Below are 55,162 nucleotides of genomic sequence, written 5' to 3' on the forward strand. Positions count from 1 at the left end.
TGCTATATGAAGTGCTAAAAATACAATTATTTAGGGTCTACTCCTAAGTCATCTGCCAAGGGTGAGATATCTGTTGTTTATCTGTTAAATAACTGGAAAAACAAAAGCAACAAAGTTTACATCTGGTGGCTGGCCTTCCCGGACCACATGCTAATGGAATGTTTATTTGGAATGATCTCATTCAGTGCAACTGACTCTACCTGTCAGACCTCCATTTCCTGCCCCAGGTATCCCGTGGGTGTGAGTAAGTCAGTAGGGTAAGGTTCTTGCCTGACTCTCTCCATAGTTTAAGGCCTGCCCAGCTCATCTTTATTCTCCAACAGCTCCTAGAAGAGGCCCATGCTGTGGGGATCCTGTAGTCCCTCACAGAACTGGCACTGTAGGTTCTGATCAACAGCCACCAGGCTCTGCAGGGGCTGTCCGTCCCCAAGGACATCAGTGTCCGTGGTTTTACAATTGGCACTCCTTTTAGTATTTATTTATTTATTTATTTATTTTTGAGACAGAGTTTCACTCTTGTTGCCCAGGCTGAAGTGCAGTGACACGATCTCTTTCACCACAACCTCCACCTCCCAGGTTCAAGCGATTCATCTGCCTCAGTCTCCCGAATAGCTGGGATCACAGGCACCCACCACAACACACAGCTAATTTTGTATTTTTAGTAGAGACTGGGTTTTTCCGTGTTGGACAGACTGTTCTCGAACTCCTGACCTCAGGTGATCCGCCCACCTCAGCCTCCCAAAGCGCTGGGATTACCAGCATGAGCCACCACTCCCCCGGCTGGCACCTTTGATAAACTGACTTTCTGAAAGCAGAAGAAAGCCTTAAGACACTTCCCTTAATCTTCCTCTCACAGGTGTGGGGCTGTGAGGATTCTTCCTGCTCTCTGTTTCGGCTGCCCAGCATCCTGCATGAGACACTCAGGAAATGTCTATGATGCCCATGTTAGAAACATAAGGGCCAGACTCCCTCAGCTGGTTCCTGCTACTTCCTGACCTGCCTGACCTGCTGTATGAGATGGCTGTGTTTTTCGTTTTATTTTGTTCTTTAATCTTTTAAGACAGAGTCTTGCTCAGTCGCCCAGATTGGAATGCAGTGGTGCAATCATAGTTCACTGCCGCCTCAAGTTCCTCGGCTTCAAATGTTCCTCCATCCTCAGCCTCCTGAGTAGCTAGGACTACAGGCCCATGCCACCAGGTTCAGCTAGAGATGGCTGTCTCTGGACTCTGCTTGGGGACTTTGTTTTTGTGCTCTTCTCTTCTCTTTTTTTGAGATGGAGTTTCACTCTGTTGCCCAGGCTGGAGTGCAGTGGCACTATCTTGGCTCACTTCAACCTCTGCCTCCCAGGTTCAAGTGATTCTAATATCTCAGCCTCCTAAGTAGCTGGGATTACAGGCCTGCACCATCACATATGGCTAATGTTTCTATTTTTAGTAGAGACAGGGTTTCACCATGTTGGCCAGGCTGGTCTCGAACTCCTGGCCCCAGGTGATCCACCCACCTCAGCTTCCCAAAGTTCTGGGATTGCAGGCATGAGCCACCACACCTGGCCTGCAATGTGCTTTTGACATCACAGCTAAGAAGTATCAATGACCTCAGAAACCCCTAACCAGGGAGAGCTGTCCTCCTAATTCTTCTACTTTGCTGGACCCATGTGTCTTCCAACACACAGACACACACACACACACACACACACACACACACACACACACACACAATAGCTTTGGGGCACCTGGGGGTTTTCAGGCAAAAACAGCAGCAGTGACAGCATGATGATGGCTGCCCTCCCCGCTCTGTAAAATGCAGATGTCTGATTTTTCAATTGGCCAAAAACCTCAATGTCTCAGGGTTCCTGTAGGCTGAAAGTGAAGTAATTTGGGGGAAATATCAGGGAATTATTGGGCTCCATTTAGCTCAGGTTTTCATCAAGTAATTCACCCTAATCTTATTCTCTGCAGGTCTTCAGCATTCCTTTGTTTTGTTTTGCTTTGTTTCGTTTTTGAGACAGAGTCTTGCTCTGTTGCCCAGGTTGTAGTGTAGTGACACAATCTGAGCTCACTGCAACCTCCACCTCCTGGATTCAAGTGATCCTCTTGCCTCAATCCCCCAAGTAGCTGGGACCACAGGCACGCACCACCACACTTGGCTAATTTTTGCATTTTTTTAAGTAGAGATACAGTTTCACTATGTTGGCCAGGGTGGTCTTGAACTCCTGACCTCAGGTAATCTACCCGCCATGGCCTCCCAAATTGCTGGGATTGCAGGCATGAGCCACCGCACCCAGCATGTCTTCAAAATTCCTATAGGTCATGCCCAGAACATCTTTGCTGAGGGAATTAGACCACATCTACAACCATTGCTTAGATTCCCAGGGAAACACAACCTAGATGAGACACCTACCTCAAAACACATTCACAAGAGAGTTGAGGGTTATTACAAAATGCACGCTATGGATAGTAACAGCAGTTTCCCAAACATTTCAGAAGGTGCCATACCTAGACGTCAGCAGCTGTCTCTACCTCTTTCCCAAGTTTACCTGTTTTCGCGTCAGATTATGGAAATTGACATAGAACATTGAAAAAGAATGGTAGGGAAAGTAAAGGTCGGGCATGGTGGCTCATGCCTGTATTCCTAGCACTTTGGGAGGCCAAGGCAGCAGATTGCAAGGAGCTCAGGAGTTTGACACCATCTTGGGCAACACGGTGAAACCCCATCTCTACTAAAGTACAAAAAGTTAGCGGGGTGTGGCAGCGTGCACCTGTAATCTCAGCTACTCGGGAGACTGAGGCAGGAGAATCGCTTAAACTCGGGAGACAGAGATTGCAGTGAGCTGAGATTGCGCCACTGTGTTCCAGCCTGGGAGACAGAGCGAGACTCCATCTCTAAAAAACAAACAACAAAAAAGAAAAGTAGGGAAAATGGAATGTTTTTTCTCTCCTCTAATTTTTTTTTCTGAATTTAGAAAAAATAAATATAAATTAGGCCAGGTGCGGTGGCTCACGCCTGTAATCCCAGCACTTTGAGAGGCCAAGGCAGGCGGATTACCGGAGATCAGGAGTTCAAGACCAGCCTGACCAACATGATGAAACCCTATCTCTACTAAAATTACAAAAATTAGCCAGGCATGGTGGTGCGTGCCTGTAATCCCAACTACTTAGGAGGCTGAGGCAGGAGAATCGCTTGAACCCAGGAGGCAGAGGTTACAGTGAGCTGAGATTGTCCCATTGCACTATAACCTGGGGGACAGTGAGACTCTGTCTCAAAAAAAAAAAAAAATCCTGCATACCATTTACTTAAGTGAACTAGTCATTAACATTTTGTGATACTTTTTTAGTCCTCTCCCTCTTTCATTTTATTTCACTTTATTTTATTTTATATTTTGGCAAAGATGGGGTCTGGCTCCATTGCCTACAGTGGTCTCAAACTCCTGGCCTCAAACCATCCTTCCATTTCAGCCTACCAAAGAGTTAAGATGACAGGTATGGGCTACTGCACCCAGCCTTCTCTCTCTCATTTGAATGACAGTAAGTTGAAGAACTGGCATTTTACCCCTACAAATTTTAGTAAGTGTCTCCTAAAAGGGAGATTCTCCTACAGAACTACAATACTATTATCACACTCAAGAGATTTAAAATTGACACGTTTTTATGGAATGTTTAACCAATCTCAAACTTCCCAAATTATCCCAAGAATGTCCTATAATTTGCAATTGCATTTTAAGTAATTTTTCATGTTAGATCCAATCAGAGATGTATTTTTATTAAACTTTAATCTAGAATGGTCTTCCAGCATTTTACTTTTGTTTTGGTGAGTTGTTTTGCAAAATAGTCCTCAATAGAGATTTGATTGGCTGCTTCCTCGTGGTCAGGTTCTGGTTAAACATTTTTGCAGAAATATCACATGGTTGATGGGTTTTTCTCAGTGCATCACATCAACAGGTGTATGTCAGTTGATCCCATTTCTAGTGATGTTAAATTTTATCACCCAATTAATATGATGTCCACCCGATTTCACCATTGCTAATCTATTGTTTTTTCTTCTTTCTTTCTTTCTTTTTTTTTTTTTTTTCTTTTTTTTTTTTTGAGATGCAGTTTCGCTCTTGTCACTCAGGCAGTGGTGCCATCTCAGCTCATTGCAACCTCCACCTCCCAGGTTCAAGCAATTCTTCTGCATCAGTCTCCCAAGTAGCTGGGATTTCCAGTGCCCGCCGCCACACCTGGCTCATTTTTGTGTTTTTAGTAGAGATGGGGTTTCACCATGTTGGCCAGGCTGGTCTTGAACTCCTCAGGTCATCCGCCTACTTCAGCCTCCCAAAGTGCTGGGATGACAGGCATGAGCCATCGTGCCCGGCCATTTCCTTGAATTTATATGGTAAAATTAAAAGTATTGTGAATATATAATTTTGTATCCTGGTTTTTAACTTAACATTTAATCTTCTACAATTACCCTTGTTATTAAATATTGCTTTTCAGAAACTGTTTCTCAGTGACCACATAATCACCAATTACGTGTATAACTTCTGTAAATTACCTCATATCCACCTACCTAAGCAATTAAACATTTAGCTAACCGTCTGGAAAAATAAAGTTGGATACCAACCACAACCACAACAAAATGACAAAATGGGTTTTTTCTTCTTTTTTCTTTTTTTCTTGAGACAGAGTGTCACTCTGTCACCCAGCTAGAGTGACAGTGGCACCATCAGAGCTCACTACAACTTTGAACTCCTGGGTTCAAGCAATTCTTCTGCCTAATCTTCCCAAGTAGGTAGAATATCAGGCGTGCACCACCACGGTTAGCTAATTTTTAATTTTTTTCTTTTTTCTTTTTTTAGAGACAGGGTCTCACTATGTTACCAGGCTGGTCTCAAACTCCTGGCCTCAAGTGATCCTCAAGACTCAGCCTCCCAAAGTGCTGACATTACAGCTGTGAGCCACTATACTCCGTGGTTTTTGTCTTAGGCTTATTTTGAAATTATAATAGACTTTTGGTTGCAAAAATAGCATAGGGCGTTCCGGCATACTTAATCCAGCTTCCATCAAGGATAACACCTTACACAACTATAGTATGGCATAAAATGATTTTAAAAGTAAAACCCATCCATCATGCCAGCTCCTCATGAATTACAGGGATCAAGTACTGAAATAAAAAAGTAAGACCATAAGGGTATTATAAAAAATATGGGAGAATAATTATATTCCTGGGCTGTGGAATACCTTGCTTAATATTGCACCAATACCAAAAATCATACAGAAAAAAAACTGATGGATGCGACTTATAAAATGTTTAAATTTCTGACAAAAACAAAGCTTCAAATTTTCTAAAATGAGAGAAAATATATATGCATATAGGACAAAAGATTAATATCTGTATACGCAAGGACCTTTTATAAATTCACATGGGGAAATATGCAAATAAAGAATCAGGCATTCAAAATATATATGTAAATAAGAGCTTCTTGAAAAACAAATGATTCCAGGCCGGGCACGGTGGTTCATGCTATAATCCCAGCACTTTGGGAGGCCTAGGTGGGCAGATCAGTTGAGGTCAGGAGTTCAAGACCAGCCTGACCAACGTGGTGAAACACCACTCTACTAAAAATACAGAAATTATCCAGGCATGGTGGTGGGCACCTGTAGTCCCAGCTACTTGGGAGGCTGAGGCAGGAGGCTCACCTGAAGATGGGGAACAGACGTTACAGTGAGCCAAGATCACACTACCGCACTTTAGCCTGGGCGACAGAGTGAGACTTTGTCTCAAAAGAAAAGAAAAGAGGAAAAAAGTGAATGATTCTAGGCCAGGCATGGTGGCTCATGCCTGTAATCCCAGCACTTTGGGAAGCCAAGGTGGATGGATGACTTGAGGTCAGGAGTTCAAGGCCAGCCTGAACAACATGGAGAAACCCCGTCTTTAACTAAAAATATAAAAAATTAGCCAGATGTGGTAGTGTGTACCTGAAGTCCCAGCTACTTGAGATGCTGGGGAAAAGTAATTGCTTAAACCCAGTAGGCAGAGGTTACAATAAGCCAAGATTGTGCCTCTATACTCCAGTTTGGGTGACAAGCAAGACTATCTCAAAAGAAAAAGAAAAAAAATGATTCCAGCTGGGTGCGGTGGGTGGCTCACACCTATCATCCCAGCACTTTGGGAGGCCGAGGCTGGTGTATCACCTGAAGTCAGGAGTTCGAGACCAGCCTGATCAACATGAAGAAACCCCTTCTCTACTAAAAGTACAAAATTAGCCGGGCATGGTGGCGCATGCCTGTAATCCCAGCTACTCAGGAGGCTGCGGTAGGAGAATCGCTTGAACTTGGGAGGTGCAGGTTGCAGTGAGCTGAGATCACGCCATCGTACTCCAGCCTGGGCAACAAGAGTGAAACTCCACCTCAAAAAAAATAAAAAATAAAATAAAAGAGTCCAAATTTGGGGCATCAAATGTACGGGATAGGCCTGGAATATCTTGTCACACCAGAAAACAAGGAAGATACCAAAGGATAATGGGTTCATATAAAGAGTACAATTTAAGCATTAGAAAGAAAAATCACCACAATGAGCTAAAACACATAAAATATTGTTAAATCTATGAGTTCATAATAATAGCAAATTTTTAGAAAATCCTCTAATCATCTTTGGAAGATACCAAGAAATTAACACACTACTTTAAAATAGATATTTTTAACTGTAGGAGGAGACCCAGTCATGTATTCTGCCTTTCCTAAATGAACTGTACCTCAGAGTAAGCAGAGTTGAGGAGGTGACATTTCTTTCTTTCTTTTTTTAAAAAAAAAAAATTATTAGAGACAATGTCTTACTATGTTGCTTATGCTCATCTCAAACTCCTCTGGTCGAGTGATCCTCCCACCTCGGTCTCCCAAAGTGCTGGGATTATAGGTGTGAGCCACTCCACCCAGCCCACCTTTCTTTCTGTAGAAGTATTCCAACTAATAAATGAGGAAAAAATAGAATATCAATCACCATTCTGCAACCCTAATGAATTAATGGATGTGGGTAGTGACTAACAGCAGGTGCCGATATCATTCAAAAAGAGACAATTAGAATAACATGCTTCCTGGTGGAAGGACCCAACACCGCCCATAAAGCATTCTTGTCCAAAAATAGAAACTGAATCTTAGCCTCTAGATCTAATTACACGAGGATGCAATTATCAAAATCCAAAATTTTACCATGGAAAACTCTCCAGGAAAAACACAATTCAAGGAGAGCGAAAGAGAGAGATGGAGAAGGAACTACAGATTAAAAGACATTAAGACAGGTGCAGTGGCTTACACCTGTAATCCCAGCACTTTGGGAGCCCGAGGCAGGAAAATCATTTCAGGTCAGGAGTTCAAGACCAGCCTGACCTGTGAACATGGTGAAACCCTGTCTCTACTAAAAATGCAAAAAATTAGCTGGGTGTGGTGGCACACACCTGTAATCCCAGCTATTCAGGAAGCTGAGGCAGGAGAATCACTTGAAACTGAGAGGCAGAGGCTGCAGTGAGCCACGATTGTGCCACTGTACTCCAGCCTGAGTGACAGAGTGAAACTGTCTCAAAAAATAATTAATTAAAAATAAAAGAGAGTAGGGTCGAATTTCCATTGAATTTTCCCAATAAGCCTGGGCAATATGGTGAGATCTCATCTCTACAAAAAATTAGCTAGGTGTGGTGGTCCCAGCTACTCAAAAGGCTGAGGTAAAAGGATCACCTGAGCCCAGGAGGTTGAGGCTGCGGTGAGCCATGATCAAGCCACTGCACTGCTGCCTGGGTGACATAGCGACAGTCTGTCTCTAAGTTTAAAAAAAAAAAAAATTATTCAGTAATGGTTACTAGATTCACTCCCAGCTTTTTTGCTGGTATTTTATTTCTCTGATAGTGACCTCTACACTATGTACTCTGAGCTCACCTTCCTCTGAGAGTTTCCTGGGGTGCCAGGTCAGACATCTAGGCAAGCAGAGAGTACCCCCTGCCTCTACACATCGCATGTGGCATTCCTCTGCTTCTGGCCTCTTCATCAGGGAGCCTGCTGTCTTTCTGCCATCAACTCTCAGGGGTCCCAGGTCTACTGGGCCAGACCAACTCTCCTGGCGTCTACTGCTTTCATCCCATTCCAGCTTAGCTCCCCTTCTCTGTGCTGCATTCCAAAAGCAGAGCAGGATCTTCCTTTAATTCCCTACCACCTTTCAGAACCCAGATCATAATTATTCGCAAGTCTCTACTAAAGGTTCAAAGACAATCCAGAGTAATTTAAAATCATGGCCAAATACAACCTCTGGGTGCCTCTTACAAGTACTTAAACCTCTATCCCATGCTACCTGCCGGGCAGCACCAGCCAGCTCCCTAATCCCAAGGAACGCCCTCAAGCAGCTTTGCTCCCCTTGGAGTCTGGCCAGGAACCACAATTGAACTGCAATGAAAGGAGAGGATTCCCCAACCCTCGGCAGGGCGTCACCCCCTCTTCAGCTCCCAGATCTGCCTCTGCTCCAGGTGATGGACAGTTAGAACAGCTGCTCCCTTCAGGGTCTCCCTACTCCTACCCACACCAGAGTAGGCTTGCCCCCTGCCCAAGTTCATAGCTGGATAATTACTCAGGACTCAAGAAACCAACATTATTACCTCCCAATACTTGGACTATTTCATTTCAAGCATTGCATGTGTGAGACATGAATATTACTTCTCTGTTGAAAGGTGTCAAACTCTGTCCTGTTTGTGATTTCGGTCCCTCATTCAGGAGGTGGTTAAAATCAAACCGTGGCATCTTTTGTAGAGACCTGAAGTCAGTACTCCAACTCGTTGTGAGCATCAGTTTCAACACAAGCACACAGGCTGCCCACCCTCCAGGCAAGGAGCCACCTGAGTCTAAGCAGAGAAAAAAACCACATCGATCCTAAGGGCTGCATATCAATACAACAGAAATGTGTTTCAAATTGACATAACTGAATGGAAACTGTGTCTGCCTCTGTATAAATAAGGGGCAAATACTTACCTGCCTGTGGACCCAAATCGTAAGAGCTGCTCCTTGGAGGTAATGGATGTCTCTACATCTAAGAAGAATGCTGTTTTCAACTTTCATATAAAACCTCTCCTCCATCCTGGCCAACATCTGAAACCCCGTCTCTAGTAAAAAATATAAAAAATTAGCTAGGCGTGGTGGCGGGCGCCTGTAATCCCAGCTACTCAGGAAGTTGAGACAGGGGAATCACTTGAACCCAGGAGGCAGAGGTTGCAGTGAGCTGAGGTCGTGCCACTGCACTCCAGTCTGGAGACAGAACGAGACCCCGTCTCAAACAACAACAACAACAACAACAAAAACCTCTCCTGCTCTCACTAAGGTTCTACAGGGGACACAATTATAGGAGGGAAGATAGTTAACAGTTTAAATTTTACATGTTAGAAACTGAACTCTTGAAATTCCTGCCGGGCACAGTGGCTCAGGCCTGTAACCCCAGCACTTTGGGAGGCTGATGTGGGCAGATCACGAGGTCAGGAGTTAGAGATCAGCCTGACCAACATGGTGAAACCCTGTCTCTACTAAAAATTCAAAAATTAGCCGGGCATGGTGGCGCAGGCCTGTAATCCCAGCTACTCAGGAGGCTGAAGCAGGAGAATTGCTTGAAACCAGGAGGCAGAGACTGCAGCGAGCCGAGATCATGCCATTACACTCCAGCCTGGGCAACAGAATGAGACTTCGTCTCAAAAAACAAAAACAAAAAATTCCTACCAGCAATCCCTACTCACACCCCAGAAAGCACATGCTTTTCTTGCAGATGTACCCTTTATTTGGGGGATGAGACAGGTCTTGTTCTGTCTCCCAGGCTGGAGTTCAGTGGCGTGATCATAGGTCACTGCATCCTTGACCTCCCAGGCTCGGGCAATCCTCCCACCTTAGCCTCCTGAGTAGCTGGCACTACAAGTGCGCACCCACCATTCCTGGCCAACACCTTTTCTTTTTTTTTTTTTTTTTTTTTTTTTTTTTTTTTTTTGAGACGGAGTTTCGCTCTTGTCACCCAGGCTGGAGTGCAATGGCGCGATCTCGGCTCACCGCAACCTCCGCCTCCTGGGTTCAGGCAATTCTCCTGCCTCAGCCTCCTGAGTAGCTGGGATTACAGGCACGTGCAACCACGCCCAGCTAATTTTTTGTATTTTTAGTAGAGACGGGGTTTCACCATGTTGACCAGGATGGTCTCGATCTCTCGACCTCGTGATCCACCCGCCTCGGCCTCCCAAAGTGCTGGGATTACAGGCTTTAGCCACCGCGCCCGGCCAACACCTTTTCTAGTTAAGCTCAGTAAATAGCCACATTGTCCTTTCGGTTGCACAGGCCAAAAAGACATTGGAGCCTCCTTGACTCTCCCACCCTGCACTGGATTTATCAGTAAATCCACTTGACATTGACATCAGTAAATCCACTTGACATTGACATCAGTAAATCCACCGGAGCTGAATCCTCTCATGACCTACACCCACAGGTTCAGGCCTCATTACCCACACCCAGCAAGAGCTTCCTCAAGGTGGTGCAGGTCCTACCCAGGCCCCTCCTGTGGTCAATTCTCAAGGCACCGTTTGGAGTAATCCTTTTATAAGAGAAGGCAGGCGATCCCTTCCCAGCTTCCCTGCTTCACTCACAGTCAAAGCTGGTTTACTGTGACCTAAAATTATCCCCGAGAAATGCAGCAACGCCCTCTCCATTACTTCACTGAACTCTGTACTCCTGACACTCCCACTCACTTGGTGATGGTTGAACTGCCTTCTCACTGTTCCCTTCCCACTTTCTGGAATATTCTTGCTCCAGATAACTGGATAGTCACTTCTTCATTGCTTTCTAGTCTTTGATGGAATGTCAGGTTCTACCTGAGTCCTATTCGGACCACCCAATTTGAAATAGAAAGCCCACCCACCCTTCCTTCAACCCCAATCTCTCATACTGTGCTCTATTTTTTTTTTTTTTTCATAATGGTTACATTTTAACATATACCATTTTTAGGGGGTACAGGAAACAATGGTTTCTGTCCCCTTTTGATTCATAGAACACTTTTCATTTTTTTTGGTTGGAGTCTCGCTCTGTCACCCAGGCTGGAGTACAGCGGTGAGATCTCAGCTCACTACAACCTCTGCTTCCCAGGTTCAAGTGATTCTCCTGCCTCAGCCTCCTGAGTAACTAGGGAACGGGCATGTGCTACCACATCCGGCTAATTTTTTTGTATTTTTGGTAGATATGGGGTTTCACCATGTTGGTCAGGCTGGTGTCAAACTCCTCACCTTATGATCCACTTGCCTTGGCCTCCCAAAGTGCTGGGATTACAGGCTTGAGCCACTGAATGCAACGAATAGAACACTTTAAATATAGCCTTCTTTATTTAATTTGTTAAATATTTAACGATGTAAAAGTTCAAGACCTTGACAGTATGATCTAACTTAAGGCTCTTCACTGCCCAACCTGTCCTTCTGCCCTCCTGCACGCAAGGTAGTCCTTGCCCTACAGCTTGTGTTCAGCTAAGAGTGGTGACTCGCACCTGTAATCCCAACACTTTGGGAGGCAGAGGCAGGATTGCTTGAGTTCAGGAATTTGAGATCAGGCAACATAGCAAGACCTAGTCTATATTAGACTTAAAAGTTAGCCAGGCATGGTGGAGCATGCTTGTAGTCTCAGCTACTCAGAAGGCTGAGGCAGGAGGATCACTTAAACCCAGGAGATCAAGGCTATGGTGAGCCATAATTTTGACACTGCTCTACAGCCTGGGCAACAGAAAGTGGGAGGTAGAAAAGTTCCTTTTTAAAGTTTCCTTTCTTGTTAAAGAATAAACGTGCTAATAACTTTGCTAAGCCCCATCCCATGTAGCTGTTAAACATGCCATGCTTACAGGCACGTAGTACATTCTATGTCCTTGTACTTTAACCAAGATAGCTGTACTAGATGTGCTTACAGGCATGTCCCCACTCTCCATTGCTTTTACCTGTTTAGAAAAGTTTTAAATTATTAGCCAATCGGGTTTTAGTTTAGATTGTGAGGTCTGGCTTCAGCCAACGGAGATCAGACACAGCAGTATGGGCGACCCCATATGCATAAGGGATAAATGTGTCTGTTTTCCCTTGTTCGTTGTACTCTTGTAGCAAAATGGCTAGCGAGAGTACCCTTCCTGTAGTCCAGGAAGTAAAAATTGTTTCCCGAAAGATCCTTTTTCTCAGTGCTAATTTTTCTTTGTGGCACCGAGCATCTGTTTCCAACACAGAATAAGACCTTGTCTGAAAAACAAAAGCAAAAAAAGCTTGTGTTTATTATTCCTTTGTGTTTCTTTGGACGTGGTTTTACTACATTCACTTGTCTGATGTATTCCATTTCTGATGCATTCCGTTTCTGTTCATTTACTCACCAGCTGATAGGAAGCCCCATTGTTTTCAGGTTTTTGCTATTTTTGACAGTGCTACCGTGAGCATTCTTGTATGTGTCTATAGAATTTCAACACACTTAAGAATGAAATTACTGAGTCTTGTGGAAATAAATGACAATCCACCGAATTAGTGCAGGTAAAGTCTATTTAATTGTGCTTGCCATAGCAAAGTGATGGTTTGCCATACCATCACTTGTGTTTTTGTGAACACTCAAAGGCAGGCAGAAGAGTGGGAAAGCTTCATACTGGGAAAAAGGGAAGGTTTCAGGTATGCCCAGATGAGAGGCTATTGGCATGGGAAGTTGTAGACAGACTAACTAGAAGTGGGGCATCTTACGTGATTGGTTAGGAATGCATATTCAACTCTCTCTCTAACTGGTCCTAAATTGGAAAAGGGGGATAAGAATTAGGGAAACTGTCAGTTATTAATCAAGTCCTGGCCATTTGGGGCTAATGGTCCTCATTTGACTTCCTGGACTGTTTTTAAGAGATAGTGGTCTGAATTCCTACAAGTCTGATTGTAGCAGGTAGGCTGGCAGATAAGCTGGTTAGGATAGATAATAGGTTGGTTTCCTGGGATGTTGGCTGCAGTTCACAGGTCAGAGATCTATTTCTATATATGATCTGGCCACTGTTCACTTGTATGTTCTGTCTCTCTGTCTCTAACATGCCATATAATATACTTATTTATGATGTGTGCTGTCTGCTTCCCACCATGACCAGGTTACTAGTTACATGAGGACAGACATTTTTTAATACTTTTTTTTTAAAGGGTCTCCCTCTGTGGTCCAGGCTGGAGTGCAGTGGTGCAGTCTTGGCTCACAGCAGCCTCAACCTCCCAGGCTCAAGTGATCCTCCCGCCTCAGCCCCTCTCCAGTAGCTGGGACCACAAGCATGCACCACCATGCCTAATTATTATTATTAATTATTATTGTCGAGATGGAGTTTTGCTGTGTTACTCAGGTTGGTCTTGAACTCCTGAGCTCAAGCAATCGGACTGCCTCAGACTCCCAAATAGCTGAGATTACAGGGGTGAGCCACTGCACCTGGCCCATGAGGACAGGCATTTGTATCTGTTTTGTTCTTTTTTTTTTTTTTTTTTTTTTTTTTGCATTTTAGGTTTTGGGGTACATGTGAAGAACATGCAAGATTGTTGCATAGGTACACACCTGGCAGTGTGATTTGCTGCCTTCCTCCCCTTCACCTGTATCTGGCATTTCTCTCCATTCTATCTCTCCCCACTGCCCCACCCCCCCGTCCCTACCCCATTTCCCCACAACAGACCCCTGTGTGTAGTGCTCCCCTCCCCGTGTCCGTGTGTTCTCATTGTTCAACACCCCTCTATGAGTGAGAACATGTGGTGTTTGATTTTCTGCTCTTATGTCAGTTTGCTGAGAATGATGGTTTCCAGGTTCATCCATGTCCCTACAAAGAACATGAACTCATCATTTTTGATGGCTGCATAATATTCCATGGTGCATATGTACCACGTTTTCCCTATCCAATCTATTATCAATGGGCATTTGGGTTGGTTCCAGGTCTTTGCTATTGTAAACAGTGCTGCAATGAACATTCATGTGCATGTGTCCTTATAGTAGAACGATTTATAATCCTTTGGATATATACCCAGTAATGGGATTGCTGGGTCAAATCAAATTTCTATTAAAGCATTCTTGATTCCTAGAAAAGTGCCTGGTGCATTTAGATACTCAATAAATATTTGTAAAATGAGTGAATATATTGTACCTATAAAAATATCATGCTATGGATGCATATTTTTGGTTTTGCTGTTATGCTCAGCTCTAAAGCTGTATTAGTCAATTCCAATCCCCCCCATTAGTGCAGACGTGGTCCCAGCCCTTGCTCATTTTCACTTGCACTGCTGTGCCCACCACAGTGTCTGATGCAGAGTTTGTGACTGCCAGATACATGCTGGAGCAAATTCATCTACTTTATATTATTACCTGGTTCTTTTGACCCACACATTGATGCTGAAACTGACAGACAATCACAAGAAATAACTGCACTGTAGCCCATCATCGTTTAGGTCCACATGGAAACACACGTGAGTCAGGCAAGAGTGCCCATTTTTTCTTGAGCCAGTGAAACCCTCACAACAGCCTCTCTTTGGAAGCGTCTGTGATGTTACCATTTGATGTAGGACCTCTGCATTTTTTTGTTCATATAATATTCTTACTTAATTGTGACAGAATATAATTAAGGTGGGGCTGAGTGAAGTGGCTCATGCCTGTAATCCCTGCACTATGGGAGGCCAAGGTTAACTCACCTGAGGTTGGGAGTTTGAGACCAGCCTGGCCAACATGGTGAAATCCCATCTCTACTAACATACAAAAATTAGCCAGGTGTGGTAGTGGATGCTGGTAATCCCAGCTACTCAGGAGGCTGAGGCAGAAGAATCACTTGAACCTGGGAGGTAGAGGTGACAGTGAGCCAAGATTGATTGCACCACTGCACTCCAGCTTGGGCAAGAGTAAGACTCCATCTCATAAAAAAAGAAAAAAGAAAGAAAGAAAACAATATAATTAGAGAGGATAAAGTGTTTTAGTGGGTCACGACTTTTAATAGTAGATTTATTCAAATATGACCACATTAGTATTTTGTGACCATAATTTGCCGGAAAGACAGTTAACTAGTACTGGTGATAATTTCATTAAGCTGTAATCAAATTTTAGTCTGTTAATAGAACCAAAACCAAAGTAACCAAGACCTAAATAGCTTAAATAGCTTTAGATGTTGAATTTCATCTGACTATAGATGCTGAGGTTAAAATTTGTTTAAAAAGTTGAATTTAAGGGTAGAGAGAAAGTGATGAAATAAGAGCTCATTGATACAGTTTTCTGAATCCTTTTTCTAATTCAAGTAAGAGGATAATTGAAACCCCCCAAACTTTTACCACTGTATGAAAACCTGTAAGGAACATGTTATTCATGATTTCTTTTCTTTTCTTTTTTTTTTTTTTTTTTTTTTTTTTTGAGACAGAGTCTCACTCTGTTGCCTAGGCTGGAGTGCAGTGGCACTATCTCAGCTCATCGCAACCCCCATCTCTCAGGTTCAAAGTGATTCTCTTGCCTCCGTCTACCAAGCAGCTGGGACTACAGGTGCACACCACCACATCCAGCTAATTTTTTGTATCTTTAGTAGAGACAGGGCTTCACCATGTTGGCCAGACTGGTCTCGAAGTTGTGACCTCAAGAGATTTGCCCACCTTGGCCTCCAAAAGTGCTGGCATTATAGGTGTGAGCCACCACACCTGGTTTATTAGTGGTTATTCTAAATCCATCACAAACACAGGGAGTCTTACTTTTCTAGATGTAATTGCAACTTTCCTTTAGACACATTAGAACAACAAAAGAGATGTCCATGCATATTTGATACACTTTTATGTGCTTTATTGGGAAGATATTATCTCAGGTTTACAGAAACAGAAAGCAGGAGCAGAGATGCAAGATACAGAAGCTACAGAAAGGAGAAAGGAATAGAAACACACATTTCAATACAGTAGTAAAATTTCAAGAAAATATAGCATTAAAAATACCCCTGTGTTTCGCTGGGCTCATACTTTGATTGGTGATCGACAGAGAAGGTTTGTGTTGGTGGTTTTCATTTGCAGGCAGGATCTCAGAGACCAGGAAATATGGATAAAACTTCTTAGGACTTTCAAATTAGAGAAGACTGGCAGGAGGGAGAGAAAATTTTACCAAAAGGACAGTCAGTTACCTGCAGCATCTTCCCAGAAGCCGAGGGGCCCACCTAGCAGCAGCATTGCTTCTGGCAGCAGCACTTCTGCTGGCAGCATCCCTTCTGCTGGCAACAGCCCTTCCCACAGCCGCAGCCACACGAGCTGCAGGTGCGGCGGCAGCAGCAGATCACCGGTGTGCTACAGCAGCCCCCACAGCAGCCGCGGCAGCAGGGGCAGCAACTGGAGCAGCAGCCCACCCGGTAGCACCTGCAGGTGGTGCAGCTGCCACAGCCACCACAGCCACCACCACAGCCACCACAGCCACCACCGCAGCCACCACAACCACTGCAGCCACCACCACAGCCACCACCGCAGCCACCACAACCACAGCAACCCATGGTGTCAGTAGAGAGGATTAAGGAGAAGTGAGGAAGGAGGACTTGAGAGGTGAGGAGATCCGATGTCTCCTTCTGCTGGGGGAGGCCCTTATGTACCAACTCTCTGGAGAAGAGAGGGAAACACGTGACCACTTCCTTGTTATTGTTTGGGTCAATTGTCATGGGAGAATCTCATAATATATTATTAACTGCCCTTTGGAATGGGAAGTAGGTTTATGAGATTACCTGTTTTGTTTTCTGAGTCAAATGTCCTAAAAATTGCAGTAAGCCCTCCTGAGAGCCATGGGTAAAGGGGTATCATCAAGAGTCTTGGGCACTCTCAGAAAGCCCACACAGTATAGCAGCAATGCTGAATGGATAGTCTAATGTTCGAACAACAAATAAACATTATCAGGAGAGTATTCCTCTATAGTGCCCAGAAGGTATCTTACCAGACTGGAGAAATGACAGGTGTCTCGGGCACAAATGTCATTGCCAACTGCAGAAGCAGCCAGATACTCTCACTGGAGATTGTTGACCTGAGAATGGAAGGTTTTGCTCCCCAATACCCAGTTATAAAGCCTGGCTCTATGTTTCATTATTCAGCGTATTTAACGTTGTGTTGGCCGGGCATGGTGGCTCATGTCTGTAATCCTACCACTTTGGGATACCAAGATGGGTGGACTACCTGAGGTCAGGAGTTCGAGACCAGCCTGGCCAACATGATGAAACCCATCTCTACCAAATATGCAAAAATTAGCCCAGCATGGTGCCATGCACCTGTAGTCCCAGCTGCTTGGTAGGCTGAGGCAGGAGAATCACTTGAACCTGGGAAGTGAAGGTTGCAGTGTGCCAAGATCACACCACTATTCTCCAGCCTGGGTGACAGAGTGAGACTCTGGCTGAAAAAATAAATAAATAAATTACATTGGGTGATTGCTTATAAAGCACAAGTAAACCTTCACAATGATTCATCTTTTTTTGGTACAATTCACATGGCATTTAAAATAAGAAAGCATTTTGTAAGTAACATAAAGAATAAGCTTGGCTGCTTGAAAAGCTTTATCAATTGCTGTCCAAGACGAAAATCTACATGAAACATTATATTGCTGACAATAGCAAATAGATCACAATAAATAAAAGCAAAAAGTTAAGAAAAAAAGAGAGAGAATTAAATCCAATACATACTTTAGAAAAATAAAAGACTGCTTCAGGAAATTTAATTATAGTAGACTATTTGACTCAAGTGAGCAATATTTATACTATAGTAACCAAGTTACCATTGGTTTTGGATATTACAAAAACTAGTAATACAAATATGTTAGGAATGATACAAGAAATTTAAATTCCCATCCATCTTAACAGAAACTAACATTGGCAATTAAGAAATTGAGAAATTGGCCAGGCGCGGTGGCTCACGCTTATAATCCCAGCACTTTGGGAGACCGAGGCGGGTGGATCACGAGGTCAAGAGATGGAGACCATCCTGGCCAACATGGTGAAAGCATATCTCTACTAAAAATACAAAAATTAGCTGGGTGCGATGGTACGTGCAGGTAGTCCCAGCTACTCGAGAGGCTGAGGCAGGAGAATTGCTTGAACCCAGGAGACAGAGGTTGCAGGGAGCCGAGATCGCACCACTGCACTCCAGCCTGGTGACAGAGCAAGACTCTGTCTCAAAAAAAAAAAAAAAAAAAAAAAAAAGTAAAAGAAAAAGAAAAGAAATAGAGGAATTAATAAGAAACATGGAGGCAGCTCCCAACAGAAGCTGATAATGTTGCTTCTGTTTAGTGAGAAGAAGGTGAGATGGGAGAAGGAACTGTGGAATTATTTTAATCATGTGCATATATTTTGTTAATTAACACTGAGAACATGTTTGAAATCAACTGATGTGACCCATATTGCACAATTTCACACAGTCTGATAGAGGTGGCCTGAGCAACCCCCGACTCCCAGCTTTAGTTCCTGCTCTAAATCACAGGCCAAATCATGGCTCAAAATGTTCAGCTACAGAATCTTCCAGCACAGCACAGGCTTTTTTTTTTTTTTTTTTTTTTTTTTTTTTTTTTTTTTTTTTTGGACACGGTCCCTCACTCTGTCACACAGATTAGATTGGAGTGCAGTGGCATGATCATGACTCATTGTGGCATTAACTTCTTGGGCTAAAGCGGTCCTCCCTCCTCAGCCTCCCAAGTAGCTAGTACCAGAGGTGCATGCCACTACACCTGACTAATTTTTTATTTTTCATAGAGATGGGGGTATTGCTATGTTACCCAGGCTGGTCTCAAATTCCTGGACTCGAGTGATCCTCCTGCCTCAGCCTCCCAGAAGTGCTGGGATTACAGGTGTAATCACCATGCCTGGCCCCAGTCCAGACCATCTTACCTGGCACGGGCACAATGCATCTTTGTTAACTAATTGAGGAATAATTTTTTTAAAGGCAAATCTCAGGTAATTATATTGTTCTGAAATAATGGATGTGAAAATGCTTTAGAAAGTAAAAACACTAAATAAACCAGGATTTGTCATCTTTGGCACTACTGACATTTTCAGCATGACAATTCCTTGTTGTGGGGACTGTCCTGCACAATGTAGAATGTTGTTGAGCAGCGTCTCTGGTGTCAAGCCACTAGTTATGACAACCTCTCCGTCAGTTATAACAAGCAAAAATGTCTTCGGATGTTGTTGATTGTCTCCTGGGGGCAAAATTGCCCCTCACTGAGATCCACTGCTCTACAGAAATGGAAGGGGGAATACCCCAGATCACAGCACTCTGGAAAAGGATGCAAGTTTAGGAATAGCCCTTGAAGGCTGCAAAAGGACTTTACATGAGTTCTTCTGTTCTCTTAATTTTTTGGAGGCAATTCCTAGGACATATGATTCTTTTTTTTCTTCTTTGAGACCAAGTCTCACTCTGTTGCCCAGGCTGTTGAACATCTGCCTCCCAGGTTCAAGCAATTCTCGTGCCTCAGACTCCCTCATAGCTGAGACTACAGCCTTTTTTAGTAGAGACTACAGTATTTTTAGTAGAGACAAGGTTTCACCATGTTGGCTCAGGTGATCCACCTGCCTCAGCCTCCCAAAGTGCTGGGATTACAGGCGTGAGCCACCACACCCAGCCAGATACATGATTCTGAAGGGGTTAAGTACCCAGGGTAATGAAAGAAGACAAGAGTGAACCTTGATGAAAACCATGGACTTTGGGTGATTATGATGTGTCACTGTAGGTTCACCAGTTGTAGCAAATGTACCACCTTGGCATGGGATGTCAGTAGTGAAGGACGCTGTGTTGGGGAGGACGGGGGTATATGGGAACTCTGTACTTTTGACTCAGTTATTATTTTATTTTATTGAGACTTGGTCTCACTCTGCCACCCAGGCTGGAGTGCAGTGGATCAAGGCTCACTGCAACTTTCGCCTCCCAGTTTCAAGCAATTCTCCTGTCTCAGCCTCCTGAGTAGCTGGGGCTACCCCACCACCATGCCTGGCTAATTTTTGTATTGTTTAGTAGAGACGGAGCTTCACCATGTTGACCTGGCTAGTCTCAAACTCCTGACCTCAAATGATCCACCTGCATCAGCCTCCCAAAGTTCTGGGATTAAAGGCATGAGCCACTGCGCCCAGCCCTCAGCTCAATTTTGATGTCAACCTAAAATTGCTCTAAAAAATAAAGTCTTTTAAAAGATTATACATTATTTACTCTAAGCTAAGGACACTGGGTCACATAGGGACCATGGCTTTTTTAGGGACACGAAACCAGCTAGTTGCAGAGGCTCTTGGCTACCTCAACCACTACTCCATGAGTATAGGATAAGAGAGGGGAACATGAGCCAGTGTGGGAAGCTCACTTAAAAATACATTGTGACAATCAACTCCAGATGGATATCTTTCCCATATTTTGACTTGTGAATCAATAGCAAAAGTAAGTCTGAAAACAGATGAGAAAGCCTTCTGAGATGTTAGCCAAGGGACCTTTTGGCATGTGAAGCTTTGAGTGCTTTGCTTCTCCATGTGGGATCTCACCTTCTCTTGCATTCTGCAGACAGCAACTGAAGACAGAAAAGACTTCCTTTAGAGGAAGGGAAAACCAAGGGAAAGATCCTCTCCAGGCCGAGGGATCCTGATGCGTGGAAGATAGGAGATGGACTTTCATCAAACGAGGTTCATAGATCACACTTCAAAACTGCTAGGTTAAAACGAAACTAGTGTGGGTACAGTGGCTCACGCCTGTAATCCCAGCACTTTGGGAGGCTGAGGCGGGCAGATCAAGAGGTACGGAGTTTGAGACCAGCCTGACCAACATGGTGAAACCCTGTCTCTACTAAAAATACAAAAAAGTTTGCCAGGCATAAAGGCATGTGCCTGTAATTCTAGCTACTCAGGAGGCTGAGGCAGGAGAATCGTTTGAACCCAGGAGACAGAGGTTTTTGTGAGCAGAGATCGTGCCATTGCACTCCCGCCTGAATCTCCAAAAAAAAAAAAAACACTAATTTTTTTTTTTTTTTTTTTGAGACGGAGTTTCGCTCTTGTTACCCAGGCTGGAGTGCAATGGCGCAATCTCGGCTCACCGCAACCTCCGCTTCCTGGGTTCAGGCAATTCTCCTGCCTCAGCATCCTGAGTAGCTTGGATTACAGGCATGTGCCACCATGCCCAGCTACTTTTTTGTATTTTTAGTAGAGACAGGGTTTCACCATGTTGACCAGGATGGTCTCGATCTCTTGACCTTGTGATCCACCCACCTCGGCCTCCCAAAGTGCTGGGATTACAGGCTTGAGCCACTGCACCCGGCCAACAATACTAAATATTTAAGAAACATGCTGTTTTTATTAGAAGCATAACTTGAGGAAGAAGTAAATGTGAAAATAAGCAATTCTATAAGGTCAGAGGTGTTCAATGAGGAAATACACTCAGGGTCTTGTGAAATTCCTCCAGGGAAGCTGGAGGAAACAAGGAAGTGGCCACCTGCCACATGTTAGGCCTGAAAGGGGTATATAAGAGCCCCTGAAGCAAGCAAAGAGCATCAGTCCTCCTTACTTCTCCGGGGTCCTCCCTCCTCACCTCACCTGAGTCCTCTCTACTGACACCATGGGTTGCTGTGGTTGTGGTGGCTGTGGTGGTGGCTGCAGTGGTTGTGGTGGCTGTGGCGGCTGTGGTGGCTGCAGTGGTGGCTGTGGTGGCTGCGGTGGTGGGTGTGGTGGTGGCTGTGGTGGCTGTGGCAGCTGTGGCAGCTGCACCACCTGCAGGTGCTACCGGGTGGGTTGCTGCTCCAGCTGCTGCCCCTGCTGCCGCGGCTGCTGTGGGGGCTGCTGCAGCACACCGGTCATCTGCTGCTGCCGCCGCACCTGCAGCTCGTGTGGCTGTGGCTGTGGGAAGGGCTGTTGCCAGCAGAAGGGATGCTGCCAGAAGCAATGCTGCTGCTAGGCTGCCGACCTGGCTCTGCCTGTAGCCTAAGAAATGCTGAGCTTTTGCTCCCAGAATTTGGTGAAACTTTCCTCCACTCCACCTTTCTGATTCTGTCCTGCCTCATCTACCTGGATGTCTTGGAATTGCTCATTCTGTCCCTTGTAGTCTGAAGTCTCAGGGTTGTTTTTCTTCCTTTGTGGTGGTATGACTGCTTCCATTTCTTCCCCCTGTATCTTCCAGGACTTAGCATTATGCTATTATGCTACTGTGCTACTATGTTATTATTCTCTGTCATTTTTGTAATCTTGTCTTCACTGGGAAAAAGACAAAAGATTAGTATATATTATCAACATAAGTGGTAGAAGCACAGCCACCCATGTCAAAAATCTATTTGTATTATGAGCTTAACAAAATAAAATCGTGAAAACTAATACCTTTTTTGAAAGAAACTCCTTATGATGGATTTCTTGTTGTTTCATGTTGTACCTTCACTAACTTCTTTCCTGTTTCCGTGTCCCTGTTAAAAAAAAAAAAAAGAAAAAGACTACTCTTCCTTAATAAAAAGAATAATCTCTCCATATTCTCAGCCATCTCTTTGTTCTGTAGGATGTGTATCTTGCATTAGTGAGGTCAACAGAGCAAAAGATGTGGGTGATATGTAAAGATCACACATGATCTTTAGATGGGTTTCAGTTAGTGGGTGCTAGGTCCCATACTATCCTGTAGCATATTTTATAATAAAGATAGAAATTTGGAAATCAATTCCAAGCTTTGGTCATCAGTGTCACAGAAATTCCTGGGCTCGTCTACACATCCTCCCATGATGTCGGTCTGTGTTGGGGTCAAAGCAAAGTTTCCCCCTCACCCCCCGAAGGTCCACTGAAAACCAACTCACAAAAAGGTAAATTCACTAGAGAAAAGGCGTACACCCAGAACTTTCGGAGGCTGAAGCCAGCAGATCACTTGAGGCCAGGAGTGCGAGACCATCCTAGCCAACGCAGCGAAACCCCATCTCTACTAAAAATACAAAATTTAGCCAGGTGTGGTGGCGCACGTCTGTAATTCCAGCAACGCGGCAGACGGAGGCACAAGAATTGCTTGAACCTGGGAGGCGGAGGTTGCAGTGAGCTGAGATGGTGCCACTGCACTCTACTCTGGGCAATTAGAAAAAGAAAAGGAGAAGAAAAGAAAGGAAAAGGGAGACAAATATATTAATGTTTGCACTCGGAGAAGCACAGTGTATGTCCACCTCCCAACAGGGTTCAGGAGCTTATATTATCAGCCTGGTTAAACAGGTTATGGGAGGAGGAAGAAGAGGAATTCTACTAAGGGACAGTAAAGGATCAGGACCTGAGATTAATTTGAAAGTCTGTTCTCTTTGACAGTGAAAGGGTCTGTCCAAGTGTGGTTACATTCTTAGTCTTACAAGAGGGGGAAGAAAAAACAATAGGTCCCCTTGGTGGGTCTAGATCTGAGGCAGACAAAGGGACTTCAGCTTCTTCAGAAGAGACCTTGTCGGGGAGGTCAAAGAGACCTTTAGGCTTCTGCAGTTCAGTATGTCCAGGTATCATATTTTGGGGCATCAGTTTGTGAGCTCCAACATCTGCAACTGAATTATGGTTGGAAGTGTTGGACGGTCCAGCATGGCAAATCACAGCTTCACTCCAACTCTCCACCTGTTTTTCACTTATTTACTCTGCAAATATATGACTGTTCTATTAGGCCAAGATAGAAAGCTAAACAAATCTTGGCCTTCAAAGAGTTAACATTTAAGAGTGAAACAGATAAATTAGCCTACTTATGGTAATCCTTCTTAGAATAAACAGATAAATTAGCCTACTTACTAATGTGAGATTTTCTTTGCCTAGCCACTTTTCTCCACTCCTATATCAATTATTCAACTAGATGTTTTTTTTGTTTTTTTGTTTTTTTTTGAAACAGGGTCTCTCTCTGTTGCCCTGGCTGGAGTGTGCAGTGGTGCAATCTCAGCTCACTGCAATCTCTACCTCCCAGGTTCAAGCAATTCTCCCACCTCAGCCTGGAGAGTAGCTAGCTGGGATTACAGGGGTACTCAGACTAATTTACTAATTACTTAAGGCACCACGCCTGGCTAATTTTTGCATTTTTAGTAGAGACAAGGTTTTACCATGTTGGCCAGGCTGGTCTCAAACTCCTGACCACAGGTGATCTACCCACCTTGGCCTCCCAAAGTGCTGGGATTACAGGCATGAGCCACCACGACCCACCTCGAATAGATTTTCATGGACATAACTGCAGCCACATTGTTGAGTATCCGTGCAAGAGGAAGTGTATTAGAGAGGCACACAGCGTTGAGCAGCTCCCTAAGACACTGCGGCTCCCGCTCCTCCTGCTCTCATTCAGCTTCCCTGCAGGTTCTTTCCCACGTTGGAGACCCACATCTCGGGCTCAGTCCTCTTCTCCTTCGTCTTCTCCATGGGATTAGCATTCCCATTAGATCCACGCACTTAACACTTTCTAACACACTATAAAATTCACTAACTCATCGTGTTTACTATTTGGCATTCCCTCTACACACCCCACCCCAAGCTAGAATGTAAGTGACAAGGCAGAGATTTTTAACTTTGTTCACAAATATATCCCACCCAGGACAGTGTCTAGCACATAGTAGGTACTCAATACATAACTTTTTTAAAAGTACAAATGGGAAACATGATTCTTTTGTCTTACATAAATACTTAAACAAGACTTGGGTCCTGCAAACATCTGGACTCTAGGTCTGAGTACTGGAGTGTCTCTCACCCGTGGGCCCGCGAGACGCCATGGTTCCCTTCCCCCAGTGATCAAGACATGGCATCGGGTGCTGATGGTTGGATCACAAGGCGCCCCTTTTCTAGAGCCTTCCCTGGCCATCTACAGGCAGGATCCGGCTGGGAAAAAGACGACTGGAATTTCTCGAGGGTCGATGGTCTGCATGGATGAGGATTCTTCGTGGTTCTCTTGGTTCCTTTGATGTGTGTGTAGAGGAGGCCACGGAGGCCCTTAGATGTCCTTCTTCAGCTCGTCGTCCAGGACCAGCAGGAAGGCGCCCCTCTTACCCCAAGGACCCTTGAAGAAGGCCTTGCCCGCCTGTCTCTGAAGATCTTCCTCCAACAGTCGGCGGTGCCCGTGTACTTATGTCAGCTCCTATGCGCCGGGACTGCATCATTCTCTGCGGCTGCACCAGGTGGAAGGGGTAGGAAACCACACCCGCCACGCGCACCACTGTCTGCGCGATCATCCAGCCCCCCACAATGTGCGTGTTCTTGGGGTCGGGGAGGATGCCCTTGGCCGCGTGGTACACGCAGAAGTAGGCGGTAGGGTAGATGATGATGCCCTGCACGTGGACGCCGGAGCCCTGGTACCGGCCCCGGACGCTGTCGGACTTGGTGACCTTCGCCAGGCAGTCAGTCTCCCAGGCCTTGGAACGCACGCGCTCCTTGCCGGATTTCCCCAAGTCGGCTGCCAGGCGGGTTCTGGCGAAATCCAGGGGGTGCATGAAGCAGAGGGAGGTCGTGCGGACCGCACCGCAGGGAGCCAGGTTACCTCCGGAACGAACGGTGTGTGCTTGCCCCCGCCCCCCGCCATCCCCAGGAAGATTTGCTTGTACTGATCCTTGAAGGCCAAGTGGAGGGCTTGCGTGGGGAAGTAGCGGATGACGTTGGCCATGTTGCCCCTCCAAAAGGACAGCACACCCTGCTCCTTGGGGTGCGGACGGTGAGGTCCACGATGCCTTTGTGCTGCTTGCAGCAGCAGCTTGACCCGTTGGATCCGGGCAACGGCCGTCTTGGAGAGAGAAAGAAAAAGAAAGAGAGAAAGAGAAAGAAAAAGAAAAAAAGAAAAGAAAGAAAGGAAGGAAGGAAGGAAGGAAGGAAGGAAGGAAAGGGAAAGGAAACGAAAGGAAGAGAGGAGGGGGGGAGAGGAAAAGGGAAAGGGGAGGAAGGGGGAAAGGGAGGGGAGGGGGAGGGGAGGGGTAAGAGAAGGGGAGGGGGAGGGGAGGGGTAAGAGAAGGGGAGGCCTGCTTCCTTCTGCCTCACTTTCTTCAGTGTAGAGTGGAGGTCACAGCCAGCCTTGGATTCGTAAGAAAGGACTTATTTATAAATAAAGCAAACGATCGACGTTGGATTCAGGCCATCCTGCTTCATTATGCTGAATGTCAGCGTATTACTTAAGCTGCTCCTTTCGGCGGAGTTGGCTGTTTTTGCCCAGAAAACCGACCCTGGCCCAGGGAAACCTGGGCTTCCCCACTGCGATGAAAGGTCTGGAGGCCCCGACACGCGTGTGCAAAACGTGGGGGCGTGGGCCCGGGCTCCCGGCCAGGCAGGCTCCGCCCCCGACCCCGCCCCCGACCCCGCCCCTGTCCAGAGCGCCCGGATCCATCCAACAGCTGCGGGTGCGGGGTCGTACCGCAAGTGAGCGATCTGGTGAACAGAGGCCCCTCTGTGTAGGTAAGAACATCACGGGGGCGAATTAATTGAAGGAGCACCGTCATCCCTCGCTCTCGGCAGTGTCGCCTCTCTCTTCCCGGGTTTGGAGAGCCGGGGGCGGGCTCCTGGATCCGCCGGCCTGGGCTGCACTCCGAGCCGCGTGAGCAGGCCCACCCACAGCTCGCGTGCTGTGACTCACCCAAGTGGGTTTGTCTGGAATTCCCATTCGCAGCCTTCTGGGGAAGCAGATTAAACAAAACCACGATTTTCGTAAAGTGCCGGCACCTCCTAAGGTTGTAACCCGCGTTCACAGATTTTAACTGAAAGGCACTTTAGCACAGAATTCCAAATTCCAATCCAAGGATGGAAAAAAGGTCTTTCCTAGTGAGGAAAATAGAGGTGAGTTTGAATTTAAGAGAGCAGGGTTTTTTGGGGAAACCACTTGAAATTTAGTTAATTGAAACTAAAAGAAACACTACACCTTACAATAACACTGCTGGAAAGGATAACCTAAGTCATCAAATAACAGTGTGACATCTATTTACCAAATCAATGTCGCTGCGGCAAATGCGCAACAGGTTGGGACTTTTGGAGTGCTTCAGGTTTGAAAAGGGTAAAGAAATAATGTTTTCTAAAAGTACTCTCAGGCCGGGCTGGAGGCTCACGCCTGTAGTACCAGAGCTTTGGGAGGCTGCGCGGGCAGATCACTTGAGGTCTTGAGGTCAGGAGTTCGAAACCAGCCTGACCTTCGGGTGAAGCCCCATCTCTACTAAAAATGCAAAAATTAGCCATGCCAGCTGGTGGGCACCCGTAATCCCAGTTTCTCTAGAGGCTGAGGCTGAAGAACGGCTTGAACTTGGGAGTCGGAGGTTGCAGTGAGCCGAGATCGTACCACTGCACTCCAGCCTGGCAACAGAGCAAGACTCTGCAAGACTCTGCCTCAAAAAAATAAAATAAAATACTCTCATGTGTTTTGCTCCTATCAATATTGAAACATTGGTGTCCCCTGTGGCAAAAGGTGTTCTTTTCATCGAGGCACATATATTAAATGGACCAAAACATAACTTTCCAAATAATTTATAAGATTATCCTAGTAGTAGCTGAAATGGACAAAAATACCAATTTCCTTCAGTCATTATTGGTAATAGAGCAACAAGACTCTTAAGGGCATGTAATGGTAAATGCATACACGTCTATGTAATACACACAGGGAGAATCAGAGTGATTGATTACCCCACCCTGCAACATGTGTCAGAAGCTTCTAGACCATTCTGGCAGGTTATGGAAGGGAGAAGAGCAGTTCTGTTGAGGTGCTTACTAGGGAGAATGAATGGGTCAGGGGAGAGAAGAAGCTACATTATCTTGTGAAAGGGTCTGTTCAGGTGTGGGTATATTCTTGGTCTTACAGGGAAGGGAAAATAAACATTTGTTCCTTTTGGTGGGTCTGGATCTCAAGCAGATAAAGGCTTTGTCAAGCTGGGAGCAGGAAAGGTCAGAGAGACCTTGAGGTCTCCAGCATGTCAAAGTCCCATATTTTGGGGTATCGGCTTCAGAGTCCCAGCACTCATTAATTACAAAACTGGTGAGGCTGTTATAGCCAGATTAAAGAAGAATCCAAAGAATGGGTATGTTTGTAGATCAGGAATATTGAATATTGAAATATAGTCCGGGAATATTGAAACTGGCTTTTCATGGGGAAAGGAAGACTTGTCCTTCACTGGATAACCTTATTTGCATGTCTATAGATAATAAAGTATTTAACATTGCTATCCGTTGTTAAAATTTACAGAGTTGTTAAATAGCTCCAATGATTCCTAATTTTTCTTTTCTTTACTCTTTTTTTTTTTTTTCAATGGATGAGAGGTTTCTATGTTGCCCAGGCTGGCCTTGGACTTGTAGCCTGACCTCCTTATGTGCCAGGACAACTGGCCTGAGCCACTGCAGCTCCCCTTCATTTTTCTTTAGTCTGAACTTTTCCCTGCAACCTCACCTTCTCTCAATGTATCTAATCAGTTACTTCCACTGCATCTCAATGACTAGATGGTCATCTGACTTTCCTTTTTTTGTTTTTTGTTTTGTTTTGATTTTGGCTTTTGGGTTTCTTTCACTCTGTCACCCAGGCTGGAGTGCAGTGGCGGGATCTCTGCTCACTGCAGCCTTGACCTTCTGGGCTCAAGCAATCCTCCCACCTCAGTCTCCCAAGTACTTGGGACTAAAGGGCACATGCCACCACACCCGGCTAATTTTGTATTTTTAGTACAGACGGGGTTTCACCACGTTGGCCAAGATGGTCTCACTTTCCCGACCTCAAGATCCACCCACCTGGGCCTCCCAAAGTGCTGGGATTGCAGGCATGAGCCACCATGCCCTCTAATTTTTGTATTTTTTATGGAAACGAGATCTCGCTATTTTGCCCAGGCTAGGGTCAGTTGACTATCTAAGCTGCTCCCATAAGTTTTATGGTTTTCTTATGCATATTCTTCCTGCTGCACCTAATACTAGATTTATCTGAACATAAACATAGAGAATAAACAGAATTTGGAAGGGAATGACTAATTTACCAGCAAATACCTCACACAAATTAAAAGGAATGATGCCATATATGAGAAAATAAAATCTGAAGCATCTTAAAGATCACTTAGGCCAGGAGCAGTAGCTCATGCCTGTAATCCTAGCACTTTGGGAAGTTGAGGCAGGCAGATTGCTTGAGACCAGTTCAAGACCAGCCTGGTCAATATGGCAAAGCCCCATCTTTACTAAAAATAAAAAATAAATCACTTGTTTCTTCTCTTACAAAAACAAACAACAGAACTATTCTGACCCACATATTGGATATCTGGGCCTAGCTCACATATTTGGAAGTTGTGTGGAGTGCTTTATTTCAGCAAAGATTTATTTTTTTTGGTCAGGGGGTGGACTTTGACATAAAGGATTATAAAGGTTTATAAATGGGTGATACGGCTATTTTGCAGTTTTTTGAGAGTCTAGGTCACTTAGCACAAAACTCTACAGAAGCTAAATTAGATTACTTTAGTAAGAATAATCAGGGGAAGTCCTGGCAAGGTGGTTCATGCCTGTAATCCCAGCACTTTGAGAGGCTGAGACAGGTGAATCACTTGAGGTCAGGAGTTCAATACCAGCCTGGCCAACACGGTGAAACCTGTCTCTACTAAAGAAACAGAAATTAGCCAGGCCTGGTGGCGGATACCTGTGTGTGGTCCCAGCTACTTGGGAGGCTGAGGTGGGAGAATCACTTGAACCCGGGAGGCAGAGGTTGTGGTGAGTGGAGACTGCACCACTATACTTTAGCCTGGGCAATGGAGAGAGACTCTGTCTCAAAAAAGAAAAAGAATAGTCAGGGGAAGATGTTATTATCTCTCTGATCACTTGTGTTTCAGAAAGATCTGAATCTGGGTGTCTGCTTTTTTTTTTTTTTTTAATGGGATTTCAAATGACATTGGCTGCAGAAGAGGGTTGGCTCCAGTACATAAAGCCACCAGAAGAGGATGGGCTTCTGCGTATAAAGCTATTGCTCTTGGCAGCTGTCTCTGAAGGAGGAAGACGAGAGACGCCAAGGAGAGGAAGGGGTGTTGTGCTTGGGATTTTCATAGTGGTGGGCAGCAGGAAAGAGAAGAAGTTGGATCTGAAGGCAGGAAACCAGCATGGTTTTAGAAAGAAAGAAACACTGGGCACAGAAAAAAACAGGTAACTCTTATTCTATCTGTATTAATTGAAGAATGTTATACGTGGCCAAACTTACAAGCTTTATTGGCCTGTCCGATCTTTGCTTTATGGGCATGTTTTCATCGGAAATTTTCTGGGACAGACTCAATTTCAAAGATCCTGTTTGGTTTTCTTATTATATGGAGGCCTTACCCTGATGTGGAATTTAAAATAACCTTAGTCACTGCACCGCTAGAAGTCCAGAGCTAGAGAGAGTTGAGCACAGTAAAATGCTTTGGAGGAGGGAGAGTAGAATGCATTTTTTTAAGTTGAGGTATAATCTACATGCAAACAAAGATTTGAAGTGTTTGTAATTGTATACACTCATGTAACTATATCCCATCAAGATATAGGATATTTTGTCAACTCAGAAAGTTCCTCTGTGCCCTTTACTATCAGTTCTCACCTACCCCTGCCTCCGGGATGACCGAAGTTGCGATTTTTCTTTTGTCTTTTTTTTTTTTTTTTTTTTTTTTTTTTTGAGAAGGAGTCTCACTCTGTCACCCAGGCTGGAGTGCAATGGCGTGGTCTCAGCTCACTGCAACCTCTGCCTCCCAGGTTGGAGCAATTCTCCTGCCTCAGTCTCCTGAGGAGCTGGGACTGCAGGCACGAGCCACCACACCCAGCTAATTTTTGTATTTTTAATAGAGATGGGGGTTTCACTTGTTGGCCAAGCTGGTCTCGAACTCCTGACCTCGTGATCCACCTGCCTCTCAACCTCCCAAAGTGCTGAGATTACAGGCATCAGCCACCATGCCCAGCCGCATTTTGTGAGCATGAAGTAGTTGGGACCTGGCATAAACAGAATCTTTACGGTTATGTCCTTTTTGTGTCTAGATTCTTGTATACAGGATAATGCTTGAGACTGGTTTATTTTCTTCCATGTATCAGTGATTATTTCTCAAATTATCTTTATTGAAGTACGTCTTTTTATTTTAATCTGTTTTCTGCTGCTCATAACAATACCTGAATGTGGGAAATTTATTTTAAAAAATGGCTTTCTTTCTTTTTTTTTTTTTTTTTTTTTTTTTTTGGTGATGGAGCCTCGCCCTGTTGCCAGGCTGGAATCTCGGTTCACTGCAACCTTCACCTCCTGGGTTCAAGCAATTCTCCTGCCTTAGCCTCCTGAGTAGCTGAAACTACAGGCATGTGCCACCACATCCAGCTAATGTTGGATTTCACCATGTTGGCCAGGATGGTCTTGATCTTTTGACCTCCTGATCCGTCCCCCTCGACCTCCCAAGTGCTGGGATCACAGGCGTGAGCCACCGTGCCTGACCTAGTATTTTATTTCTTACAGTTATGGAGGCTACGAAGTTCAAGGTTGAGGGGGCACATTGGTGATAGCCTTCTTCCTGGTATGGACTGTAAAGAATTCCAAGACAGCACAGGCATCACATGGTCCAAGGGCTAAGCTGCTAGCTCAGGGCTTTCTCTTAGAAAATCACAAGTTCCCCTCCCATAATAGCTCATTAATCCATTAACCTTTGATTCCATTAATTCATGAATGAGCTAATCCATTCATAAGCACAGAGCCCTTATGATCGAATCACTTCTGAAAAGCCCCACCTCTTTTTAAAATTTTTTTTACAATAGGGTCTCACTCTCCAGCCCAACTTGGAATGCAATGGTGCAATCATGGCTCACTGCAGCCTTGACATCCTAGGCTCAAGGATCCTCCTGCCTCAGTTTCTCAGTAGCTTAGACTACAGGCATGTACCACCATGTCCAGCTAATTTACTTAATTTTTTTGCAGAACTGTGTTCTTGCTATCTTGACCAGTCTGATCTTGAACTCCTGGTCTCAAGCAATCTTTCTGCTTCAGCCTAAGTGCTGGGATTATGGGTGAGAGCCACTGCACCGGACCTGGTGTTAAGATTCAACATGAGTTTTGAAGAAGACAGATATTCAAACCATAGCAGTGCGATTTACAAACAAGCAAATGTATAATGTAAGTGTATAGTATTAATATATGAGTTTGGACAAATGTTTGTAACCATCACCACAATCAAAGTGTAGAGTGTTTTGGTCACCCCAGGAAGTTCCCCTGTGCTCTACTGCCGTCACTGTCTCACTGTCTTCCCTACCCCACACCCAGGCAACCACGCATCCAATTTCCATCACTACAGATAAGTTTTGCATATTTTAGAACTTTATATATTCATGAAATCATGCCTTTTTGTGTCTGGATTCTTTGGCACAGCAATTTTATTTTAATATTCATTCAAGTATTTGCAATAGTTCACTCCTTTTTATTGCTAATTAGTGTTGGTTGCCAAAATTTATCATTGTGTATTCATTCCTTGTCTAATGGGCATTTAGCTGCCTTTCTTTTTGCACAAACAGTAATATTAGTAAATTAGCTTAGGTCTAATATGATTCCCCAATGCATATGCAAACAATACTTGAACATTGGTGTTTGTACAACTATGGAAAGAGCTTAATCTGCACAATGACTCTTTGAGTTAAGGCTCACTGAAGGAAATACAGCAGCGGACCCAGGAGATGTGAGTTCCAGCCTTCATTTGTAACTCACTCCAAAAGGGATCCTGGCAATGAAGTAATTTTTTTTGTTTCCCACTAAAAACAAATAAACAAAACTCTTAATTTTTCTGTACCACAGAATTAGGATGACAAATGAACTTATCTTGTAGTTACTAGAAGAAAATTGGGAGTTTCAGAGATAGTATCAAAAATCAGCTGGACATTTAACAATCAATTGGTAAAGCATTTGTCTATGAAAGAACTTGCAGCCGGCTGGAAAGTTTTGGTTTTGGGGGGTTTTTTGTTGTTGTTGTTTTGTTTTGGTTTTGCTTGTTTTGTTTTGTTTTTAATAGAGACAGGGTCTCGCTATGTTGTCCAGGCTGGTCTCAAACTCCTGGGCTCAAGCAATCCTCCCGCCTCAGTCTCCCAAAGTGCTGGGATTATAGGCATGAGCCAATGTGCCTGGCTGCCAGGTGGAAAGAACTACTTAAGGAGATGATTAAAAATGGAAAAGCCAATAACATGGTCATAATTGAAATAAAAGAAGAAAGAAAAAAACTGAACTCTGACACCAAGAGACTACAAGCATGTAATAGACTGCAGTAAAAGAAATTTTGCAAACATATAATAGGTTGCAAGGTAGATAAAAACAAAAATCATGAGAAGCCATTTCTGCGAAATGCATTCATAGTCAAAATACAAATAAATTTTAAATTTTATGGGAGATTTAAAAAAAACCTAAGAGCATTTTCAAATGAAGTAGGATTAGGTATGCTAGCAAGATTTATTTTTCAAATGGCTGTGGCACCCCACACACCCCAAAGAAGGGGAGGCAGCAGTAAGCAGTGTGGCCTTATGTGGAATATGTGGCAATGGGTTCAAAGCAGAGATTCAGGCTGGATGTGGTGGCTCACGTCTGTAATCCTGGGCTTTGGGAGGCCAAGGTGGGTGGATCACCCAAGGTCAGGAGTTCGAGACCAGCCTGGCCAACATGGTGAAATCCAGTCTCTACTAAAAATACAAAAAATTAACCTGGTATGGTAGCGTGTACCTGTAATCTCAACTACTCGGGAGGCTGAAGCAGGAGAATCACTTGAACCCAGGAGGTGGAGGTTGTAGTGAGCTGAGATCATACCACCACACTCCAACCTAGCGACAAAGGAGACTCTGTCTCCAAAAAAAAAAAAAAAAAAAAAAAAAAAATAGACATTGAGAGAAGCTGGAGGCTGAACAGCAGAGAAGTGAAGTGAACCATCCCTGGTGGGACAGCTGTGGCTTTTTTCACAACATGAAAAATAATTATTTTTATTATTTTTTAAAATTGTTTTAGTATTTTTATATCTTTTCAGAACAGGGTCTTGCTCTATTGCCCAGGCTGGAGTGCAGAAGCACCATCTCATCTCACTGCAACCTCTGACTTCCAGTTTCCAGCGATCCTCCCACCTCAGCCTCCCAGGTAGCTGGATTACAGGCACACATCGCTCGCTATGCCTGGCTAATTTTTGTATTTTATGTAGAGATGGGGTTTCACCATGTTACTCAGGCTAGTTTTGAACTCCTGAGCTCAAACAATCCACCTGCCTTGGCCTCCCAAAGTAGTAGCATTACAGGCATGAGCCACCGCGCCTGGGCAAAAAATAATCACTTTCCTAGCAGCAAAAGAAGAAAAGAACACGTCAGTTCCACGGCAATTGAAGTGGCCACTTGCCATGCAAAGGTGTTGGCTCATTCAACGTCAAAGGTGCCGGCTGGATCAGCGCCTCTGTGTATCCCTACAGTGTCCATGGCTGTTTTCTTCACGGCCCACGTGGTGTGCTGCAACAGGATCAGAAGGCAGGTGCACTCTGGTCTGCGGTGCAGGTGGAGCAGGGAGACTGTGACCTGCCCAGGATCACTGTGGCTCCGGAGTGGAGCCAAGGCCAAAGCTCAGGGTTCACCTCCCCCATCTGCTGTTGTAGCTAACGCTGTGCCACTGCAAACTCTCCTGTGTGTCCAAGGCCACCAAGGTAAGGTCTGTTGTGGATTTAGCTGCTCTGAGTCTCTGCTAAAAGGAGCAGCTGATGAATTCACCCTTCCTTTTTACTTTGGCAACTTCACTGCATGTTTCAAATCGTGAGAGCCTGATAGGCTGACTTTTGTTTGGCAAATGTGCCTTTTTCTGTTGTTGTTATTAACACGGTCATTCTCTGTTGCCCAGGCTGGAGTGCAGTGGCGTGATCGCGACTCACTGCAACCTCCACCTCCTGGGTTCAGCGATTCTCCTGCCTCAGCCACCCAAGTATCGAGATTACAGGTGCTCGCCCCCACGCCTGGCTAATTTTTGTGTTAATAGTAAAGACGGGGTTTCACTATTTTGGCCAGGGTGTTCTTGAACTCCTGACTTCAGGTGATCCACCCACCTCGGCCTCTCAAAGCACTGGGATTACAGGCATGAGCCACTACACCCAACCTTTTTAAATTTTTTAATCTACTGCTTATACGGTGTTCTTATACCTTTTTAAAAAGTCATGGAGCTTATAGTAATGGGTGAGGATTACTGCTACAGGAGCAGCTTTTAAAAGGATTATCTTGTGATCTGGAATGCACCGAAAATGAAGGGGAAAGGTAAACATCTGGCTTTCACAGGTACGAACTCAGAAAATCAAGTCAATTCATGTCCTCACCTTAGAAGCAATGGAAGCAAAGGGAAGTTTAGAGCGCTTTTTAGAGGCAGAGGTCAAAATGGAATGATAAATGGAAAAATGACAAAAAAAAAAAACGGTCTCTTCTAGAATAATACTTTGTTGTGGGGGATGTGATCCTCCCAGACAACACAGGTGGGACACGTGTTCATAGTTAGTCCTCTTTTTCTCTCTGCATTTTTTTTTTTCCAACAGGGTCTCACTCTGTAGCCCAAGCTGGAGTGCAGCAGCATGATCATAGCTTACTGCAGCCTCGAACTCCTGGCCTAAAATGATCCTCTCACCTCAGCCTCCCAAGTAGCTAGGATTACAGGCATGCTCCACTACAGCAAGCTGAATCTTTGTTTTTCATCCACTTTTATTTTAAGTTCTGGGGTACATCTGCAGGGTCTGCAGGTTTGTTATATAGGTAAATGTTTGGCATGGTGGTTTACTGCACAAATCAAGTCATCACCTAAATATAAGCCAAGCATTCATTAGCTATTCTCCGCCCCCCGCCCCTTGTTCCCTTGACAGACCCCAGAGTGTGTGTTCGCCCCCATGTATCGATGTGTTCTCATCATTCAGTTTCCACTGGCCAAATTGTGGAGAAAAAAGAATGCTTTTATATTGTTGATAGGAATGTAAATTAGTTCAACCATGTGGAAGACAGCATGGCAATTCCTCAAAGATCTAGAAGCAGAAATACCATTTGACCCAGCAATCCCATTACTAGGTGTATACCCCCAAAATATAAATCATTCTATTATAAAGATACATGAATGTGTATGTCCTTTTTATTCTTTTAAGAGATAGAGCCTCGCTGTGTCTAGGCTGGTCTTCAACACCTGATCTCAAGCAGTCGTCCTCACTTGACTCATTACAGGCATGAGCCACTACACCCAGCCTTTTTAAATTTTTTAATCTACTGCTTATACGGTGTTCTTATACCTTTTTAAAAAGTCATGGAGCTTATAGTAATGGGTGAGGATTACTACTACAGGAGCAGCTTTTAAAAGGATTATCTTGTGATCTGGAATGCACAGAAAATGAAGGGGAAAGGTAAACATCTGGCTTTCACAGGTATGAACTCAGAAAATCAAGTCAATTCATGTCCTCACATTAGAAGGTGAGGCCTCCCAAAGTGTTGGGATTACAGGCATGAGCCACTGAGCCCAGTCTTCCTCTACAACTTCTAACTTAGTGCTGTGTCTCATAGTAAGATGGTGGACATTATGATCACCTATTAGTATTTATATATTGATGACCCACACAGAAGTTTCAGAAAAAAAGCTTAGCCTTTCTCTGCAATGCATTCTGATAATTAACATCTTTTGTACCATTAAAAAAATCCTGTAATTCAGCACTTTGGGAGGCTGAGGCAGGCAGAACACCTGAGGTAAAAAGTTCAAGACCAGCCTGGTCAACATGGTGAAACCCTGTGTCTACTAAAAACACACAAATCAGCTGGGCATGGTGGGTGCCTGTAATCCCAGCTACTCCGGAGGCTGAGGCAGGGCAATCACCTGAACCCAGGAGGCAGAGGTTGCAGTGAGCTGAGATTGCAACACTGCACTCCAGCCTGAGCAACAGAGTAAGACTCCATCTCAGAATAATAATAATAATAATAATAATCATCATCATCATCATCATCATCCTGTTTGCAACCCCGTACTAAATTGCATTGACACAATAATATGAAAATCACTATTTTAAAATAAATTGAAATTGGATTTTTTTTTTTTTTTTTTGAGACAGGGTCTCACTCTCGCCTTGGCTGGAGTGCAGTGGTACGATCACGGCTCATTGTCACCTTGATCTCCTGGCCTCAGGTGACACTCCTCAGCCTCCCAAAGCACTGGGCACCATGCTCAGTTTATCATGGGAATTTTAAGGATATAGCCAGGCTCTCTCAACAGAGCATAGGAGGAAAGATAGCTGAACTTGGAATTAGGAAAACTGAAACCAAGTCTAGGCTCTGACGTTTGTTAAAGGTGAAAACCAGCACAAATCTTACTACCTCTAGCCCTCCATCTCCCAGTCTGTCCAGTGACAGCCATACCACCTCTCTATGCCTCACAGAATGCTTGAAAAAAAATTAAATCATTTTCCAAATGTAAAAATTATTTTAAAAGATTGCATAAGTAATTCAATTATCATAGTCCTGGTCATAAATGGCAAAGCACTTGCAGAGTTGAGGATCTTTCTGCCCCTAAGGAATGAAGCTAGGAAGTGAGGTGAAGCACCGGGAAAAGCAGACAGCGTTTACATTTGTTCTCAGTGGCGAGGCATGACTCATACGCTTCCTTCTGTAAGATTGCCTTTCCTAACTTCTGGATTCTTGCCTGTACCTGACACTTCTCTCTGTCCACCCTTATCCTTCTTCAAGTAGGCTATAGCTGCTTGTTTTTTCAATTCATTCAGCATCTTCCTTGAGTGCTATGTATCAGGTTCTATGCTAGGCACTCAAGACAAAGCGGTGAACCAGGCCACCTGCTCTGCCCTCCTGGGCTTGAGCTTTAATAGGGCATGTATTATGTAAGTTTCTTTCTGTTTGACCTTCACGACTAAATCGATTTGGACAGCAGTATTAGAACCATATAAACAAAGAGATAGACAACCCAGCAGGCTTTTAGCAGCCTGGGGATCATCATGGCATAGCCCGAGGTCTCAGATGCATGGAGATACCTGGATGTAGTGAACAAATCCATGGTCAGCAAGGATGGAGAGGACACTCTGGATACTATGGATGTAGAGCCAGCAGATGCCACCCCAGCAAGACCACTCCTCAGAAGATGACCAAGCCTCAGTCATTACCCGTCCAGGACAGCCATCCTATAAGATGGTTAACAACAAAGAAATCGCCAGCAAACTTAGCAGCATTCCAGGAAGAAGAGAAAGCCCTGTTTTCTGGGCTAAGGGAGCAGGTGAACAGTCACTCTAATTTGCCTTTGGCAAAATTTTCACATTGTCAGCATTATTCATGATCCTGGTTTCAAAATCTGATTGCTTTTACCTCTTCACTGCTTCATCCAGGGCTTTGTTGACATAAACAACATTTACCCTGTAAAACTTAACAGAGGAATTATACAGCTCTCTGGGGTCACCTTGAGAAAGAGTAGGGTGAGTGGCAAGCCACAATGCTGTCACCCAGTAGGTCCTTCCTACCTTCCAACCCCTTCCTACCTTCCCTACCCACTGGATTCCTGGAATTCCACCCAGGTGACTTGCTATTCTGAAATGAGAGTGCTTTTCCCCTTCTCTCCTCTGCTTTCAAACTGTAATTGACCCTAAAAGCTCTCTTTGTGAAACCATAATCTTTAGTATGAATGTGTTTATAAATACACGTTTTTCCCCTCACTGTGGTTGTCATTAGGTTAATACCAGCAGCTGAGGGGGCCTACAGAATGAGGGAGAGTGGAGTGGGTGAAAGGTTCCTGATGGGAGAAAGGAGACCTGGATTCAGATCTTGATCATGTCATTTGAAGCCACTGTTTGGGCATCTTGGCTCTTCCAAATGCTCCTCTGAGAATGTGGGAAAATATCTGTTTTACAGTTATTATGTAGATTTAAGGAGATAGTATGCAGAAAAGCATCATACAGCAAATTAGTTTTCTGCCTATAAATTATCTGAGAGAAATTAACCACATGCAGGACCCTCAAAAATCTCTTAAGAGTTACAACAAGGTAAAGCTTGAGCTAAAATGTGGAGGAATTCGTGAATTTTCCAAGCACATGGTAATTCACATGAGAAGGCAAGATGTTTTCAAATATAGCCACCATAAAATGGTTGTTGGGTTTTTGTTTATTGTTCCTGTGCAGTGATAAATGAGATCCTCTATTGGGCTTTATTTCTAAAGCTTGAATTTCAATCCATTTCCTCACTTGAGGTCAGGAGTTCAAGACCAGCCTGGCCAACATGGTGAAACCCCATCTCTACTAAAAATAAAAAATCATCAGTCATGGTGCTGGGCACCTGTAATCCCAGCTACTTGGGAGGCTGAGGCAGGAGAATCGCTTGAGCCCGGGAGGTGAAGGTTGCAGTGAGCCGAGATCACACCACTGCACTCCAGCTTGGACAACAGAGTGAGACTTCATTTAACAACAACAACAATTAGTTTTTCATCACATGGAAGATGCTAGAAAGAATAAACATCCCTTAATTTTCTCTTTGTTTCCATTTGATCAGCCATGGATTCTTATAAAACTTCACCAAGCAATTCCTGGATTTACCCCACAGTGATCCTCTGCACATTTGGTTTTTTCTCCATGATGAGACCCTCAGAACCATTTCTTATCCCATATTTATCTGGACCAGATAAAAACCTGACCAGTGCAGAGGTAAGTTAACATATATACATATCTTAATGTGTGTGTATATGTTTTAATTTTATAGGATTTGAACAAGGATACAGGGCTTCACTCAACTTGAAATAAGATGAATACATTGAGCTTAATGAGCCTGATATTTGTAATATTTTTCATATAATAGAACTTTTCAGACTATTTCCCCTTCATACTTGCAAAAAAATTGCAGCCAAAACACATTACATGTGTTATCAGATTTTTAACTTGCATAGAGTTCTAACATTTGTGTTAATGATAAGAACCTTTCAGGTCTCCATTGATTCTATTATACTAATCCTAAAACAGCATCACTGTCAGGCACAGGATCTAGATCTAAATAAACTCACAGGCTGCTAATAAGCAGGATCTCATAAAGAACTGTGGTATTTCTTTATGACACCATTTACCAGCAGGTGAGCCATTAACAGCTTTATCTCCCAGCCCCTGCCTCCTTCTCTGGAATGCCAGATTCTCTTACTTAAAAGATCAACGCCTTTCTTTTTCTTTTTCCTTTTTTTTTTTTTTGAGATGGAGTCTTACTCTGTGTCACAGGCTGGAGTGCAATGGCATGATCTCAGCTCACAGCAACCTCCATCTCCCAGGTTCAAACGATTCTCCTGCCTCAGCCTCCCAAGTAGCTGGGACTACAAGGCATGACCCACCATACCCAGCTAATTTTTGCATTTTTAGTAAAGACAGGGTTTCACCATGTTGGCCAGGCTGATCTTGAGCTCCTGGCCTCAAGATATCCACCCACCTCGGCCTCCCAAAGTGCTGGCGTTACAGGTATGAGCCACCACTCCTGGCCTCATATTTCTTTATAACAAGTATAACAAGAAAATGCACTGACCTAACTGCAAAACTACCCTGGGCTGATTTTACAATCTCCAGCCTTACCTTGAAAACACTATGTAAACTGTGTGGCTTCATCTGCAAGGTTAATTGGTGCCTCCAGTGGTGAGGTGGCAAGGACAGAAAGGCAAGCTTGTTCTGTAGTATCAGATCACTTAGGGACAGCCCCGTTTCAGAGTTGCTCACGTTGAAGCATGCCACAATTAAGACAACAAAGAACAGATGCAGGAGCAGAAGCAACTCAATGAATCCATGGGGGTTTGCTTCTGCTGCAACTATGGACCAGTTAATAGACCCTCCCTCCACGGAGCAGCTCAGTTGTGTGGTCTTTGCTCTGTGCCCTCCTACTTTCTCCAGCAACCTCAGTGATACAGGTGTCAAGGTGGGTAAGTTCAGTGATTTGAGAGGCTGCTGCACTCACCGGTCATGCCCCATAGATCAGCAATTCCAGTCCTTCCTACTATAAAAATTGAGATTCCCATGCATTTCTGTCTAAATGTGTGAGATGACCCATCTTAAACTGAGGTATAGACAAATCAGCAGAATTGTTAGGGGGAGCGGGGGGAAGGTTGGGAACCTAGCAAATTTGCCCAGGAAGGAAAATGAGATATATTACTTGCTTCTAGTCTGTAATTTGGCAAAGTTATTTATTCTTTCCCTATCTTCCCATATCTTTCCAGACATTGGAAGGGCTGAAATATTTGATGTAGTGATAGATCACATGAAAATAAAGGCTATTGGATTCTTTTAACATTGTAGTCTTTTATCTAACGCTAATATTTGAACAAGAAGAAAACGGTATTTTTTAAGAATCTGAAAAACTTGGAAGCATCCCCAAATTTTTTTAACTCATCTACTCACTCACCTGTACCTACTTTTTTTTTTTTGCGACAGAGTTTCACTCTTGTTGTCCAGGCTGGAGTGCAATGGTGCAATCTTGGTCCACCACAACCTCCGCCTCCCAGGTTCAAGCGATTCTCCTGCCTCAGCCTCCAGAAGTAGCTGGTATTACAGGCATCTGCCACCATGTCCGGCTAATTTTTTTGTATTTTTTAGTAGAGATGGGGTTTCACCGTGTTGACCAGGTGAGTCTTGAACTCCTGACCTCAGGTGATCCATCCACCTCAGCCTCCCAAAGTGCTGGGATTACAGGCATGAGCCACCACCCCCTGCCTGTACATACTATGTAAACTTAATATATAATTCTGATTGCACACTAAGCCAATATAGTCTTCTACTGGGATATATCTAAGTGTATAAATTTTTACCAATGGGAAAGGAGACTACCTTTTCTTAGTGATTTCCTTGAAAATCGGTTTTCTCATTATGTTTCTCCATAATGCAAATAATTTCCAATTGGATGCAGAATTTGAGGTACAAACCACAGGTACCTTAGTAAAGTACTAGTACTTCGTGGTCATGCAATTTACCAACATTGCAGATGACAAATGAGATCTTCCCTGTTTGGACATACTCCTACCTGGTGCTGCTGCTGCCTGTGTTTGTCCTCACCGATTACGTCCGCTACAAGCCAGTCATCATCTTGCAAGGCATTAGCTTCATCATCACCTGGCTGCTGCTCTTGTTTGGCCAAGGAGTGAAGACCATGCAGGTTGTAGAGTTCTTCTACGGGATGGTCACCGCCGCCGAGGTGGCCTACTATGCCTATATATACAGCGTGGTCAGCCCTGAGCACTATCAGAGAGTGAGCGGCTACTGCAGGAGCATCACGCTGGTCGCCTACACAGCAGGGTCCGTGCTGGCCCAACTCTTGGTATCCCTGGCGAACCTATCGTACTTTTACCTCAACGTCATATCCTTGGCCTCTGTCTCTGTAGCCTTCATTTGCTCACTTTTCCTACCAATGCCCAAGAAGAGCATGTTTTTTCATGCAAAACCCAGCAAAGAAATAAAGAAGTCATCAAGTGTGAGTGCAGTGTTAAAGGAAACTCGTGAAGGTGAAGCACCAGGCTGTGAAGAGCAGAAACCCACATCAGAAGCACCCAGCACCTCAGGGAAGCTGAATGACTGCCAGCCAAACAGCTTGAAACCAAGCAATGTGACTTTGGAAGTTTTTGCACGGTGGTTCCAAGATTTGAAGGAGTGCTACTCCTCAAAACGTCTTTTGTATTGGTCTCTGTGGTGGGCTTTTGCTACGGCAGGTTTTAACCAGGTTGTGAACTATGTTCAAATCCTGTGGGATTACAAGGCACCATCCCAACTTTCTTCCATTTATAATGGGGCAGTAGAAGCTATTGCAACCTTTGGAGGTAAGCAAATGTCACTTTCTCTTCCTTTTTTGACTTTACCAAAAGGTACTGAACTTCATGGCAGCAAATTAGCTCCGTTCAGAGGGCAGAATAACTGTTTTCAATCAAGAATGACAGTCACTGGAAAAATAAGAATACCATGACTTTCTATTGTGTTGTAGTTACAACAGGTAAATCTTAAGAGCTCAGGGCTTAGCACCAAACCATGAAATTCTAGTTGTATCCCTAAGATTCTAATTCATCATTAGCACAAGGGTTAATAGCATGCCCTGTTCTTTTAGCATTATTTTTAATATCAAAATATGTAAATATGTGTGTGTATATTTTTATTGTTTTAGAAAACAAATTAAGGATTCCAAATTCTCACTGAGAGTATTGTTAACACAGGATTTGAACTAGCCAGCATGCACCTATAATAATTGTAGGCTATACACCAGCAACTTTCAAAAGCAGCTTTCTCATAATATTTAAATGAGGGGTGGAAGAGTTGTGTAAGTCAGGATTTTAATATCAGAGGGAAATCTCTTTTTGAAATTTAATCTACAATAAATATTTATTTCCTAGTAAAGGGAAGCTTAAATGTCAAATGAGACTTTGAAGATATTTTTAGGAAGTGAGAATTTGCCCCACCCTCATTTACAAAAAGTTTTAGAAAAAATTCATGTCACCTTCATTGTACTATTATCTCCCTTTTGGAAAGCTTCAAATTAACTCCTGAAAACCAGGACTGTGCCCGAATTGCTTCACTGAAATTACTGCTCCCACATTCCAAATTTGTTGGGGGAAAATAGTTTTTTCCCCCTTTGTAATCATGACCATATGTGGGAAAGCTAATAAAATGTTAGTGTAGTAATTTAAAACCTAAATACCTTTTTAAATGTTTATTTATTTATTTATTTATTTATTTATTTTTGATGGAGTCTTGCTTTGTCGCTTAGGCTGGAGTGCAGTGGCATGATCTCAGCTCATTGCAACCTCTGTCCCCTGGGTTCAAGCAATTCTCCTGCCTCAGTCTCCCAAATAGTTGGGATTACAGGTGCTCTCCACCACACTGTTTTTTGTATTTTTGTAGAGACCAGGTTTCACCATGTTGACCAGGCTAGTCTCTAACTCCTGACCTCAGGTGATCCTCCCACCTCGGCCTCCCAAAGTGCTGGGATTACAGGAATGTGCCACTGAGCTCTGCCCTAAATACCTTTTATTTTTGTTAAAGAGAACAGGACCTACTAACCCTAATTACTGGCAATTATTGGATTTCTTGAACTCTGTAAGTCAATATAGATATTTTCACCCAAAGCTTCTCAAGTAAATTAGGTCAGATGTTGAAGACTTTAGAGTGGAGATTGGAAATAAGACTAAGATTACTTTTTTTTTTTTGAGACAAAATTTTGTTCTTGTTGCCCACGCTAGAGTGCAATGGCATGATCTCGGCTCACCACAACCTCCGGCCTCCTGGGTTCAAGCTATTCTCCTGCCTCAGCCCTCCAAGTAGCTGGGATTATAGGCGTGTGCCACCACAACCAGCTATATATATAAATATAAATATACATATATATAATATACATATATATATATATGTATTTTTAGTAGAGATGGGGTTTCTCCATGTTGGTCAGGCCGGTCTCGAACACCTGACCTCAGGTGATCCGCCTGCCCAGGCCTCCCAAAGTGCTGGGATTACAGGCATGAACCACCATGCCTGGCCTAAGATTACTAAAGATTAAAAATAAAGACTAAAACTGGGTGGAACAAGGAACAAAGACTATAACTATCATTATAGCACATCTGGTACTCATCACTGAAAAAGACTTACAACAAAACTGAGAAAAGAAAGGCAAATAGGCCAGGTGTATTCCCAGAGAACTTATTTCATCTTTTTCCATTCCTGCACATTGTTTTGAGTGACTAGGTTAATGTATCATTCCTCCCCACGCCGCTGTGGTTAGGAATCTTTCTGGCCCCTCTGTGGAGTACAGTGCCTGGTATGTAGTTGATACTTACCACAGTTAAAAGTGTGATGACTCAATGGTCAAAAGAATAGCAAGTGAAAAGAAAAGCCAAAAGAAAACACGGTTGAGGAAAGGATAGATCCGCATTCAGGTCCATCACACAATTTTGTGACAGCAATATATTCATCTTTTAGAATTACCCGAGACCTGGGTTTTTAAGAGAGGGTGTTGATACTTCTTGCATGCAAAGTCATTATATTTGATTGTCTTCAGTGTTTCTTTTTCAGGGGCTGTGGCTGCCTTTGCAGTGGGTTTTGTGAAAGTCAACTGGGACCTTCTGGGAGAGCTGGCTCTGGCGGTCTTCTCAGTTGTCAATGCTGGTTCTCTATTGCTCATGCATTACACAGCCAACATCTGGGCATGCTATGCTGGCTATTTGATATTCAAGTCAAGCTATATGCTTCTTATAACCATAGCAGTGTAAGTTTTGGCAACCACTCCTAAAACTGAACAGTCTTCCTCTCTCTTCTGTCTTCCTGAACTTCCTCTAAGAATTTCAGAAGGATTTTAGTCAATTGCAATATTAAATGTTGACTACTTTATATTAAATTAGACACAACTAAGCCAGCTTTTCATTTAACTATTTGCTCTCTGAACATTGCTACAACATACATTTAGTCATCAAGGTAAAAAAGTTCTGTAAGTTTATAAACCAAAAGCAGTGATACATTGTCAGGTTTTTTTTTTTTTTTCTTTTGTTTTGTTTGAGACATCCTCTTGCTCCGTTGCCCAGGCTGGAGTGCAGTGGTGCGACCATGGCTCAATGAAGCCTTGACTTCCCAGGCTCAGGTGAGTCTCCAACCTCAGCTTCCTGAATAGCTGGAACAACAAGCATGTGCCATCATGCTTAGCTAATTTTTTGTATTTTGTAGAGATGAGATTTCACCATGTTGCTCAGGGTGGTGTCAGACTCCTGCGCTCAAGTGATCCACCTGCCTTGGCCTCCCAAAGTGCTGGAATTACAGGTGTGAGCCACCACATCCAGCACCTTTGTCAGGTTTTGATTTATTTCCGGCAGTTTTCCACATAAAATGTGACGTCATCTGCTTTTAAATAGTTCCGTTTAGATTTCATCCCTACTTTCATTTGGTTACTTGTGAAATTCTAGGCACAGACTTTTGTGACACAGAAGATTCTCAGGGAAGTTATTTAAAAGTTGGATATTAAAAAAAAGTAGATGCAAAGATAACAAGAAACCTTTAGCTGCAGTCATATATGGAATCAAGTAGTTTTTCTTTTCTTTCTTTCTGAGACAGGGTCTCACCCAGGCAGGATTGCAATGACACAATCATAGCACACCACAACCTTGACCTCCTGGGCTCAGGCAGTCCTCCCACCTCAGCCTCCCAAGTAGCTGAGACTACCGGTGCACACCAACATGCCCAGTTAATTTTTTTTTTTAATTTTCATATTTGTAGAGACAGAGTGTCACTATGTTGCCCAGGTTGGTCTCAAACTCCCGAGCTCAAGTAATCCACTGGCCTCAACCTCTGAAAGTGGTGGGATTATAGGTGTGAGCCACTATGCCAGGTCTGGTTTTTAATAATTTTGTAAAAATGATTTCTGAGATTTAGAGTGTCCCATTGTTTTTGCTTCTGTTTTCTCTTTAAGAAAATGATTTAAAAACCATCTTGTTTCATATGTAAGTACAGCTAAAGCTGACTGCAGAAAATACGCTTTGCTATTAACCAAAAAAGGTGAGAAACATTTAAATTTCAAATCGCATGAAAGAAGTGGAAACAAAAGCTTCATCAAGTTTTGCTTTTAATTTGTGAAAAAAATGTTTTATAAACAATTTGCAACACAGAAATATGAGCATTCTAAAAAAAAATCATCTGACAAAGGAAAAAAAAATTAGTTGGTATGTTTATTTTCTTCACAGAAGTGTCTCAGATTAATAAATCAGAATCAGCCGGGCGCGGTGGCTCAAGCCTGTAATCACAGCACTTTGGGAGGCCGAGGAGGGTGGATCACGAGGTCAAGAGATCGAGACCATCCCGGTCAACATGGTGAAACCCCTTCTCTACTAAAAATACAAAAAATTAGCTGGGCATGGTGGCCCATGCCTGTAATCCCAGCTACTCAGGAGGCTGAGGCAGGAGAATTGCTTGAACCCAGGAGGCAGAGGTTGCGGTGAGCCGAGATCGCGCCATTGCACTCCAGTCTGGGTAACAAGAGCAAAATTCGGTCTCAAAAAAAAAAAAAAAAAAAAATCAGAATCATGTATCTTGGGTTGCTTTTTTTTAATGTGAGGATTTTATTAAAGTAGGATTATATCATTTCTTTGCATTAAAAAAAATTCATGGCTGGGCATGGTGGCTTGTGCCTGTAATTTCAGCACTTTGGGAGGCCAAGGCAGGTGAATCACCTGATGTCAGGAGTTCGAGACCAGCCTGGCCAACATGGTGAAACCTCGTATCTACTAAAACTACAAAAATTAGCTGGGCACGGTGGTGAGCGCCTGTAATCCCAGCTACTGGGGAGGCTGAGGCAAGAGAATCACTTGAACTCGGGAGGTGGAGGTGCACATTCTCAACAGCATTTATTTTCTTTTGGATAAAAGCCATCTTAATTGAAGTGAGATAATGTCTCATTGTAGTTTTGATTTACATTTCTCTAATCAATGACGTTGAGCACCTTTTCATATACTTGTTTGGCATTCGTATGTCTTTAAAGATACATCTATTCTTTTGCTCATTTTTAATCTGATTATTAGATTTTTTTCCCTATCAAGTCGTTTGAACTTCTTAGATGGTCTGGTTTTTAATTCCTTGTCATATGGGTAGTTTGCAGTTTTCCATTCTGTGGGTTGCCTGTTTCCCTGGCTGTGCAGGAGCTTTTTAACTTGACGTGATCCCATTTGTCCATTTTTGCTTTGGTTGCCTGTGTTTGTGGGATACTCAATAATTATCTTTGCCCACTGTAATGTCACAGAGCATTTCCCCAATGTTTTCTTGTAGTCATTTCATAATTTGAGGTCTTAGATTTAAGTCATTAATCCATTTTGACTTGATTTTGTATATGGTGAGAGATAAGGGTCTACTTTCTTTTTTGTTTGTTTGGTTTTTTTGTTTGTTTGTTTTTGAGAGGGAGTTTCACTCTTGTTACCCAGGCTGGAGTGCAATGGCGCGATCTCGGCTCACTGCAACCTCCGCCTCCCGGGTTCAGGCAATTCTCCTGCCTCAGCCTCCTGAGTAGCTGGGATTACAGGCACGCACCACTATGCCCAGCTAATTTTTTGTATTTTTAGTAGAGGCGGGGTTTCACCATGTTGACCAGGATGGTCTTGATCTCTTGACCTCATGATCCACCCGCCTCGGCTTCCCAAAGTGCTGGGTTTACAGGCTTGAGGCACCACGCCCGGCGGGTCTACTTTCATTCATTCTTCTTCATATGGATATCCAGTTTTCTCAGCACCATTTATATGGAAGAGACTGTCTTTTCTCCAATGTATTTTCCTGGCACGTTTGTTCAAAATGAGTTTACTGTAGGTGTGTGCGTTCACTATTGGATTTCTGGGTTCACTCTTCTGTTCCATTGGTCTAAATGTCTGTTTTTATGCAGAACTATGCTATTTTAGTTACTATAGCTCTGTAGTATAATTTAAAGTCAGGTCATGTGATTCCTCCAGTTTTGTTTTTTTGTTGTTGTTTTGTTTTGCTTAGGATAACTTTGGCTATTCTGGGTCTTCTGTGGTTTCATATAAATTTTAGAATTGTTTTTTCTATTTCTTTGAAGAATATCATTGGCATTTTGTTAAGGATTGTATTGAATCTGTAGATTGCTTTGGAAGTATGGGAATTTTAATGATATTGATTCCTCCAGTCCATGAATATGGAGTATCTTTCAATTTGTGTGTGTGTGTGTGTGTGTGCTCTCTTCAATTTCTTGTATCAGTGTTTTATAGTTTTCATTGTAAAGAGATTTCACTTCTTTAGTTAATTCTTAGGTATTTTATTTTATCTGTAGCCATTGTAAATAGGATTACTTTCTTGATTTCTTTTTCAGATTGTTCTCAGTTTGCATATAGAAATGTTACTGAGTTTTGTATGTTGATTTTATGTCCCACAAATATATTGATCTTATTTATCCATTCTAATCGTTTATTGGTAAGAATCTTTAAGTTTTCCTAAATATAAGCTCATATCATCTGCAAACAAGGAGAATTTGACTTCAGCCTTTCCAATGTGGGTACCCTTTATTTCTTTCTCTTGCCTGATTGCTCTAGATAAGACTTCCAGTGCTATGTTGAATAGCGGTGTAGAAGTGGGCATCCTTGTCATGTTCCAAATCTTAAGAGAATAAAGCATTTCCATTTTTTCCCATTCAGTCTGATACTAGCTATGGGTATGTCATATGTGGCTTTTACTATGTTGAGTATGTTCCTTATATACCCAGGTTTTTTTAGGGCATTTATCATGAAGGGATGTTGAACTGTATCAAATCTTTCTTTAGCATCAATTGAATGATCCTAGTTTTTGTCCTTCTTTCTGTTGATGTGATGTATCACATTGATTGATTTGCATACATTAAATGATCCTTGCATCCCTGGGATAAATCCCATTTAGTCATGATAGATGATCTTTCTAATGTATTGTTGAATTTAATTTGCTTGTATTTTGTGGAGGATTTTTGCATCAATATTCTTCAGAGATTGACCTGTAGTTGTTTTTCGTTTTCTGTTTTTAATGTGTCTTTGGTTTTGGTGTAAGGGTAGAATGAGTTTGGAAGTATTCCTTCCTCCATTTTTCAGAATAGTAGGCTTTTATAGAATTCAGCAGTGATTGGGTCCTGGGCTTTTCTTTAGTGGGAGACTTTTTATTATGACTTCAATCTCATTACTTATTGGTCTGCTCAGGTTTTGGATCTCTTCATGGTTCAATCTGGGTAGGTTGTTTGTATCTAGGAGTTTATCCATCTCTTCTAGATTTTCCCGTTTATTGCATACACTTGCTCATAGTAGCCACTGATGATCCTTTGAATTTCTGGAGTATTGGTTGTAATGTCTCCTTTTACATCTCTAGTTTTATTTACTTGGATCTTCTCTCTTTTTCTTAGTCTGGCTAGAGGTTTGTCAATTTTATCTTTTTAAAAACTCAACTTGTTTCATTGACCTTTTGTATTGTTTTCTTCATTTCAATTTTATTTTTTTCTGCTCTGATGTTTATTATTTCTTTTCTTCTACTAATTTTATGTTAGGTTTACCGTTGCTTTTCTAGTTCTTTAAGATGCGCCACTAGGTTATTTACTTGAGGCTTTTCTTCTTCCTTTTTTTGAGACAGAACCTCACTCTGTTGCCCAGACTGGAGTGATGGAGTGAACTATTGTGATCTCTACTCATTACAACCGCTGCCTCCTGTGCTCAAGTGATCCTCCTGCCTCAGACTCCTGAGAATCTGGGACCACAGCGTGCACCATGACAGCTGGATAAATTTTTGTATTTTTGGTAGAGATGGGGTTTCACCATGTTGCTCAGGCTGGTCTAGAACCCCAGAGCGCAAGTGGCTCATCTGCCTCAGCCTTGCAGAGTGCTGGAATTACACGCATGGGCCACCACACCCAGCCTCTCTTCTTTTTTATGTAGGCACTTGTAGCTATAAACGTCCCTTTTAGTATTGCTTTCACTGTGTCCTATAGGTTTTGGCATGTTGTGTTTCCATTATCATTTGTTTCAAGAAATTTTTTAGTTTCTTTCAATTTCTTCATTGACCCACTGGTCATTCGGGGCATATTGTTTAATTTCCATATGTTTCTATAGTTTCCAAAATTCCTCTTGTTGTTGATTTCTAGTTTTATTCTATTGTGATCAGAGACGATCTTTGATATTAATTATTTCTGATTTTTGAGTATGTTTTAAGAGTTGTTTTGTGATCTAACATGTCTGTTTAGTTTGTTTGGTGAGAACATGTTTTCCCGGATGATCTTGATGCTTACGGATGTTCATCAGTGTCAGAATACTGAAGAGTTGTGTTTATCGTAGTCTTTGCTGTCTGGGCTTTTTTGTACCTGTCCTCGTTGGGAAGGCTTTCCAGGTATTCAGAATGATTTGGGTGTTGTGATCTAAACCGTATCTACATTAGGGAGGACCCCAAGCCCAGTAACACTGTGGTTCTAGAAGACTCTTAGAGGTACTGCTTTGGTGGTCTTGGATAAGATCCAGAAGAATTCTCTGGATTACCAGACAGAGATACTTGTTCTTTTCCCTTACTTTCTCCCGGACAATCTCTCACTCTATCTTTGCTGGACTACCTGGAGCTGGAGGTGAGTGACACAAGTACCCCTGTGGCCACTAATTTCTATTTTTTAAGACTTCCACCCATGTATATTATTATTATTAAAATGCTTATTTGTGTTTAATGATAGATTTCAGATTGCAGTTAATCTGAGTGTAGAACGCTATGCCCTGATATTTGGAATCAATACCTTTATTGCCTTGGTGATTCAGACCATCATGACTGTGATTGTAGTAGATCAGAGAGGGCTCAACTTGCCAATCAGCATTCAGGTAAGCTGCAATGCTTCTGTTTTCAACTAGGTAACCTCAAAGATTTCTCAGCCTTACAACAAGCAATATTTAAATTTCTGAATTCCTTGGTTAAGCAAACTTAAAAATATATACAATTCCTTAATTATCATATTATAACATACCAAGTAGGTTTTAAACAGTAATTGTATCTAAGACAACATTTACCTGGATAAGGCAGGTAAAAAGTAACCTCAGGGCTTAAATTTATTCTTGGAGACATTGACTGTAGCATTGCACTAGCCTTGAAACAAAGACATAGAGATAGATCAATGAGATTTAGTGTTTTTCTGTTTTGTTTTGTTTTTTACTATTGATGACAGTGGCTATGATTTTAACCCAAGCAAACTTCTCTAAAGCCAAGACTCTTAGTCACTGTATTGCTTACATTTTCTTACTTGATCTTGATTTCTTACTATGATAGGAGAGTATTGTTCAACCTAAATTACCCATATTTAAAAACCTGAGTCTCAGTTATCCCATAATCCAAGCAAACCAACAGTATCATGACATATTATCATTGACATAGATGGGCGTATTTTATATGTGGCTAATTATTTGTTTTTCTCCAGTTTTTAGTATATGGGAGCTATTTTGCAGTAATTGCTGGAATTTTCTTAATGAGAAGCATGTATATTATCTACTCAACCAAATGCCAGAAGGATCTACAGAGCCCGGCTCCAAATGAGAAACCAGACGGGTCACACCCAGAGGAAGAGAGTAATATCATCATGTCAGTGAAACTCTAACCTCATTGCATCAACTGCAGCAGTAGCTTTCAAAGTTATGCAATAATAAGGAAGGATTTGAGATGGGTGGCATATGTTTTGCCATAACTTGACATGCTTTGCAAATCTGGATCCCAATGGACCTTTCAAAACCACAACAAAACTTCAGTTTTAGATGAGTTCTCCATGTGCCCAATTTTACTGGATGCCATTGACAGGACCCATCATCACAATTAAACAACCGATACTGGGGACCTCCTGTGACTAGTAGAAACTGGAAAATTCTGGGTTTTATCACTTGTAAGGACATGCAGATGGCATGGAACAAAACCACGAGAAAACTCCAGCCATCCTAGAGATGATATTCATCATCTGTGAGGAGAAATACTAGCTGGACTGATCCTCTTGCTTGGCTTAAATACTTGTTTGATTTTACCAAAGAAGTCAACACCTGGGACATTTTTGTCACACAAGCCATTTTCTTTCCTCTTCTAATAAGTATATTTCTGTTTAAGTTACAGTTCTCTAAGAGAATTACAAGGTTTGTCCCACTTCTAAGGGCTTCTCTTCAATTCTGATAACCGCATTATTCACAAGTTATACTTTGATAGTGTTATCATTAAATTTTTTAATGATTAGTTTTCATTTTGTGTTCTGAGTTTTGCTGTTGAAAGTCTACCTCAAGCATAGCTCCAGATCCTCTTGCGTGTTTTCAGAATGACACTCAGGTCATTTCTTGGTGGCCTGGGAGAGGCAGTGAGCCTTCTCTCCACCTTGATCCTATAGAGGTGTTAATGCATCTATGGGCCAGGTGTGGTGGCTCACTCCTGTAATCCCAGCAATTTGGGAGGCCAAGGTGAGAGTTTTGCTTGAGGCCAGAGGTTCAAGACCAGCCTGGGCAACACAGTGAGACCAGACTCTACTAAAAAATTAAATGATTAACTGGGCAGCATGCTGTATGCCTGTAGCCCAGCTACTTTAGAGGCCATGGTGGGAGGATGGCTTGAGCACAGCCATCAGAGGCTGCAGTGAGCTGTGATTGTACCACAGCACTCCAGCCTGGGAAACAGAGTAAGATTCCATCATCCCCCGTCCCCTAAAAAAAAAAAAAAAAAAAGAGCACCTGTATGATGTCTGTCTAAAACAGGAAAACTTAAAGGAGGTTTCTAGAAGTACTAGAAATAAGAAAACACAGATGGAAAGAGTGCGTGGAATAAAACACCTGATTTTTTTTCTTTTCTTTTTTTGTGAGACAGAGTCTCAATTTCTCACCCAGTCTGGAATGCACTGGCGCAATCTTGGCTCACTGCAAACTCTACCTTCTGAGTTCAAGGCATTCCCCTGCTCAGCCTCCCAAGTAGCTGGGACTATGGGTATGCACCACCATGCCAGGCTAATTTTTGTATTTTTAGTAGAGACGGGGTTTCACCATGTTGACCAGGCTGGTCTTGAACTCCTGACCTCAAGTGATCCACCTGTCTCTGCCTCCCAAAGTGTTGGGATTACAGGTGTGAGCCACCTCACCTGCTCTATTATCCTTCTTTTTAAACTTATTATACTGGAGGTGTTAGACGTTACAATTAGACAAGCAAGAAAAAATCAGATGTCAAAAATTGGAAAAGGGGCAAGGTGCAGTGGCTCACACCTGTAATCTCAACACTTCAGGAGGCTGAGGTGGACAGATCACATGAGGCTAGGAGTTGGAGGCAAGCCTGGGCAACATGGTGAAAATACATACGTACTGAAAATATGAAAATTATCCAGGTGTGGTGCGTGCCTGTAATTCCAGCTACTCAATGGCTGATGCACAAGAATCACTTGAACTTGGGAGGCAGAGGTTGCAGTGAGCTGAGATTGTGCCACTGCTCTCCAGCCTGAGTGAGACCTGTCTCCAAAAACAAAACAAAACAAATAAGGCCGGGTGTGGTGGCTCATGCCTGTAATCCCAGCACTTTGGTGGAGGCTAAGGCAGGCAAATCATCTGAGGTCAGGAGTTCAAGACCAGCCTGGCCAACATGGTGAAACCCCATCTCTACTAAAAAAAAAAAAAAAAAAAAAAAAAGAAAGAAAGAAAGAAAAAAAAATCAGCTGGGCGTGGTAGTGAGCATCTGTAATCTAATCCCAGCTACTTGGGAGGCCGAGGCAGGAGAATTGCTTGAACCCTGGACGCAGAGGTTACAGTGAGCCAAGATCTCGCCCCTGCACTCTAGCCTGGGCAACAAAGTGAGACTCAATTTCAAAAACAAAAAAAAATTAACCCACAAGTCTTTGGAGATTTTAGACTATGATAAAGGTAGCACCTCATAAAAGGAGGGAAAATATAGACTACCTGTAATAAGATAGAAACAATTTCATGGGGGGAGGACATAATGTGGACTCAAACATGCTATAATAACTATCAAACTACAGAAGTACTAGAGAAAAATATGTAAGAATTATTTTATAACCTCAAAACTTTTTAAAGCAAAAAAAATCCTAGAGGTCATAGAAGAAAAAATGTCCGTAGCATGAGGCAGAGTAATTGCTTGAACCCAGGAGGCAGAGGTTACAGTGAGCAGAGATAGCACCATTGCACTCCACCAGCCTGGGCAACAGAGTGATGCTCCATTTCAAGGAAAAAAAAAATACTAAACTTATGCATGAAAGAACAAACACAGGCCGGGCACGGTGGCTCACGCCTGTAATCCCAGCACTTTGGGAGGCCGAGGCGGGTGGATCACGAGGTCGAGAGATCAAGACCATCCTGGTCATCCTGGTGAAACCCTGTCTCTACTAAAAATACAAAAAAATTAGCTGGGCATGGTGGCGTGTGCCTGTAATCCCAGCTACTCAGGAGGCTGAGGCAGGAGAATTGCCTGAACCTAGGAGGCGGAGGTTGCGGTGAGCCGAGATCGCGCCATTGCACTCCAGCCTGGGTAACAAGAGCGAAACTCCGTCTCAAAAAAAAAAAAGAAAAAAAAAAAAAAAGAAAGAACAAACACAGCAAAGCCAAAAGACAAATGATCATCTGGGAGAAATATTGCAGCTCACATCAGCACCACAAGCTACTTTTTCTAATTTGTAAAGATTAAAAAAAGAAGAGATATCAACAGCCTAATAGAAAAATGAGCAAAGAACATTAACAGGGAATTCAGAGAAAGGAAAATACTCGTTGCTTAGAGATGTAAAAGATGCTTCAATTTACTCATATGGTAAATTAAAACTACACAGATATGCCATTTTTCACCTATCAGATGGAAAATATTCCAAAAGT

The 55,162-nt window shown here is 43.2% G+C and overlaps 2 protein-coding genes and 1 pseudogene across 14 annotated transcripts; 2 read left to right on the forward strand and 1 right to left on the reverse strand.

Moving 5' to 3' along the window:
• Positions 1-21,503: 21,503 nt before the first annotated feature.
• On the forward strand, positions 21,504-22,294 carry LOC141584441 (uncharacterized). Its single transcript, XM_074398664.1, has one exon. The coding sequence runs from the start codon at positions 21,551-21,553 to the stop codon at positions 21,884-21,886; it is 336 nt and encodes a 111-aa protein (XP_074254765.1). The 5' UTR covers positions 21,504-21,550; the 3' UTR covers positions 21,887-22,294.
• A 2,369-nt stretch (positions 22,295-24,663) lies between these two features.
• Positions 24,664-26,378, reverse strand: LOC101050195 (ADP/ATP translocase 3-like; annotated as a pseudogene).
• Positions 26,250-52,554, forward strand: SLC19A3 (solute carrier family 19 member 3). 13 transcript variants are annotated; one of them, XM_074398935.1, is made up of 9 exons: positions 26,260-26,712; positions 29,781-30,018; positions 31,793-31,987; positions 33,870-33,976; positions 39,370-39,521; positions 41,821-42,649; positions 44,886-45,078; positions 51,022-51,163; positions 51,754-52,554. In XM_074398935.1, the coding sequence occupies exons 5-9, from the start codon at positions 39,372-39,374 to the stop codon at positions 51,928-51,930; spliced, it is 1,491 nt and encodes a 496-aa protein (XP_074255036.1). In that variant the 5' UTR covers positions 26,260-26,712; positions 29,781-30,018; positions 31,793-31,987; positions 33,870-33,976; positions 39,370-39,371; the 3' UTR covers positions 51,931-52,554. The 13 variants fall into 13 exon arrangements, 12 of the variants coding, with proteins under 12 accessions (XP_074255032.1, XP_074255036.1, XP_074255030.1 ...); XM_074398929.1 differs by lacking the exon at positions 33,870-33,976 and adding an exon at positions 34,299-34,526; XM_074398930.1 differs by lacking the exon at positions 33,870-33,976 and adding an exon at positions 34,299-34,526 and having other exon boundaries at positions 26,260-26,334.
• The last annotated feature ends 2,608 nt before the right edge of the window (positions 52,555-55,162 follow it).

Source organism: Saimiri boliviensis, chromosome 5 (genome assembly GCF_048565385.1).
Source record: "Saimiri boliviensis isolate mSaiBol1 chromosome 5, mSaiBol1.pri, whole genome shotgun sequence".
NCBI classification, from domain to species: Eukaryota; Metazoa; Chordata; class Mammalia; order Primates; family Cebidae; genus Saimiri; species Saimiri boliviensis.

Excerpts from the sequence above, each read along its gene's own strand:
- LOC141584441 (XM_074398664.1), top strand. The coding sequence starts at position 21,551 with ATGGGTTGCTGTGGTTGTGGTGGCTGTGGTGGTGGCTGCAGTGGTTGT.
- SLC19A3 (XM_074398928.1), top strand. The coding sequence starts at position 34,040 with ATGGGGTTTCACCATGTTACTCAGGCTAGTTTTGAACTCCTGAGCTCA. Across the intron at positions 34,527-39,369 it reads GTGTGTCCAAGGCCACCAAG|CCATGGATTCTTATAAAACT; the intron begins GTAAGGTCTGTT and ends CCATTTGATCAG. Across the intron at positions 42,650-44,885 it reads AGCTATTGCAACCTTTGGAG|GGGCTGTGGCTGCCTTTGCA; the intron begins GTAAGCAAATGT and ends TTTCTTTTTCAG.